Source organism: Enhydra lutris, unplaced genomic scaffold (genome assembly GCF_002288905.1).
Source record: "Enhydra lutris kenyoni isolate GAN:26980312 unplaced genomic scaffold, ASM228890v2 scaffoldscaffold17, whole genome shotgun sequence".
Taxonomy (NCBI): domain Eukaryota; kingdom Metazoa; phylum Chordata; class Mammalia; order Carnivora; family Mustelidae; genus Enhydra; species Enhydra lutris.
Genome location: NW_019154101.1, coordinates 51,183,449 through 51,255,537, shown reverse-complemented (window position 1 = coordinate 51,255,537; position 72,089 = coordinate 51,183,449).

Below are 72,089 nucleotides of genomic sequence, written 5' to 3'. Positions count from 1 at the left end.
TTATGAAATGCAGTCACAGCAGGGAAAGAAGTTTATTTGCATTGGGATGGCGACCTTTTGTTTCTAGGGTACCATAGAGTGGATGTGGCTAATAAATGCCTTTACTGTGGTTATGAGGAGAAATTCTGGTTTCTTTCACCCTCTCTCTTCCCATTTAATTCTTTTTTGTTTTTGTTTTTTGTTTTTTGTTTTTTTTTTTGATCCAGGTTTTTGGCAGCATCTCTAAGTCATGTGATATGCTTGAGGCTACCAGGTGAGAATACCTTTTGGCTTGGATTTGATTCCAGGAAGCAGAGCTTCTTGGTTCCTGGCTTTTCTAGAACATTCATCCCTGTAGTCCCCTCAGTGGTTTGTAGTCATTTGTCTGTGTTGAAGTGATATATATTGTTTCTGCTGTTGTTGTAGGAATTCAACAAGAGTTTAACTAGGACCCGTTTACATCTTCTCATATATTGAGGAAGCTGTGGCAAGGGGGAGAGGTGGAGACCTTGCCCTGGGGAAAGACTTGTTCTGTGACGGGACTCAGGCTAGGAAGAAGAGTTCACAGTAGTTAGTCCCCAGCACATCTGGTCAGCTCAGACACATAGTTGGTTCTCTTCTTTTTGCATGTCTGGGTGGCTCCTAGCAACAGAGCTTCAGCTTTTATCTTTCTACTGTCTGCTCCTTAAGTGCTTTCCTAGACCCTTGGGCTCAGAAGATTGTTAATAGAGAAGAATCTTCTCCCTCCATCTTTCTAGTTTTGATCTCTAAGCTGATTCTGATCCCCCCCTTTTAAAATAGACTATTTTTAAGAAAAGTTTTGGGTTTACAGCATAATTGAATAGAAATACAGAAATTTCCTGTATACCCCCCCTGCATCCTTCCTCACAGTTTACATCAGGGTCCACTCTTGGTGTTGTACATTTCATGGGTTTGGACAAATGTGTAATGACATATAGCCATCATTAGAGTATCATGCAGATAATTTTACTGCCCTAAAAATCCTCTCTGCTCTGCCTATTCATCCCTCCATTCTCCTAATCCCTGGCAACCACTGATCTTTTTACTATCTCCATAGTTTTGCCTTTTCCAGAAGGTCATATATTTATAATCATATAGTATGTAGCCATTTCAGGTTTTTTTTCCCACTTAGTAATATATATTTAAGATTTCACCATGACTTTTCATGGCTTAATTGCTCAATTTTTTTAGGTGCTGAGTGATATTCCATTGTCTGAATTATTTACCCATTCACCTATTGATGGCAATCTTGGATGCTTCTGAATTTTGGAAATTATGTTAAAGCTGCTATAAATACTCTTGTGTGGCTTTCATGGGAACAAATTTTTATAAAATTTATAAATAAATTTTCATAGGGTCTCCTGGGTGGCTCAGTCAGTTAAGCGTCTGCCTTCAGCTCAGGTCATGATCCCAGGGTCCTGGGATTAAACTCCACATTGGGTTCCTTGCTTAGTTGGGGCCTGCTTCTCCATCTCCCTCTGCCTGATGACCCCCCCGCCCGCTGCTTGTGTTCTCTCTCTCTCTCTAATTCTGTCAAATAAATAAATAAAATCTTAAAAAAATAAGTTTTCATAAATTTTCAACTTCTTTGGGTAAATTTTACCAAGGAGTGTGATTTCTGGATTGTATGGGAAGAATATATTTAGCCAAACTGTCTTCTAAAGTGGCTGTACCATTTTGCATTCCCACCAGGAATAAATGAGAGCTCTTGTTGCCCCATGTTCTTGCCAGGATTTGCTGTTGTCAATGTTCTGGATTTTGGCTATTCTAATGGATAGGTAGAGGTATTTCACTGTTATTTCTTTTCATTTTCTTCTCTTTCTCTTTTTTGGTTAAGACTTATTTATATATTTATTTGAGAGAGAGAATGCACTCAAGCTGTGGGGAGTGGCAGAGGGAGGGGGAGAGAGAGAATCTGAAGCAGATTCCCCACTGAACACGGAGTCCAATACAGGGCTTGATCTCAAGACCTGAGATCATGACCTGAGCTGAAATCATGAGCCAGAGGCTTACTGACTACTGATTACTGACTGAGCCACCCAGGCAACCCCTCATTGTTTTAATATACAGTTCTCTAATGACATTTGTTGTTGAGAATATTTTCATATGCTTATTTGCCATTTGTGTATCTTCTTTGGCTTGGTATTTGTTCAGCTCTTCAACCCATTTTATAAATCAGATTATTCATTTTCTTATTGGTAAGTTTTAAGAATTCTTTGTATATTTTAGATAGGAGCCCTTTATCATATAGATAAGCTTTATGCAAACATTTTCTTCCAGTCTGTGGCATGTCTTTTTATTCTCTTGATCATGTCTTTTGCAAAGCAAAGTTTTTTATTCTAATGAAGTCCAGCTTATCAATTTTTCATTCATGTCTTTGGTGGTATATCTAAAAAGCCATTCCCATACACAGAGTAATCTAGATTTTCTTCTATGTTGTCTAGTTTTATAGTTTTGTGTTACATTTAGGTCTATGATCTGGTTTGAATTACTCTTGTGAAGGGCATAGAGTCTATTCCTAGTCTTTTTTTTGCCTGAGTATGTCCAGGTGTTCTAGGACCATTTGTTGAAAAGTCTATCTTTTCTCCATTATATTGTCTTTCTTCCTATGTCTGGGATCAGTTGACTATATGTGGTTCTATTTCTGGGTTTTGTATTCTTTTCTATTGATCTACATATCTGTTCTTTCACCAGTACCAGACTGTCTTGATTGTTGTAACCTTATAGAAAGTCTTAAAGTTGGGTAGTGTCAGTCTTCCAACTTTCTTCTTTTCCTTCAATATTGCATTGGGTGTTCTGGGTCTTTAGCTTTTCCATATAAACTTTACAATCAGTTTGATGATATCCAAAAAATAACTTGTTGGGATTTTGACTGGATCTATAGATCAAAGTTAGAAGAACTGACATCTTGACAAGAATTGATCCTGATTATTCTTTAAGTTCAGATTTGTTCAGGCAGGTATGATCTTATTATAACCCCCTGAGATAAGCAAACTATAGAAATCAAGGATCAGAGAAGCTGGGTAATTAGTTCAAGGTCACCAGGTGGGAAATGGTAGAGACAAGATTTAAGTGTCTCATAGACCTTGCTCTGAGATAGTTTCCAGGGTAGTATCATGTAGTGATTCAGGGAGCAGGCTCTGGTGCCAATATAGCAGATTTTAAACCTTGGCTCTGGCACTTGCTGGATGTATGACCTCTCTTGCTTCAGATTTCTCATATATAAAATAGAGTGGTAATAATAGTACCTGCTTCATAGAGTTGTTTGGGGATTAATGGAATTGGTCATGGGCAATGATGTGAACAGTGTCTGGAACATAGTAAGAGTTTAATGAGTTTTTACTATTGCCAGTATGCCCATTCCCTGTTGGTCATAATGCCCTTTGGAGACTGGGCCTTAGCATGTAGGCGATTCAGACTAAATATTATAGAAAAGGAAGTGACCATTTGGCATGTCTAGAAGAATGCCTACATGTTGGTACAGAGGGAGCTTTGAACCTAGTAGTGGTGAGCCCATGTGATAGTGCGATATCTTTTATTCCAAAGTTTGATAAAAGCCTTAAAGTGGAAATAACTCCACAAAAGACAGATCTTGCCTTGAAATTTTTCCAAGGTATAGGTAATTGGTATGGCAGATATTTTTCTCAGCACAAAAAGATTGCATACCAGAATTTGGGATCAGGAGCAGAACAGAAAGGAAAAAGATGTTTAAAGAGAAAACTAAATTGAATTTAGATTAACAAATCAATTAAATTAAATTAAAATGAATTTGATTTCTCCCTAATAAGAGAAGTGAAAACCCAAATACTAAGAAATGGTATTTTGTTACAAATATTATCATCATAAATATTATTACACTATTAAATATCTAAGATTTTTTTTTACAACCTGCTTTCTCGCCAAGAACCAGTTATTATCCTCTTAGGAGTGATAAAGCCCCTGTTGAAGAGGCATGATCTATACTATAGTTGCTTCATCTCTCACATGGGCTTGATATCTTTAAAACTTTTAAATTGATCTATAGACCAAAGCACTTTTGATGGAAGTTTATTTTTGGTTTGAGACTGGTAGGAGAGGATGAATTTTGGGATTCTCCTTAACACTCCCTTGCTACTTTGTTTTTAGTTGGATCTTATATACTTGGATTGAGTATGATAGCTATTAGTTTGTTATGAGATTATGGCTAAATTCTGTAGCATCTCATTTTAGGCCTCTATCAGGGCTGCTTGCTGCCTAATTCCTCTGTCTTCTTATGACCCATCCATGACAGCCAAGCCTGTCACTTCACTTTGCTCTACATCTCAGGTACTCTCACTTTCTCTAAGATTTCTTTTTAGTGCTTTTCTGTCTATTCAGAAAGCCCTCCTACCTTTTTAGTCAACACGGGTACCTTGCTTCCTCAAACAACCAGCTCAGGAATCATTTCTTGTGTTACTCCCCCTACAGTCATCTTTTATTTCTCACTAGGTCACTTGCCCTTTGTCTATGCCACACAGTCTTACCCTTGGCAAGACGTGTGTGTTTAGTTCACATGGGTACTTATTGTTTTACAACTAGATTATAAATCTTTATTGGCAGGGATTGTTCTTTCCCTCTTCTGTAGGAATTCTGAGATCTATACTGAGTACACAAATGATGCTCAAGAAATACTTCTAGTCTTAAAAACTCTGGTAACTTGAGTAAATCATTCATGTTAGAAGTCATCAAGGAAACCTCACCTTTATCTTCTGTTGCCATATGTAAACTGTCATTTGTAGCAGGGAGATTGGACTGGCTTAGTTTCTCTCAGACTTTGGATTCCATGGACCAGTAGAATCTTAAAAACATATTTTGGGGCATAGCTTTTTACTTTGCCAATTATGGACAAAATACTAAGTACTATCTCATATAGTAACATCATTTCATAAAAGGAAGGACATTTATGCACTAAAAGAATAGAAATGACATAATCTTAAAGTATACAGTTTTTTAAATTAAATAAATTTAACTTTATAAAAAGCTCATTGGATTTTTCTTACTGCTTCTAATTTTTCCACCCATGAGTGAAAACTGGCATACACTAACAGGGTGCACTGATCAGATCAATCTTTCCCTTATTTGATCCTTTAAATATCTCTTTCTTACTTATTTTGGAAATGGTCCAGTGGCCCCAAATCATATTTAAAAATCCATTACAGTGGCAAATAAAATTATTTAAAAATTAAGGGTCATTATTCTGATCATTTCCCTATCCATATTATTACATAGAGTTGAGAGTCAAGTAAAGAATGTGCTCTAGTGCAATATCAAGTTGACTTTTGGATCACCTGTGTCACAATTCTATCTATAACTTACTATGGCCTTTTCTTGTTTTATCTAAAGACTTATGTAAAATGACATAATGAATACAATATTTGTAGCATTTGATGTTTTGTTAAAAAAATTTAATTTATGAAAACTAAATATACCTAGTTTCATTCAGAAGATTTAGATAGAAGTGGCTATTTGTCTGTATTTCTGCACCATTATTACTGGGATTCTAGAGCATCAAGAGTCCCAGAGAACATGGAAGCCAAAGGCAGAGCATGCGGTAAGCTCTTGCCCAAATGACAAAACATCAGCTCTATGGTCCTCAAGGAAAGATGAGGCTTATAAAGTTATCACAGAAATTTCATATATTAACTTTGGTTAGCAAGGTACAGAAAGCAGGAGTTAGAAGCTGTGGTTAGCTGTCTTCTCACTTTGCTTTCTGGAGCCAGCTGTGGTCTCTGGAATTTTAAGTCACACTTGATTTGTGAAATGCACAATAGCCCTTATAGACTGCTCCAAGTATGTGTGAAGTTTCTATACTCTGCATGTACGAAGTTGCAGGGACAAGATATTTATTTCTCCTCTGGGTTGATTGTGTGTGATCAAGACATCAGAATAACATTTTCTTTGTATGAGGCCATTTGAAAGTTCAGTGCAACTTTGTGGGCACCCCTGAAGCTCAGTTCCATGTCCCCAACTCAGAGGCCTTCATGTCCTGGGGAGTTTTATTGGGTAAATGAATCTTAACCTTCAGCTAACTGGACATCTCAATTAAAGAGAATATTCTGGTTTCTAAATCATACCTCTCACCTTAGATATTACTTAGGTGTAAGGTATAGAAAGAGTTGAGCATTACAGTACATAATGTTAAATGAATTCTAAAGTTATTACTTCCCTATTTCTTAACATTTTAATAGGAACATTTTTTTATAACGAAACAGCAAAATCTTAGTAGTTTTCTTACTGACCTTCTGCAAGATTTGTCCAATTATGTTTTTTTGTTTGTTGCAAATGAAGAAGACACACTGAATATTTGATCTCTGCTCTATCTTGTTACCAAAGTCTACTATTGAACCAAAAGTATGGCATTGTTTGAGGTCTACAAAATAGACAGCATAAGGCAGAAAAGTATGGCAGATTGGGATAGATACTCACCAAGTGGGCATGCCATCATGATATGCCTCTAGAGACGTAAGGGTGTAGATGAGGGGAGGCGCTCCATGGATGGCATATTGGGAGAGATCATCACTTTGATTCCAGGTTGCGGTTATGGTCACCTGGAAGTGGTTAGAGGTCAACTACGGAGAGGCTCCTTTAAGCATTTTACGTGTTTTTGAGGAAGATAAAATGGTTGTGGTAGAAATGTGTTCCCGTTCAGCGTCTGTGCTGCCCATTATTATCTATGGTTCACTTCTCTGTGACTTAGTTTTCTCACCTATAAAAAGGGAACTAGTGGGAAGTCCTTGCTGTCATTCAGGAGTGTAGGCTGAGAGAGGCTCTGCTCTCAGACACATGTGGTCTTCAACTATGGGTGGTGGTCTGATCCAGTTACCCAGAAGGGGAGGAGCATGGAAGATACCTTGAGAGAGACTTAGAAGTGATTCCTACCACTTGCACACATCCTACATTGGCTTCATCTCATCACGGGTCCACATCTCACTGCACAGGAGGCTACAGAATAGGGATTAGTTGTGTGTTCAGGGAGAAGAAGAAAACAACATGGATTTTGGTGAAGAGTCTAAAACCAAATGTATTAGTGCTTCACAAAGTGTTTTTGTTACTATGACCTCCTAGCTTAATGTACTCTGTATGCTCAGAAAACATTTGTTTATTTACTTGTTTATTCAAGCCATGGGTATTTGTTAAGATCTACTTTGTGCCGCTTATCTTGCCCAGTTCTGGTAGCTAAAATGAAGATGATTTTGGCTATTTATTTATTTATTCTTGGTAGCAAAAGAGAGAGACTCCAAAATTTCAAAACATATAAGTGTTGTGTTGCATCATAACCCATAATTGAAAGCAGAAGTCATGTGAAACCCTCGTTTCTTTTGGCACAATTCTCACTGAACACATAGTGAGCATTCAAATATATCTGTTGATTAACAGTGAATTTATTTGATCAAGGAGCGAGTGTGCCTGAAACCCATTAATAAATATGAGTCACTTTCTCCACTATGTTCCCTGATAGGATTTGAATTCTAAGAGAATATTTTGTTTTTTATTAGGGATTTTGGCTAAATTCATTGATCACTTCATTTAGTACTGTGTAGACAGGACCTTTAGTTCTTGGGGTAATAGATCTTATGGGACCAATTTAGTTTTATTCGGGAAAGCAAATTTCCCTCCCCTGAATGAGATCTGATTTTCATTAGATGGGGTTGCTACAAGATTATTTAGTGAAAGTAATGTCCAGAAGCTTCTGACTCAATTCAAATTTAACTTCTTCTCATCCGCCTGCATCCCTATGATGCCTGAGTCTGGAAGCGGGCTGCAGTTCCATTTTGGAAGCTACCATTAACACAATTTGGTCTGAAAACTTAGCTCTTTATGGAAGACAAATGAGAGGATGAATGCTTGGGCGTGACTTTCTCAGAAGAATAAATTAGGGATTAATATTGCATTGCAACTAGAGTTAGCCAGTAATTATTCTTTGCACCATGCTTTCTCAAATAACATACTCCTTGGGTGAATCACAGAAATAAAAGGAGGGAAGGAGAGCACTAGACCAGCTCAGGGGGCAAGTTGCACAGGAAAATATGCTGAACCACCTAAAGCATATTTTAATTAGCCACAGTGGAGCAAGCACTAAATTAGCTATGCTTTGTACTCAAGACACCTTGAAGCAGTGAGAGGGATTTGGGGGGTTGAATAGCTTTAATTTTTTCCAAGGAAAACTATTATATAACACATCTGTTGGTGGTTAACAGATCTTCAACATGTCTGAAAGACTGAAAATATTGTATATTTAAAGGATATAACTTTGGATTCTCTGCTTTTTCATGAATTCAGTGGTAGAAAGGAAAACTTACTAGAAATGGGGCTTCCAGAACTTTTAGAATGTTCTAAGAAAAAAATTCCGTCAAACTTCATAGCACCTGAAGGAGTCTCAGCCATCTAAGGACATCTTAAATATCCCCTCAGCCTCGGTGCTATGTAAGCAGAAGAGTGTGCTTGTAATCACTGTGCAGTCAAAATTGCTGATCTTTGATGGCTCTCAATTCCATATCATACTCTTTCTCTTCTCATCTGGTTAATTATCTTCTTAGCAGATCTTACAGGAGACTGGAGCTGGGGAGAAGGTTGTGTATGGATTGGGAATGGGAGTTCAAGGCAACTTAGGATGTCTTCCCTTTAAAGGCTGGTTGTTAGAACAAGGAAGCATCTAGGATTGATTTTCATAACTGCTGGGCTGCTGCCTCCAATTACCCTGTAAACCGTCTTGGGGTTGCTCATCTCCCCGTTGGGGCTTTTGGACTTTGGAAGGTCTCTGGAAGAGATGCAGTGGTTCTCAGTGCTGGTTGCATGTTTGAATCTCTTAAAGAGCTCTTAAGAAATAAAGATGCCAGGACTCCTTCTCAGATATTTGATTCAATTGATTTGGGTGGGGCCACCCCTTGTGTATTTAAAGGTGATTGCTGTGCGGTCAGCATTCACCTGAGACCACAGAGACAGAGCAGCTTTGTATTTACCAAGGCCCCAGGGGACACTCCCACACTAGATGAGTTGCTATCTCCCACAGTCACTTGCAATTTGTCTTTTTCAAATCCTAGTTCAATTTTTCTGCCCTTATCACTGACTCTTCTGTTAGTAGACAGTTTTAGACTAGGTGTAGCATTGTTCCTTAACATTGGATACTAACCAGGATCGTTCTCATTTTTTCAGTTGATCTGTATTGCTTATGTTATGTCAACTACCAGAATTAGTTGGAATAAACCTCACCAGTGGCTGACTCTGACGCTTTGAGTTATTTTATGGTTTAGCTGGTTTCCTGTCAGCCAGTGATATGTGAAATAAAATTTGGTGCGTATTATATAGAATGTCTAAGAGTAAAATCAGACACAAGAAGTTCAGTGATTCTACAGTGAAAATATCCAAACCACATCTCTACCTAAACCTTTTCCAGTAGACATCCCCATTCTCTTTAGGCTAAACATGCCTGTTTGTATGATACAGTTTATGTAAACCATATTTTGTGAATGAAGTTGGAATGAGTTCCTGTGCAGTGCTAAGTTGGCTCACTGATCTAATCCTGTAAATTTGCTTAGGTTATAATCTCCATTCATAATTCAGTAGTCTCACTGCCCTATAGACTAAATACTCTTAGTTCTGTATCAGATAGAGCCACTTCTTTGCTAGATCTGCAGTTAGGGAAATATTCTTAAGAAAATCCAGTTCTAAACATCAATAATCAGCAATAAATTGAATAGGTTGGGAACCTATTATTTGCTTTGCTAAAAAGTTCATTACAGGATTTCTTTGGGGATTCAATTCACTTATTTAAGGTGGATCACACTTAGAAGAATGTGAAGAATGTGATAGCTTATTGATTCCTTACAAGGAGCACCTTTGTGACATTCCATGAGAAACTTTAATGCAATTGCACATAAAACCACAAAGTTTATAAAGGCATTAATCAATTAGTAGGTGAAATGCTTGGCTAGTTTGTATCCTTCCAAAGACAACAGACCCGGGGAAGCAGACGACCCCAGGAAGAAAGAGTGGGGAGTATCGCTAGATTGGGAATGGAGGAAATAACCCCAGGGTTGGTTCTACCACTTGCTTCATGTGCAAGAATACCTGACTGAGCTTAATTACATCTCACTTTCTTTCCAGTCCTGACAGCCTAAGTTGTGGTTCACTACTGTATTTTCATCTTTGTTCCTGTGTATCACAACATTGCCTCCTCACGCTTAGGACCAGCATTACTATGGTCTTTAGTGCTGATGGCCTATAATATGGTGTTTCTCATTTTCCTTGTTAAGTTCACTGGTGGTCTTTAAAGGATATTTCATTTTTTTAATTTTTAAAAATATTTATTTATTTTTAGAGAGAGAGCACAAGTGAGTGAGCGAGCATAACCAGAGGGAAGGGCAAAGGGAAAGAGAATCCTTAAGCAGACTCCCGCTCAGTGCAGAGCCCTATTTGGGGCTCAGTCTCACAACCTCAAGATCATGACCCGTGCTGAAATCAAGAGTCAGACATGTGGGGCACCTGGGTGGCTCAGTGAGTTAAAGCCTCTGCCTTTGGCTCAGGTCATGATCTCAGGGTCCTGGGATTGAGCCCTGCATCGAGCTCTCTGCTCAGCAGGGAGCTTGCTTCCTCCTCTCTCTGCCTGCTTCTCTGCCTACTTGTGATCTCTGCCTGTCAAATAAATAAATAATTAAGATCTTAAAAAAAAAAAAAAGAGTCAGACACTTAACTGCCTCAGCCCCCCAGGTCCCTGAATTTTTAAGTTTTTAATGAAAACATGCTTCTTACAGTCTTCTCAGGACATCTTAGGAAGGGGCTGATCACTGACTGCCTCAGAGGAAGGGTTGTGGGTCAAGGGGATTTTAAAGAGATGAGGAGTTGGTAAGAAGTTGGTGTATGAAAGAACAGGGAAACATACGGAAGAAGGTAGGAGTGGGATGGGAGAGGTTTTATTTAAAGGTTTCTTTCCTTGTCTTGGTTTGCTTTTGAAATTCATCCAGATGCCAAATTGGTATTATTACTATTTTTTAGAACAGGTTCATGAATTGTAGTTGTTGCTTTGAAGCTTTTCCCAAGCACTTGAAAATAAAGATTACTGAGACCAAATCTCCTAGAAGTTAATCTACCTGAGTGCAACTATGCCAACCATCCAGACCATAACTCTGGATTGATGTCGGATTGGTAATCAGAGCATGAACAAAGTTTTCTATTTTTCCTAATCCCTTACTGGCTCTCCTGGGCACTACCAACGCCAAGTTGAGGAGTTCTTAGGGGTGTGGCTACAAAGCTGGCCTGAATGTAGAATCCTTTGAAGTTTCTGTGAGATTTTTCTTGTTGCTGTTGTTTCTATTCCATGGAAATCCAGGATGAGATCCTGCTCCCCTTGAAGCAGCATGTAGGAAAGGAATTCAGTTAGAAACAGGCAGGACCAGCAGCCCCATCACTGAGAAAGCAGGTTTAGGAACATTGTCATTTGAAGTTGTATTAGTGTTAAATGAAAATTTTTCACAAACCTGGAAAATGTTGTATTACAATGAGTTAGTCTGCCCTTTTAAAAATTCTTTTTAAAAAAAGCCACTTTATAAATTGCTCTTTTAAAATATTATCTAGTTATTTATTTGAGAGAGAGAGAATGAGAGTAAGCACAAGCAGGTAGAAGAGCAGAGGGAGAGGAAGAAGAAGATTCCCCACTGAGCAGGGAGCCCGATGCAGGGCTCGACCCCAGGACCCTGGGATCATGAGCTGAGCTGAAGGCAGATACTTAACCAACTGAGCAACCAGGCATCCCATAAATTACTCTTTTGATCAGTTTGTTTTACTTTAATAATACAGTAAGATCAATGGATATATTGACAGACTGGGGGAGTTGACACTAACTCAAGGAACATTTTAATTTTTTCCCTACTTTTCCCCTCCCTTTTGTTCACTGACTACTTCTCAGGGCCTGGTGCAGGATCTTATGAAGGGTGCTATAGGGCCTAGGCTGGGAGCCCAGCTGAGGCTCTTGCCAGGAGCCTCCGTTCCTCTCCATGAGGGCCTTTCTGGGGGACTATTTGGACTTTCTCACAGCATGGCAGGTGGATTCCACAAATAAATGCTCCAAAAAAAGACAGGAATGAGAAAATGCAAGTCTTTCAGATCCTGGGCCTGGAAAGGGGTACAATATCCCTTCTGTTGGTTATCCAATCACATAGACAGCTCCAATTAAATCAGAGAAGAGAGATCTTACCTTTTCCAAAAGAAGAATTTCAGAGAATCAGCAGCCACCTTAAATCTACTGGAATGTCACATTAAGAGTTGATCTGAGTGAGTACAGGTGCATGATACTAACAAAGAAGTCCATCTCTAGTCCCATCTGCTGTGAACTCTTCATCAGCCATTCTGGGACCATGTTGGGGCTGCAAGTTGATTGTCTACAGCAAGGCTCAGCAAACTATATAAACTGTGAGTCATATCTGGCCATTGTCTATTACTGTAAATAAAGGTTTATTGAAACCCAGCCATCATCAGTCATAGATAGATAGATAGATATAGTTTGCGGCTGTTTTTACAGTAGAGTTAAATAATTGTGATAGAGGATATATGACCTGTAAAGCCTAAAATATTTACTCTATGACCTTTATAGAAGACATTTGCTGATACCCATTCTTAAGAGAACCAAAAAAAGATCCCCATTATTAGGACTGAGTACTTTTTCTTGAAAAAGCAGGATCTGCCTTTGTGTTTGATATGAGGACAAGCACATTACTAAGGATCATGAGTTGCCCTGGCTTTGATAACAGAGCCCTTAAAAATGTGCAGGTTGTGCATTCTGCCATCAAATCACCCAAATTTCTGGCAGGATGGAATTTTCTGGTAATCTGAGTGTGTTCGTTCTTGGCAACCCCTGTCCAGAACCTGGCAGCAAGTTATATGTTCCCTTTCACCATTTTCCTTAGCACCCTCCAACTCCATTGCTTGCAACCATGATTACAGTGGGCAGGACTGTGAGTGTGTTTTTCCAGCCCAGTACTTTCATGGGGCTGATTTAGGAGGCTTCTGAAGCTGAGTGGGTCTGGACTTTGCTGTGGGTCTTCTCAGATGTCGTTGATATTATTGTTGGTGGAGGAGGATCTTTATCACTTGACATCCTTTCTTTTATTTATTTATTTATATATATATATTTAAAGATTTATTTATTTGAGAGAAAGAGAGAGAGAGAGTGTGTGTGTGTGTGAGTCGGAGGAGGGGCAAAGGGAGAGGGAGACAAAATCTTAAGCAGACTTCCAGCTGAGCAGGGAGCCCTGATGTAGAGCTCCATCTCCTGACCCTGAGATCATGACCTGAACCAAAACCAAGAGTCAGACGCTTAACCAACTGAGACATCCCGGTGTCCTGACACCCTTTCTTTTAAAGTGAAGTTCCAAGCACTGGCCTTATGTTTTCTTTTTGTTCTTAAAGTCATTTCTAGATTATCTGTATTAGTGGCATGTATGTGTATGTGCTGTAAGGATAAATTAAAAATGAAGAATAATCTAATCACTTCTTTACAGTTGACATTTGGAATTCTTTTTTTTTTAACTTTATTTTATTTTTTCAGTGTTCCAAGATTCATTGTTTATGCATCACATCCAGTGTTCCATGCAATACATGTCCTCCTTAATACCCACCACCAGGCTCACCTAACCCCCTCCCCCCTCCCCTCCAAAACCCTCGGTTTGTTTCTCAGAGTCCACAGTCTCTCATGGTTTGTCTCCCCCTCCAATTTCCCCCAACACCCTTCTCCTCTCCATCTCCCAATGTCCTCCGTGTTATTCCTTATGCTCTACAAGTAAGTGAAACTCTCTCTGCTTGACTTATTTTATTCAGCATAATCTCCTCCAGTCCTGTCCATGTTGATACAAAAGTTGGGTATTCATCCTTTCTGATGGAGGCATAATATTCTGTTGTATATATGGACCATATCTTCTTTATCCATTCATCTGTTGAAGGGCATCTTGGTTCTTTCCACAGTTTGTCAACTGTATCCATTGCTGCTCTGAACATTGGGGTACAGATGACCCTTCTGTTCACTACATCTGTATCTTTGGGGTAAATACCCAGTAGTGCAATTGCAGGGTCATAGGGAAGCTGTATTTTTAATTTCTTAAGGAATCTCCACACTGTTTTCCAAAGTGGCTGCACCAACTTGCATTCCCACCAACAGTGTAAGAGAGTTCCCCTTTCTCCACATCCTCTCCAACACTTATTGTTTACTGTTTTGTCTTGTCTTGTTAATGAATTATTTTTCTTTCTTCCTCATTTTCTTTCTCCATGAAACAGCTCTTAAATCAAGTACTCACAGAAAATCCACATTGAAAATTCACATGTAAAAGGCCTGACTTTAGAAGCCTAAGAGTCACTTTTCAAACATCCCCTCTCTCTGTGTGTTCTTCTCTGTCCCTCTTTTTCCTTCTGCAAGAACAGAGTGGGATTATGGTCACACCAATGGCTTGGAAATATGATTAGATCACATGTGCTGTGTTCTAGTTATTTTATGGGTTCCTTGGCTGACAATTTGTCTAAAGGCAATGGGAGAAGGTCTTTGCTTAACTTATGCTTAATCATCTCACTATTCAATACTAAGGAATAAACAGAAACCTAAAGATTTCACTCCCCAAGGAAACTGTAGTCTTGAAGGTATTCAGACTGATGCTCTCTGCTTTCTCTAGACTCCACATCAACATGAAATTACATGTTTTCCTTTACTTTTTTATTATTTTGTAAATTCCAACTTTTTAAAAAATTTTATCCCTTTGGTGTTAATCTGAAACAGGCCATTAGTCCAAAACAGCAGAAACATTCACTGATTTGATTCCTTGATACCTTATAAATGTATAGCAGAAACCAGAATCATAGAGGTGTGTGTGAGGTAGGTTCCCCGTACCACCTTAGCCCATCAGGTCAAGCCGGTCAGCATCACCACAGGCTGTAACTATATTACCCCTATATTCATTGGCTTCTATTAACTATATTGGGAACAGAAGAGAAACTTTACAGGCAAAGAGAAATGGCAGGGGAGAGGCGTATAAGACTTAACAATATGGGAACAAGGGTTTTGGGAAATGCATCCTCTCCTCTAAGATAAATGTATATGTTCTCTCCTTAAGAGACCATGAAAGCATGCTGGAAGGTTCTTATAAGTAAACACAACTATTCCTATGCTCACAATCAGAGAATTGCCCTCTTCTACCTGCAGACATTTCTACCCTTCCGTTTCACGGGAAGCCAGAATAAACAGCTGAATCAGTCTGGGCCATTGGTAAGGTAACCGATGTTATATCCAAATTACCCTGACATTCCTTCCCTGGGATGCTATTTAGCACATTAGTCCAGTTGAGATTTACTAATTAATGCCTGCGTGTAGTAAAAAAAGTTTGTCTTTTTTCAAAGTACTGAACACATTGCATAAAGTGCTTCTGCTTTGGAGGAATTGGTTTCATCCTTGGCGTCTTTAAGTAAGAATGAGGACACAATCCTGAGTATAACACTTTGCAGATAGGGCTGTAGGGCAAAGAGATGGCAGATGTCTTGCTTGAGTTTCTGAGCTGGCCTTTAATAGTCTATGAGTCATGGCCTTCTTTTCTCTCTCTCTTTTCCCCAGTCTTCCTCCCCCACTCCTCAACTGGATTATCTCCATCAATCCCTGTCTCTCTCCGGGTCAGCATCTATGACAGATCATGGCCTTCAGCTCTAGCCACTAAAGCTTGTGGCTTTTCTTCTTTCCATGCAGAGTCTCCCAGGCAGAGTTGTCCTATGTCTGTGTATTAGGAGGACAGTTGATTTCTAATAATTTTCCAGTGACTTCTCTTAGGCAGATGCTCAGTCTTTTGGGCCCTGGTGTTAGCTGGCTTCAAGGCTGAGAGAAGAGAGTGAAGTTACTCTGTGTGAGGCAGAAAAAGAAATTTGTTTGGGTGCTGTGTGGCTCTGTTGGTTAAGGTTCCAACTCCTGATTCCAGCTCATGTCATGATCTCAGGGTTCTGAGATTAAGCTCTATGTCAGGCTCTATGCTCAGAGGAGAGTCTGCTTGAGATTTTTTTCTCTCTGCCACTCCCCCCAGCTCATACTCTCTCTCCCCCCCCTCTATTGCTCTAAAATAAATAAATAAGTAAATCTTGAAAAAAAAAATTCTGGACTGCTGAGAAGTTGTGGAGGATGGAGATTAAAGGGCCATGGGGTAGTGGGAAGCCATGCAGCGTGTGACTCCCCTTGACCAGTGAAATTACTAAATTCACACATCATTGTACAAGAACAGATTTCTTTGTGGAAAGCGAAGAAAAGGCCAAGTTTGTGCCTGGATTAGTGTGGAGTGAAATGGTTAGTTTGCTCAATACTGATGGCAGCATTGGAAGACATCTCATGGAAACATACCCTAAGGAACTTTCAGAAACCATGGGGAGTTTAGACTGTCATGGACCATGGAATTGGGGGCTCAAGTCAAGTGTATGTAGATTTTTCAGGGTTGAGAAAGCCTCAGGGGAAATCTGGGATATACTGGTCAATCTGTTGGAAGCAAGAGAGCTTTGGTAAAGTATTGAACTGATACATGTATGGAACCCTTCACTTCTCCAGTTGAACTTGGCAAGGAGAGGGGCTAGAAGTTCTCGAGCATTTTTTTTTCCTTGGGATTTAAGTTAGGATATGTTTGAATGAAGTCAGCAGAGAGGGACATCTCTCACTACCATATAATAGGAATGGGGTGTAGGGAACAAACTCAGAGTAGCTAGTGGACCCTTGGATAAATGGACTCTAGCTCTCTGTGTCCCTGCCCTTGCTTCTCTCTCTCTGTCTCACAAAAGGCAACCCAATATTGGAGGGAACAAGGTGGGCTGTGAAGTCATAGTGCCACCTGGATGGGCATTTTCCCTGTGCAGAGGAGGTCCCTCTTTTTCTGATTCCCATCCCCGCAAGGCTAAAATGCCTTGATCAAGTATTAAAGGTTTTTGTTCATTAATTAGAAATAAGGTCTAAAATATGTGTTCTTCCTTTCTATCTTATTTAAATTCAGTTAATTAACATATAGTATATTATTAGTTTCAAAGGTAGAGTTTAATGATTTATCAGTTGTATATAACATCTAGTGTTTATTAAATCAAGTGCTTTCATTAATGCACATCAAGCAGTTACCTCATCCCCTTACCAACCTTCCCTCCAGCAACCTTCAGTTTATTTCCTATAGTTAAGAGTCTTTTAGAACTTAAGAGGTTTTTCTCCCTCTCTAATTTTATCTAATTTTATTTTTCCCTCCTTCCCCTATGATCATCTGTTTTGTTTCTTAAATTCCACATATAAGTCCATCATATAATCATCTTTCTCTGATTGACTTATTTTGCTTAGCCTAATACCTTCTAGTTCCATCCCACGTTGCTGCAAATGGCAAGATTTCATTTTTTGATGGCTGCATAGTATTCCATTGTGTATATATACCACATCTTCTTTATCCATTCATCTGTTCATGGACATCTGGGTTCTTTCCATATTTTGACTATTGTGGACATTGCTGCTATAAACATTGGGGTGCAGGTGCCCCTTCGAATCACTATGTTTGTATCCTTTGGATAAATCCCTAGTAGTGCAATTGCTGGGTCATAGGGTAGCTCTATTTTTAACTTTTCGAGGAACCTCCATACTGTTTTCCAGAGTGCCCAAACCAGCTTGTATTCCTACCAACAGTGTGAGAGGGTTCCCCTTTCTCCACATCCTCACCAACATCTGTCCTTTCCTGAATAAAATAAGTGTTTTGGAAAGAGGCTCCACCTTGATTTAAAAATCACACTATGGTCAGTGTCAGGACCTGGGATGGAGAGTGGGGAGGAAGCAGAGTGTGAGGAGGGCTGGAATGTGGGAGGGAGGTAACAGTTTTGGAAGGTCCACAGTTTTGGACACTCATACATTTTTTTTGAAAGATTTTATTTATTTATTTGACAGACAGAGATCACAAGTAGGCAGAGAGGCAGGCAGAGAGAGAGGAGGAAGCAGACTCCCTGCTAAGCAGAGAGCCTGATGTGGGGCTCAATCCCAGGATCCTGGGACCATGCTGAGCCGAAGGTAGAGGTCTTAAGCCACTGAGCCATCCAGGTGCCCCTAGACACTCATACATTTTAATCCTTGCAACAACTCCCTTGAAGATGGCATCATTTTCTTTAGTTTACAAATGAAAAGAATTAGTTTTTTTTTATATACAAATGGTAAAACTAAGGCACTAAAAGATATGCACTAGCATTAGATACCCAGCAGTGGTGAGCTGAAGGGAGGAAAGGTACATCAAAGGGAACACAATGTCCTGAAGAACAAATTTCCTATTTCCTGACTTGCCTTGGGATGGCTGTGATGGTTGCTGGGGCTGGGGGAGGAGAAGGGAAGGATTAGGTGAATCAGGGAGGGGCTAAACCTGAGAGAGAAGAGAAAGAAAAGTGGCAAAGGCAGGGGAGTGGGTAGGAATGAGAGAAGGGCTCAGGTGTGCAGCAATAGAAATTTGTATCTATCGATGGCGAACTTTCCTTTATGCTCTGTCTGAACAGAACAAATTCAGTAAGATGTCATAATTGAAATTCAGCAAAAATATTGTGCATGGTCTGGAATTGGTTTAAAAAAAATCAGAACAGTCTAGGAGAGATTCTTTATTTTTCTGACTTGAAAAAGTTGCAGATAAATGTGCTTCTGATCAGAGGGGAAGCAGGAGAAGGCACTGGGCCAAACATATGTAGGCAGGTGCTGTGTAACTTCTCCACACAGCTCTGCCAAAGCACCCCATGGGTGACCTTGGCATTTAATGGAAAATGTGTGTTTCTCTGTGCACACATTAAGAGGAGGATGAGACCCCCCAGCTGATCTGGATTTGATATCAAGACAATATGTGAGCACATCACTCTGAAGGTGTCAGAATGGGCAATTCCCTTTTCATGTTTTGTTCTGCCTCACGCCTCTACCCAAACTCACTCCAATGCCCTGGTTGTAGTTTATCCAGCAACAAAGGATGGGAGCCTTTTTATCTCCTAGAGTAATGAGGCTGCTGAGCATCAATGTTGGCGGGTTTTGAAAAAATAACAGAAAATAAGTCTGCCTCTTGGCCCACTCCCCTTATCTTTAGAATAAGCCAAAGTTGCTGCTTTGTGCCTTAACTTTCTGTGGCTAACAAATAGAAGGTCCGAGGAGTGGAGCATCATGAGGTGGAGTGTATTTGCGCCATCTCAGAATAGGTACAGTGGAGGCCTTCGGCTTTTGCCACACGGGTGTCTTAGATTCCTAGGGCTGCTGTAACCAGTTACCATAAATCGGGTGGCCTAAAACAACAGAAATTTATTCTCTCACAGTTCTGGAGGCAAGAAGTTCAAAACCATGGTGTCATCCATTATGCTCCCTCTGAGACTCTGGGTAGAATCCTCCCTTTTCTCTTCCTAGCCCCTGGCCGTGGTCGTCCATCCTTGACAGTCTTTGTCACATGGTGTTCTCTGTCACTGTCCTTACGTGATTTTTTTCCCCCTCTTCTTATAAAGACAGCAGACATATTGGACTAGGGCCCACCTTACTGGCCTCATCTTAACTTGATTGTATCTGCAAAGACCCTTTTTCCAATTAAGGTCACATTTCAGGTACCATGAGTTAAAATGTCAACATCAATTTTTGGGTGACACAATTCAAACTGTAACAGCAGGTATTCAAGTCTGCTGTGGTGGTGGGGCAGGTGCTACAGTAGGATCTAATTATGCTTGCTGATTGGCAGGGGGTGGGGGCAGGAGCCTGGCTGAGTGAGAGAGTGGGGAAAGGACAGAGTCATTTGAGGTCTGTTGTGTTCCTTGGCTCGTCCCAACGAGACAAGTTTGTGGCCTGTGGAGAAGTGCTGCGGACTGAACTATCAGGAAGCACTGGGAGGCTCAAGCCATGGACAGTCATGATGTAGTGTCCTTACTCTTTTCAAGGAATACAGTGTGGCTTTGGCACAGTGAGAACACCAGGGACCCAGCACTACTTGGCACCTTGGAGGCTGGCAATCTTAAGGGTGCTGGGAGAAGATAGAGATATTAATGGAAATAAATGGCAGTGGCAAGATGAGGCCCTCTCAGGATGGTTGGGATAGGAGTAGAGGGGCAAGGAAAGAGTCAAGTCCCAAGGTCTCCCAGAATTGTTGGCTCTTCCATAGAGACTAGGAGAGCAGAAGGGGGTGTTATCTATAATGGCCCCTGCACAGCTGGGACTTCTCAAGCAAACCAGTCTGATGGTCCCCTAGTCTTCAGAGACCCATGCAATATGAGTAGGACAGTCTCTTTTAGTGCTGACCTTAATCATAGGTATAATGGGACTGTAAGGCAATAATCTTTTACTAAATTGAATTGGTTTAGAGGTGGGCTACAGGAGACAATGAAGTTGGTTGTTTCGATTTCAGACTTTACTTAAAATAATGCCCCTTTTCAGGCTAATTGAAATAATACAGACTTTTGCCTTTGGATAGAGGGTCCCTTCAAAACAGTGCTCCCTTTTTTTGAGACAACACAAGGGCTGCAGGAAAATGCATGACTGCTGCTGATACTGGTGGAGGGCCCTGGCTGAGGGAGGCAATGATCTCACCTGAAAACTGTGTCTACTGGCAGGTTGATCAGAATAGCAAGTGATCACCTTTGATAACAGAAACTGAAGTGACGAGGGTTCCATGGAGGAGTTGGGGAACTGGGAAAGGGACCATTAGACACCTGCCTGAGTCCAACCCCAAATTCAGGGCTGGAGAGTAGAGACTGGTGGGGAACATGGTAGAGCTGAGAAAGGATCTCAGGAAAGGGCACAAGAAGAACCAAAGACACACTATGTCTAATTCTTATGGGTCTAGAAGAAATCTCTTTTATACCTGGAGGGGATCACTGGTGGGAGAATTCCAAATCATTTAGTTTCTCTTCTTGGTTGGTAACCATCCTCCTCCAGGCACCAGGCTGCCTGGCTCCCCTGAAGGATGTTTGGTTCCAAATAGGACATTAACAACAGATTTGGCATTATGGTTGTACTATTTCAGGGCCTCCCTGATTGCTACTGGGAAGAATGCAAAGATCTTAGTTCCCAGAGTCTTTATGAAGGTCAGAGGCGTTTATACCTGCTCTGCCAGGCAGTCACCGAGAGTATCAGTCTGACTCTGGCCTTTCATCTTCTAGTAAGTCCATGCTAGCATCTGGGATGCCGGCAACTTGCAGATGTACAGATGAAAGATCATCACCGTCTTCAGTGAGCTTGTGCTTGCAAGAGGCTACTAGCTTAGTAACATTCCATTCTATTTAGTGACCAGAGACTATTTTCCCCCCAGCTTTATTTTAGTCATGTTCTGCCACGAGTGGTTCTTGGAGCCTTCAATATTAAAATGTCATGACATTTCTTGAAACATTACATTTCTCATGAGTTTACTCTTTGGTGGTGACCTCTGTGACTTCCTATTTTTCAGGTCCATAAACTTTATGAGCTATTTGATACATTTACTCTTCCTAATTTTATCTTTCATTGTCCTCTTCTTAAGTCTTATTGTTATTTAGTAAGTTAGGGCTCATCCATTTGAAAACATATTCCTGGGCCCAGGTTAGAACTCTTTTGAATGGTAATAATTTGAAAATTGTTAATTTGCCTTTCTCTTCTGTCTTACAGAAACATAAGCTTTGCTCTGATTAGCCCAAGGCATGCATTGGTTTCAGAGAGAGGAGGGCTTGTTTCTGGCACAGTGTGGTGAGAGAGGATATTCAGCTTTTTCTCGGTCTGGATCAGTCAGGAAAGCAGAGTCACTGTGAGCATGGTGGGAAGAGGATTTAATGTAGGAATTAGACCTGCAAACGTGGGAGGAGCTGCGGAAGTTGTCATCAAGAGGAAGGTTGGAGAACAGCAGAGAGACAACCCTTCCTGATGTCCTGGTGCTGGTGACCTTGTGAGAACTTGGAGGAAAGCCCAAGAAGCTGAACACATGTGGCCGCTGAAGTGAGACCATGAAGGGAACTCGTGAAGAGATCTACAGGAAGCTATTAACCTTGATAGCTCCTGCCCTATAGGTCCTTGTCCAAGTGTCTGGTGGTGCTGCTAATCAGCAAGGTCAGCAGTCAATCTTTTCCCACTCCTCATTCAGACAAAGGTATGTTCTGTTGGCATTTCTTCTGACTTACTCAAAGTTTGAACAGAGGGTAATCTGAAATGTTCTTGCTGATCAGTTATTGCTAAGAGGAAGTCTTATGTTTAAGGAACAGTGTGTGGGTGGATGGGGGATGGCTATTGCAGTGCTCTGTCAGAATGGTGATTTGCTGTAGTTTGTTTTATCACCACGTTTGAAAGATTCCCAGTTCACTTTTCCAGAGACATAAATTCTCCATAGCACACAATGAAAATTTCAACACTCAAATCAACATTGCATCAAATGTGCAAGCTTCAGGTCTGTCACCTGTCTGACAACATCTCTGCCAAGTAAATTAAAATGAGTGAACAGAATACCAAGAAGGATGTATCTTTCTGATCTTTAAGTTTAAAAGTCTTGGGGCGCCTGGGTGGCTCAGTGGGTTAAAATCTCTGCCTTTGGCTCAGGTCATGATCCCAGGGACCTGGGATCGAGCCCCGCGTTGGGCTCTCTGCCCGGGCTTTCTCCTCTCCTCTCTCTGCCTACTTGTGATCTCTGTATGTCAAATAAATAAATAAATCTTAAAAAAAAAAAAGTCTGGGTTAGTTGTTTTATTCATTTGTTCACTTTCAGGGTGATGGCCACCTCTACTTGATTCATTCTCTCCACTCTTTTGGGGGCTCCCATTATGCGTATGTTGTTATATTGATGGTATCTTCACATATCTCTGAGGTTCTGTTCATTTTTTAAAGTAATTATTTCTATTAACATATAATATGCCCCACGGTCTGTATTCCCTCCAGTTTGTGGTCACTAAGGTTTCTGCTTGGTTTTGTCTTTTAAATTAATTTATTAAAAATTTCTTATTTTTAGTTTTAAGACTGACTTTGCGGGGATTGAGTTATAGCTTATTGGTCAGCAACCCATTGGTCAAAAGATTTCCTTAAATGACTTGACCCAGTAAGTATTCCACCTTTTGATAAGGGGTGTGTGTGTGCATGCATGCATGTGCCCACACACATGTTGGGGATCTTCAACTCTTAGGTAGTGTACATGTGTAAGTCTATCTTAGCCTTCCATTCCTACTTGTGCAGAACTTCAAGGTCAGCCAGAGGGGAGTGACTGGCGCCCTCTCTGATCTTTCTTGGGCATGAACATAGCCCTACACATTTGTATGATTTTCTAGGTTCCCAGTAATACATCAGAGCTTTTCAAAGCCCCTTATGGAAGTCTCATTCCCCAGATTTTCCTTTTATATTTTTTGCCAGGCTTTTATTTGCCCCAGTTGGTACTCCAGTGTTAGTCAGATGGAATGTTAAATAATTGAATTTGATTGTTTTCATCGATGCCCTGGGAACGGGACTTTTCCTGTGGAGCTGAACTCTGAGTCAGTCAAATACATAGCACCCTGTGGATGTGACTCTTCCAGGGAACTGTGAGTCAGTTCCAATAGTGAGGAGTTCCAGAGCCTGCCTGACCCTCTGGTACCTCCCAGGCTAGTGGCTGTCAAGGCATTGGTATGGAGTGGGGGCAGGGGGGAGGTAGGTAGGGAGGTAGGAGTAACTCAAGTTAAAATGTCCCTGGTCTACTTACCAAGGCTTAGTAGTTTCTCTTGAATAAATTCCCTAGACTGCTGAAAGCCTTTGACTAATTTCAAAGTTCTAAAAAAATCGATGTTGAAAATGTTGCCAATATTCTCATGGTTTTTATGGAGCACTGGATTTATGGATGTCCTGATTCTGCTGTCCCAGAAGTCTCTCTCCTCCTTTGCTAGTTTCATTTTATATTATGTGTTTGTTGTTTCACTCTTCATGGACAAAATGACCAGGAAGCATCATTTCTCAGTCCGATGAATTCAAAACACAATTCGTATACAACTCTGGACGAATACTCTGTTTGTTTGCACTACACTGATTATAATTCCATGGAAGGAAAAAAGTATATCCATACGGAATATCCTTGGACTCGGGTCTTTTGTTTTCAATGCCTAAGAATGTGGCACTGGTGTAAACATTCCAAACATTCTGGATGTTATTCAGCAATATCAAGTTAAACAGAAAGAATTTAAAACAAATACTGGTGGGAAGGAACCTAACATTTATTGAGCATTTAGTACATGCCGTTTCATAAGAAAAATATTATCTTAGGTTTCTAATACATAGTATTCATGCAGTGAATTCTTCTCTTGGTTCCTGCACCAGAGGTAGGGGAGAATTACTGAAAAAGAAAATGCTTATAGGCCACTTTAATATACTACACTCCCTTAGTATAATTTTTGCTTATTTCTATGTGTAACTAACAATGTTGTATGTATATGCACAGTGAGTAATGAATGTTGAATGAATATGTTAATGCATATATATATTTAAGTTTTGCTCATTTTTGCTTTTATAGATGCTGGTAAATTTGTTTTTGATCCCCTTTCTCTAATAGATCCTAAGTAATTTGCCTGTTTCTTTTCATTTCATCAATGTTGTGGGTATAGGCCCATCCCTGTGCACAAAACATGCTTAGAAAGTTGCTGACTTTCTGACCATCCACTGCAAAACCCAATCTGAGGCTGGGGCATGCCATGCCTGTACCTTGGAAGAATTCTTTTTTTTTTTTTTTTTAAGATTTTTTAAAATTTATTTGACAGAAATCACAAGTAGGCAGAGAGGCAGGCAGAAAGAGAGAGGAGGAAGCAGGCTCCCTGCCAAGCAGAGAGCCCGATGTGGGGCTCGATCCCAGGACCCCGGGATCACGACCCGAGCTGAAGGCAGAGGCTTTAACCCACTGAGCCTCCCAGGCGCTCCCCTTGGAAGAATTCTATCCTAGTTCATAAAAAGGTGAAATTTCTAGAATTCTTATATGCTGAGACACCAGTGCTTACAATATGTCAAAAATGAAGCAAAGTTGAAGGAAAGATTTTTGTTCTTCTTTGCTAATCATAATAATCACAACTATATGCACTTATGGGTACATAGTTACCCAGAGGAGGGGAAAATGTCTATGGAGATTGAACTCCCCCTCCTATCTGTCTTTCTCGTCCCTTCAGTTTGCCCCAACCCACTTCAGCCTAGCAGATTGAAGTTAGAGTCCTGATGGTACAGCAAGTGGGGTTTGTGGGAAACTGAAGAGGGCCGGGGACATAGCATATTGAGGCAGACCGGGGCCTGAAAGAGGCAGAGAGAGCAGAGAATTTTAGGGTTTTTGCTTTCTCTCTATTCTCAAAGTGTGTGACAGTCTTTCATATTTATCTCAGCAGTGCAAGGGAACTTTGAAGAAAATGAAGAGAGAAGTCACTTCTAGATCAAGTTCCTGGATATGCTTTTTCTGTCGTTCTTACCATCGTATCTCAGAGTAACTTTTAGGGAAAGGTGAAGGTTCACCTCTCTGAATGTATTTGGCTGGTGCACTGCTGCTGAGGGAGCTAACATGAGTATCAGATTCAAAGTCCTGGGAGCTCTGTCCAAGTTCTAAGGTGAGTTTCATGTTGCAGAAGGCCTCAGAGCTTTTCTGAGGGATCCTGGTCATATTCACTTCTCTGGGCTGGAGGTTAGAGGGCCGACTGCAGTCTGGAAATAGTGTAGATCTGCTCTGGATCAGGGCTGGGACCTGTTGTAGAATTGGATTCTAGTCATCCTTGGGGATTGTTTGTTGGCATAGGTAATGGAAAGGATAGAATAGAACTTAGTAAGTCATACTGAAATCCTGTGTGAACATTTGTATTTAAAGTTTTAACTGGTAAAATTAGAAACGAAGGATTAACATGTTTTTTCAGGATTTTGTGGTGACAGCTTGACTGTCATGTACATGGAGATAAATATTACGTTAAGCACAGAACTGTTAGATGTTTCCAAACTGTTTACAGGAGTGATAAATGTTAAGAGTCCAGATTGTTCCCAAATTTGTACTTGTGGCACCTCTTATCTCCTTGCTGTGTTATGTGGAAAGTGAATGAGATATGACACATAAACCAAGAACTTAAGGATATTTTTTTTAAAAAAAGGACAGATTAGAACCCTAGGTTTGACTTTATAATTTGGGCTCCTGACCCTCCTGACTTTATAATTTGGGCTCCTGACCCTCCTGACCCTCTTACTCTCCACCCCACCCCAGTCCCTTTGACTTCCACAAATGTCATGATCATACAAAATCTTTGGGATCATGGGTTCTTTCTCTGTCCGAGTCTGGAGTAGAATCCATAACCCTGGGACGGTAAGACCTGTTGTTTCATGAACATGTTTTTGTTCTCTTAAGTTTATTCTTGTCTTCTTGTAGTTAACAGTATTTCTGTGTATTTCTTCATGCTAGTTTGGACTTACATTGGCAAAAGTGTGCTGTTGTGGGGGTGAGGAACCTGGTCAGGATTTACTGGCCATGAGTAGAGATAATTCCTTTGGCACTTCCCATGAGGTTCTACTCCAGAATTTCTTTTCTGATGCATTTTTTTCCCCCCTCAGGGTGGAGTGTCTAAATTTGGACACTAGGGGACATGGTGGAGACTCCTTCATTGTTGCACTAGGACCTCCCCTCTCATGGTTCGGCTGTGGTGGTGTTGGGGGTCTCTCATCCATGCCTTTCATGAAGCTATGTAGTATGGGGTGGTGGGGACACATGAGGGTCATTCTGCTGCTTCTACCATCTTTTGGAAAGCTGCTTAGCACCTATTCTGGGTAATTATTCAGCCCAAGAAAGGGGCACTTTGGGGAGATGTGATATCATGGCTTTTGCTGGGGGCGGGGGGTAGCTCACCATGCCATGCAGTATATTAGGAAGATCTGAGGAGGAGGCCCGTCATCAGCATCCCTGAATTTTTTCCAGTTGCAACTTGAAGGTGGCCACGGGAAATCAACAAACAAGATAAGGTAATGTCTGTCCACACCTAGGACAGATAGAGAGAGATGGCTTACTTTGCAGAGGGGAGAAGCAATAGGGTTAACTGACTTCACACAGGTACAAAGTAGAATAGAGAACTGAGTAAAGAACTAGACTCTGTTTGTTTTTTTTTTTTTTTTTTCCACGAATTGCCAGATGTTTCTCGTTACATTTCCCAGATCCCCTTGCTAGGTACAAAAGGAAAATATATATACATCGTTGTTCATTATTTATTTACTAAGTTTTGTATTTGTGGTATGTGAAGGAGACTTTAACATGAGAGTTGGCATTTGGTGGAGTAAAGCTTGTAAGTCTGATGGATTGAGACATTAGATTGGCTAGCATTAATATTAACGTTTTTCTTGTATGTGTTCAATAGCTTCCAGTTCAATTTCTTTTGAATTTCAGTGAGCATGTGGTTTCTAATATAGGAGGTATGCAGTGCAGAAAAGACAAGGCTTTCCTGGATGGACAGGTCAGGACAACTCAAGTACAGTAGAAGAATTGTTTGTGTGTTGAATTGTTGTCTGTTGAAGTTGAGGTTGAAGCCCACACTTAGGGTCTAGGGCAGCTTTCTGTATTCTGTAGAAAATATGAGAAATACGAAAATGAAAATGATCTGAAAACCATGTTCATCTCCTTTCCTGACAAAATCATAGTTTACTGTAATTTAGTCTCATGACCTCTGCTAACTCTTGTCAATGGAGTAGTTGTCTTTTCTCTTTGCTCCCTAAGCATTTTTGGCCATCTCTGTAATATCACTTACCACACATTAGGGCAACTTATCCATCTGTGTGTTGTTCTCCCCACTACATTTTTAGGGCCTGGGTTTTAGCCAGCACTTAACACAGAGCCAGGCCTCAAGAAGTGCTCGATAAATGTTTGGTGAGTGGAGTTGCGTTAGTGGTTGCCTACACATAAATAAATTATCTTTCCTCTCTTGGTTTTCTGTTCATCAGGCCTCCTGCTGTCCTCCTACCTGCTTGCTCTACAAGTGCCTGTTGTTTTAATTTATTCCATCAAAATAACTGCAATCATCACATTCCTTTCTGATATTTGCTCACTGTTTTCATTCCCATTGATATGCCAAAATTAGAGCTGGAGAGGACTTCTAAGTTTCTCCATAGTTCTCCTTTTGCTTAATCATTGATTGGAATCTTCTCCTTTAGACATTAAATGTTTATTGGAACTATATCCACATTGTACTTTCTGTCCAGTCAGAACCAACATAGGGTGTGACTAAACTGTATCTTCAAAATCCCTTGGGAAGGAATACGTGGATTTTGACACATTATAACGCCACAATGAACAGACAATAAGTAGCTACTCTAGGTTCTGAAGCCAATTAATAGTAAAGCCAACAAAACCAGTAGACTTTCCAGTTCTCAGGTTAGTATGTTATCTGGGGCCCTAAAGATCTCCCTAATTATCCTTAGAAAACTCCTATGAAGGAAGGAAGGGAGGAGAGAAGGGGGGGAGGTAGAAAGGAAGGGAGGGAGGAAGGAAGGGAAGAACAGAAGGAACCAGATCTGTATTCACTACCTTGGTTTTCCATAGGAATATCAATTTTATCCCCTGGGAGAATATCTACCAAAGTTGGGGTTTATGCAGAGGGAAAGGTCTTGCTACAGTGCTCCTTGAGACTGGCAAATCTGGATGCTTTGTTTCTGTAGAGATCTGGAACTTCTACTTCTGGAATTGTATGCTTTATATCATTATGTTTTATATCCTGTTCTTCCTCTGTAAACATTAAATAATTATTTGTGAAATTATTAAAATAGTACAATGTTATGTTTTATATTTTGTAGCTGAATTAGAAAAATAAGCTGCTAGTTGGCTTCTAGCTTCTACTTTTTCATTCTTGAAAGAAGGCGTGACTATAATCCTTATTTGGATGTTGCTAGCTGGATGAAATATTTTAATAGTCAACTTCACATTTGAGCAATTTTTTTTCAAAAGGAGCTTTGTTCACTGGGCTTTCCATAGACAGTCAAATTACACATTTTAAGAAAATAGTTTTCCCTACATTTTGGGGGAAAAAAGTGTCAGTGTTGACTGCATAGATCTTAAACCATCAGATCATCTGGGAATTTACTGTGTCACATGGATTTCAACAAGGCGTTCAAACAGTCTCTCAGGATTTCAAACACTCCTGGTTATGAAAACACATTTTCATCTTTATTTTTCCAAGCTGTCTCCTTACATATAGCACTTCAGAAAACTCACCATTACTGGTTTTACTGCCTGATTGCTTAAGAGTTAATTGGTTCAGCACCTGGGCAGGAAGCTATTTTAGCAGAAACTCTGTTTTCTTCAAGTTCTAGCCATAAAATTTTGGATAGTGAATTGTAATCAGGCCCTCCTTTTTACTACAGAGCACACAAGAATACTAATGTGTTAGGTGATGGAATTGTGGAGCCCACTTTTGGAATATGGACATAGTTTCTTGGTAATAATGACCTTAAAGGAGCACCTCTCTTACTGGCTTTGGGGTCTACATTATTAATATTCATTTAAAACAGATCAGTTAATCTCCTATACTTTCTTCTTACTACAGATTCCCCCCCCCCATGTATTATTTCATGCCCTTAGATAAGATGCAGGCTCAATTCCTTGGCCTTTGTCTCTGATTCTCCTGGGTTGTTAAAGTGGAAAGAGGAGGTTGAGAACATTTGACTAGTGTATTTTAAACAAGGCCACCCCTACCTGTGTTTCTCAGCACCTTAAGTGTTGTTGTCACATCTTTTACATAATCTCTGTATTAATTTATGACAGTGAAAATTTGTAAGAGGGTAGTTCATAGCACACTTCCCCATTCCCCCAATCTGATAAAGAGAAGTCAAATTGCTATCCCAGTAGTTGGTGTGGGAGGGGTTGCAGGGGAGCAGGAAGGGGGCAGGAGAGGCATGGAGATTTAGTAAGTGCCATTGAGATTCTCGTTATATGTTTTTCTATCAATTGCGATCCTCATTATGGTTTTCTAGAAATACAGCAAAGAATGGAATTCCCTTTAAATTACTTTTGGCTATTGCACTGTGTTTCTTGAATGCATTACAGCTCCAAGACTGAACCATGTGGGGCCAGGTCCCCTTAGGGTTACATGCCTGTCCTAACAAAAGACAACTTCCTACATGTACTTAGCCTTCCCATAATTCTTTGTCCACCTGAGTCCTTCTACTCTTGTTCTATAAAAAGAACAGAGCACTGGCAGGTTGCATATAGGGTTTCTGCAGAGCTCTGTGTGTTTCTCTTAGTTCCAATAGGAGCACTTATTTTCCCAGCTTATGTAAAGGAATATTACTCCCCTATATGCTGCTTTATAATCTCATTGCCCTGTTGCCATCCCTTCCCTTTCATGGGTGAACATAATTATTTTTATTTTATTTTATTTTTTTAATTAACACATAATTTATTATTTGTTTCAGGGATACAGGTATGTGATTCTTCAGTCTTACACAATTCACAGTGCTCACCATAGCATATACCCTCCCAATGTCCATTACCCAGCCATCCCATCCCTCCCACCCCCTCCCCTCCAGCAACCCTCTGTTTGTTTCCTGAGATTAAGAGTCTCTTATGGTTTATCTCCCTCTCTGCTTTTCTCTTGTTTCATTTTTCCCTTCTTTCCCCTATGATTCTTTGCCTTGTTTCTCAAATTCCTCATATCAGTGAAATCACATATAACTGTCATTCTCTGACTTATTTTGCTTAGCATAATACCATCTAGTTCCATCCATGTTGTTGCAAATGGCAAGATTTCATTTTTTGATGGCTGCATAATATTCCATTGTGTGTGTGTGTGTGTGTGTACATATACATATATATATATATATATATGTATATGTACACACACACACACACACACACACCACATCTTCTTTATCCATTCATCTGTTGATGGACATCTAGGCTCTTTCCATAGTTTGGCTATTGTAAACATTGCTGCTATAAATATTGGGGTGCACGTGCCCCTTAGATCACTACATTTGTATCTTTGGGGTAAATACCCAGTAGTGGGTAAGCATGATTCTAAATGGTTTTTGCATCTTTGCTTTTCTTTGTAGTTTCACCACATTTTGTGCTCCTAAACAATATATTTACTTTGCATGTTTGGGAACTTTATATAGGTGAATCATGTACTATATGTCCTTCTGAGACTCACTTTTTTCTACTTAACATTATGTTTCTGTGATATATATATGCTGTTGCTCATAGCTGAAATTCAGTCACCTTCACTAACATATACTTCTCAGTTATGAATATATCACAGTTTATCATTTCTTCTGTTTGTGAGTGCTAAGAGAGGGGGCATGGGAGGTGAATATTCTGACATCTTGCCTGATTGAAAGTATCTATTTATGCTTACACCTGATTGGACATAGAATTTTTGTTTGGAAATAATTTTTTCCTCAGAAGTTTGAAGGCATTGCCCTATTGTCTTCAACCTCTGGTGATGATACCCAGAGCCATGTAGGTTCATCACCTTTTGTAGAAAACCTATTTTAACTGTTTAGAAGCTTAAGGGAACTTCCTTTGATCATGGTTCTGAAATTTCATCATGGCGTTTGGGTGCCTTTATTTTCATCCACTCTGATGGGCACATGCTGGTATCTTGACATTAGGAAATTCTGTCTTTCAGTCCTAGGAAACTTCCTTGAATGATGTCTTCAATGATTCCTTTATTTCTGTTTTCTCCTTCTCAAACTTTTCCTTGGATAGAGGATTTCCTAGGGTAGTCTTCAAATTGTTTTATCTTTTCTTTGCTATGTCCCATCTTTTAATATTTTTGATATAGTTTCTGTGAAATTTTTTCTCAAATTATTCTACTGAGGCTTTTACTGAGTTTGTCGTTTGTACTGCTGTGTTATTGCTTTCCAAGAGTCCTGTCTTATATTCTGAATGTTTCTTTTTAAAATTTAAAAAGTAGTTTCCCATTCTTGCTTCATAGTTGCAATAGCTCTTGTCTTTTTTTGGTGATAGTTATAACATATTTTTCCTTCTCTCTATGTAGTCTTTATTTTTTACTCTTTGCTTTTGTCCTGTTGATTTGGGGCCCTTGCTTTAAAGCTGGAGACTTCCCCAAGATATTGTTGATCTGTGTCTGCCTGGTCATGCAAGAGACCAGGGCCCTGAAAGGCCAGTGGTACTCATGGGTGGGTCTCTGGACAGGCTTTACTGCAAGATGACTGTCTGTGTTATTTCCTTGGGCAACGCTGATGTTTGCATCTTTAGGTTTTTTTCCCCTTGAGATGGTTAGATTCCCCAGAAAGAACTTAAGTCTAGAACCTACATACCTGATTACCAGCATCCTGGGAGGCAACTGGACAAAGACAGTGGAGAGTTTCAGCATTTAGTATATCAAGTTTTATTTAATCTCTTTGTTTTCATTCAGTATTATCTTCTCTTAATTATGTCTAGTGTTCCTGATTCCAGAAATTTGTTTTACCTTCTCCAAATAATATTCTAGTCTATTGTTTACATGAGGGAAGAGATGGGAGTGAATATTTTTTGAATGGACATTCAGCCAATCCTCCAGTTTTTGTCTCCTACCCCTCATGTCACTTTCCAAGAGTATCTAGTGTCCCCAATTCTCGAGGTTTTTGGGTGTCCTACACTGTAAATTGGATTGAATTATGGATTTCTCATCTGGCTTAGACCTTTCCTGGGCCAATTACCTATCATGATCTGCTTTCTAACTTATAGATTTTCCTTGGACTTAATCTGTCATCTGCTTTTCTTCCTTTTCCCCCTCCTCCTTCTTCCTTTCTCCTCCTCCTCTGACTCTTCCTCCTCCTTCTTCTAGATTTAATGACAAAAGAATCATTAAAGAAAAGGTTTCTAGGAGAGGGGGTTGCTATTTGTTTACACTAGACTTAAGAACATATGGTTTCATACTGCTTTGGAGTTCTGGATTTACAGGGTTAAATGATGATAATTAATATGGTAGTTGGTGATTTTCTTTCTTTACTTTTTTTTTTTTTACTGAAAAGTAGGTAAAAAAACTGTTTCCAATAAAGGGTAAATAACAAATAAAACTATAACTCTATATAAACAAAAAAATGGTTGCTGTTAAATCAAGAACTGCAGAGCATAGCCTTTCAACAAATAAAATGGTCAAGAACATTTTAAAAAAAGTTGCATAAGTTTCCCTTAATCTATTTTCTTTAACATTTCACTTCAACTGAACACTAGCTGCGATGCAGAAATTCTGTTGGAGTTGTTTCTTTTATTTTGATGATACTGACTAGAAAAGGTAAAAAGGAGGGGGAGGAGTAAATATTCTTATAGGGAACTTAAATCCTATAAATAGGCAAACCCCAAAATTTACTCTTCTGTGCAATCTTTTTCAACATGGACAGTAAAACAAATGGAAAAAAGATTCTGTCTTAGACATCTAGCATAAAGAACCGTATTCATTTTTCATTTTTCAGTTTTCAAATTTTAAAGTGGAATTTTAAAAGACGAAAGTGTCCCAAGAGTCACAGGAACAAAACCTGCAGAATTTCAAATGAGGGGTGAGGTGGGGGTAGAAGGAGAGTAAACTCTGTAGTTAAAAAGCAGTTCTGGATAAAAGAATAAGAAAATTCTCTAGGGATCAAATCAGCTGTGAGCCAAATTTTAATCTCTATTCTTTTCCAAGTTGAGAAGTTCCCTGTTGCACATGTGCCTTGACTGTTAGAACTGAAACCCTTTCTTTGCCTGCCAACTCGCTGCCTGCCTGATTTTAATGACCAAGCTGTAGAGAAGCTCCAGTTATGATGGTTTTAAAAGAAAAGATGGAAAACCAGTAAAGAGATTTGCTAAGCAAAGAGGGAGTCAGGAAGGGAAAGTTATTTTAACCTAATAGTCTATAGAAAATAAACCATATACCTTGGGTTTTGGCTAGTTTACAGCTGGTGAAAGGGTCTGGAATATTGTTGAGACGATAGAAGGTGATGTGTTGGGAAGGCTCTGAAGTGAGAGAGGTACTAAAGGAGCCTGGGGTCCTTCTCATGATCTACTTTTCTCTGCTTCCTGCCAGGGGCGGAGGTGTGGCTTTTACATCTAGTTTACTGAGGTGCCTGTGCCACCCAGGTAAACCAGGTGACCGCACTGCCTCTTAGGTACCTCGGGCTGTCCAGACATTGCCCAAGAATGGGAAGAGCCTGGAAATTCAGAATTTGGTACCTCAAATGAGAAGTAGGGCTCAGAATCTCTTGAACTGGTGCCTTGTACTATCAACTGACTGTGACTTCCCTTTTGTTTTTGCCTTGCTTCCCTATAGAGATTACCAGGAGCTTGAGGCACAAGTCACAGGCATCATTCATTCATTCAGCAACTATTTACTGCATGTCTATGACATTGTAGTCATTTTGCAAGTGTGGAGGGATTTAAAGGTGACCAGCAAGCTTGAGGAGTTTGGACTCTCTTTTTTAGTGTTTTATCATTTATAAATGAATTTTCATATACGTAAGTGTTATCTGATTTAATCTTGAATAATAATTCTGATAGACAGTTGATCTTTATTATTTGTAGATTCCATATTTAGTTGCTTACATGCCAAAATTTATTAGTAAACCCCAAATCAATAGTCATAGTTCTTTTGTGGACACTCATGGACATGTAGGTGCTAAGAGCAGTGAAAAATCTGAGTTGCCCATCAAGTTCATCCAGTTGAGTCAAACAGGGCAATTCCTTGTCTTCTTATTTAGTTCTCATGTGGTCAATGGGTATCCTTTCTGAGATCTATTTCATGACTCTTTTTTGTGTGTGTGTCTTTTGATGGTTATTTCTTTTTTAAAAATGGCTCCCAAGTGTTGTGTGGAAGTACTGCCTAGTGTTCCTAAGTCCAAGAAGGCTATGATGTGCCTTACAGAGAAAATACGTAGTTAGATAAGCTTCATTCAAGCATGAGTTGCAATACTGTTCACAAATCGACAATATATATTAAATAAGGTGTTTTAAAGCGGCAACACACATAAACCAAGATATGTACTGATGAGTTGACGAAAATGACCAGGGACTTTCTGAGACCTAACCCTGTATTTCCCCTAGGAACAGTAAGTTGGTATTTGCTAAATTTAGTGTTCAGGGTGATTTTATAGAACCCAATTACCATGAATAACAAGAATTAACTTTACATGTTACACCTATTTTCATCTTACAGATGGGATAATTGAGGCTCAAAGAAGAAATAACTTATTTAAGAATGTCACTTTTAGAGTGGAGCTGAGGTTCTAACCATATCATCAGATTCAAATATAATTTCTTTACATTCATCAGATGCATTGCCCAAGGTAAACCTCCCAATATTGGTGGAATAAAAGATGCGAATACCTCTTGGGCTTGTTACTCTGGCAAGTGATATCTTTTGATATTGGTTCAGTGCTGCTAGGAATATAAAGTGTATTTGCAAAAACTGTATTTTTAGAGTTGTATTGTGTGTATGGAGAGGTTAAGAGGGGGCAACCCAGTTGTCCTGTTGAGCTATTTTGATACTGCTATGTTGCCCTACACAGAATCTCATCAGTTCCCTGTCTACAGCCCCTCAGCTCCTCTGCAGCAGCAGTATAAAGCAGCTGGTATAGCTACAACTCATGGAGAGTCAGGAGCTTGGGATTGGCTGTGGAGTTTCAGAGGATGATGGTCATGGGGGCATGTGGAGGCAGGCAGGGACACTGGGGAGCCAGCAGTCTGGTCACTCCCCCTGATTCTGGGCAGCATAGATTCATGGTTAGGAACACAATGTCTGGTATCAGATTTTTTGAGACTGGAATTCTAATTCATTTTACTAATTGTGTGACTACTTTACCAAATCTCTTATTTTTAATCGCTTGCTCTCAGAATTTCAGAATCTTGTGGGATTAATCTGAATCCATGTATGGATGGATATGCATAAGACTTTAGCACAGTGCCTGGAGCATGGGAAGCATTCAATAAATGTTAGTTATTATTTCCTCCAGCTAAAAGTGAAGAGTTTGAAAACATACCTTGATAGTTGCAAGAATTGTAGAAGAAGATAGTGAAGATTTCACTGACAAGCCTTAGAAATGAGATGGTCTTGATACTATATATAGAAAATGCTACAGACTCCACCAAAAACACTAGAACTGATAAATGAATCTAGTAAGGTTGTAGGATACAAAATCAATGTATGGAAATCCATTGTATTTCTATACACCAATAATTAAGTAGTAGAAAGTGAAATTAAGAAAACAATCTCATTTATAATTACCCCAAAAAGAATAAAATACCTAAGCATAAACTTAACCAAGGAGGTGAAAGACCCATACTCTGAAAGAGAGAAATTGAAGACTGCACAAACAGATGGAAAGACATTCTGTGCTCATGGATTGGATGAAGAAATACTATTAAAATGTCCACAGTACCGAAAGCAATCTACAAATTTAGTGCAATCTCTATCAAAATGACAATAGCATTCTTCACAGAACTAGAACAAAATAATCGTAAACTTTGTATGGAATCACAAAAACCCCCAAAGAACAAAAACAGTCTTGAAAAAGAAAATCAAAACTGCAAGTATCACAATTTCAGATTTTAAGTTATGCTACAAAGTGGTAGTAATCAAAACAGTATGGTACTGGCACAAAAATAGACACAGAGATCAATGGAACAAGATAGAAAGCCCAGAAACAAATCCATGATTATATGGTCAATTAATTTTTCACAGACGAGGCAAGAATATGCAATGGGAAAAAGACCATCTCTTCAACAAATGGCATTGGGAAAAATGAAACAACTATATGTTAAAGAATGAAATGGGACCACTTTCTTACACCATACACAAAAATAAACTCAAAATGGAATAAGGACCTAAATATGAGACTTAAAGCTATAAAAATCCTAGAAGAGAGCACAGGAAGTAATTTCTCTGACATTGGTCATAACAACATTTTTCTAGATACGTCTCCTGAGGCAAAGGAAACAAATGCCAAAATAAAGTATTAGGACTACCTCAAAATTAAAAGCTTCTGCACAGTGAAGAAAGCAATCAACAAAACTAAAAGACAACCTACTGAATGGGAGAAGATGTTTGGAAATGACATACCCAATAAAAGGTTGGTAGCCAAAATATAAAAGGAATTTATATAACTCAACACCCCCCCAAAAAATAACCCAATTTAAAAAATGAGTAGAAGATGTGAACAGACATTTCTCTAAAGAAAACATACAGATGGCTAACAGATACATGAAAAGATGCTCAACATCACTCATTATCAGAAAAATGTAAATCAAAACTGCAATGAGATAGCACCTCACACCTGTCAGAATGACTTAAACCAACCATACAAGAAATAACAGGTGTTGGTGAGGGTGTGGAGAAAAAGGAACCCTCATGCACTGTTGCTGGGAATGCAAACTGGTGGAGCAACTGTGGAACACAGTATGAAGGTTCCTTAAAAAATTAAAAATAGAGGTGCCTGGGTGGCTCAGTTGGTTAAGTGGCTGCCTTTGGCTCAGGTGATGATCTCAGGGTCATGGGATTGAGCCCCACGTGGGATGCCCTGCTCAGCAGGGAGTCTGCTTCTCCTTCTTCCTCTGCTGTTCTCCCTGCTTGAACTCTCTTCTCTCTGTCAAATAAATAAATAAATAAAATCTTTTTAAAAAATTAATCACACTACTAGGTATTTATGCAAAGAACATGAAAACTCTAACTGGAAAGGTTATATGCACCCCTGTGTTTATTGCAGCATTATTTACAATAGCCAAATTATGGAAGCAGCCCAAGTATCCATTGATAGATGAAAGGATAAAGAATATGTGGATGGATTATTATTCAGCTATAAAAAAGGACGAAATCTTGCCATTTTGACAGCATGGATGGAACTAGAGAGTATAATGCTAAGTGAAATAAATCAGTCAGAGAAAGACAAATACCATATGATTTCACTGATATACAGAATTTAAGGAACAAAACAAATGAATAAGGGGAAAAAAAGAGACAAAACAAGAAACAGACTCTTAATTCTAGAGAACAAACTGTTGGTTATCACAGGGGAAGTCGGTGGGGGGATGGGTGAAATAGGTGATGGGGATCAAAGAGTACACTTACCACCATGAGCACTGAGTAATATAAAGAATTGTTGATTCACTACATTGTGCATCTGAAGCTAATGTAGCACTGTATATTAACTATAGTAGGATTAAAATTTTAAAATTAGTAAAAAATAAAAAGAAATGAGACAGCCTTTTGTCATTCTGGAATGGTTTAAGGTATTTTTGGACTTGATATTGGGCAGGAAGTTGGAGGAGCTTTAAAGGCCTTTGTGATTCCTGTCAGTTTACTAAGTCAATGACTTCTGCTTCTGTCTTGATACACCCATCCCTCTTTTATTCACTGGTTACTTTTCATGGAAGAAAAGCGCTAGAACTTGAAGGAAGTGGATAGTTTCTTATTTTAACTCATTTTTCCACAGAATCTGTTCAGCTCAGACACTTGTTATCTGCTTATGGACTTTCATAACAGAATCTATTTTATGAATAAAGTATATTCCAAAAGGTCATGTATAAGTTAGTTATCTGGAACTTTTACTAATTTCTTGATATAATGCTATAAATGGCATTTAAGGTTTTAGGCAAGCACAATCAAATACATTTAATTTCAGCCATTAGTAAACTCAAAGTGCTTATTATACTACTATGTGTTCTAGGTTGTAGGAATTGGAGGCCTATGGTACAGGAGAATAGGAAGGAGACAGAAGGTTTCTTTATCCTGTGGTTATAGATTGGCTGCAGTGAGATTTCCAAATCATTATGCTTTCTGGGAAGTCATTTTCCAATCGCCAATTGCACAGCCTGGCTTTTTCCCCAGCTCTCTTATCTTGAGGGCTCTTGGGCTGCAGCAATTACATGTATTTCCTTTCTGTGAAATTATAAGTTTACCATTGAATATCCTAAAGGACAGCTAATGCCAAATAGATACTAACAGGAAAACAATCTGATTGAATTTCTTACACTAACATACCTGTGATTGCTAGTTAACTTTCTAGTGGTATCCTGTTTTTAAAGAAGGGCCAATCAAATATTTATCAGCAGAATTCTAGGGAGTTTGAGAAAGTGAAAATGTACACTTAAGCAGAGCTGGGAGATAATAAGGATATTTGGGGGTAGGAAATACCAATCTATCTTTCAGAGCCAAAACTGAAGCATTGCTTCTAAAGCGGGGCATCCATATATCAGCCTGGCCACGGGATGCGGTGTATCTTCCTAGAGTGTCAATCATCCTTATAGTGGCTGATTTAAAATATATAAACAAGGCAGAGGATCTTAGGGGAAAAGAGGAAAAAAATGAAACAAAATGAAACCAGAGAGGGAGACAAACCATAAGAGACTCTCAATCTCAGGAAACAAACAGAAGTTTGTTGGAAGGGAGAGGAGTGGGAGGGAGGGGATGGCACGGTGGTGGGATACTGAGGAGGGTATGTGCTGTAGTGAGTGCTGTGAAATGTGTAAGACTGACGATTCACAGACCTGTATCCCTGAAACAAATAATACATTATATGTTATAATTGTGTGTGTGTGTGTGTTGTGTGTGCGCGCACGCGCGCACTTGCGCGTGCACAAATATAGAAATGTTAGTTACGGGATGTTAACTCATTTGAATAAAACATTAGACTTCAGTCACATTGCCTGCTCACAAGGGGTCACTTCAGGCTATGCTAGCAGACATTTGGGGACCAGTTTGCAGACTCTGGTCACCTGGATCCTCAGAGGAAACATTTGAGAAACCACATAGAACTTTTCCTGTGTTTCAGTTTCTTTGCTGTATGATCTCATAGTTTCCCTGAAGGTTCCACATTTCCCCAAAAGCTAGGGTGGGGGAGAGGGCAGGCGGTGGGTCACTCGGACTCTAGTGTGTTCGAGTTTGCAAGTACTTTAAAATCTTCTAAGTTTCAGCCTCTTGAAGTGAAAATTTCTGAAACAAAATGAACAAGATCATCTTGACCTTCTAGCAGTTCCTACATTTCAGCCAAGGCATCTCAGAGATTTTCTTTTTCTTTTTCTTTTATTTATTTATTTATTTATTTTAGCTATAATCATCATGTTTTTTTTTTATTTTAATTTTTTATTTTGTTCAACTAGCCAAAATATGGTACATTAGTTTTTGTGTGTGTGTGTGTGTTTTGCACTGTATTTATTTATTTATTTTTAAAAATTTTTTATTTTTTCAGCATAACAGTATTCATTATTTTTGCACTGCACCCAGTGCTCCATGCAATCCGTGCCCTCTCCAATACCTATCACCTGGATCCCCCAACCTCCCACCCCCCGCCCCTTCAAAACCCTCAGATTGTTTTTCAGAGTCCATAGTCTCTCATGGTTTACCTCCCCTTCCAATTTCCCTCAACTCCCTTCTCCTCTCCATCTCCCCTTGTCCTCCATGCTATTTGTTATATTTTATTTCTTTTCATTGTTCCAAAATTGAGGGGAATGTCATTAAAAGAAGTAAAAGATGGGGGAGTACCTCATGTTGTTGTTGATAATACACTGGAAAGTTTTTTGGTAGGTTAAAAGTGTGTCTGTGAGAGAGAGAGAAAGATTTTATCTTTTCCCTCATTTCTTTAATCTAAAACATTAGGTAAAATCAGTAATGAACATAGGAAATTTCCAAGGACAGAACTTTCCTGGGCAGTAGAGGGAATTGTGAGATAAAGGTATTTGACCCCTGACTAAAGTTGATGGAATACAGGGCTGGTTTGTAAATGCCTTAAATATACTAGGATCTTAAATCTAGGTAGGAAGAGAAGTGGGATTTGGTTCTTTTCTTCCTTTCTTCTAAAAACAAAAAGGATTAAATCTCTTAATCTAGGCTTAGCGTAGAACCCAAACCACACGGTGTAATCAAGAACAGGAAATTCGCCCATGTGGCTATCTCTATGGGTCTTCTATTTTCAGTATTAAAAACAGACCTGCTCTCAATGAGCCCAGAGTGGACCTTTATTAGGGCGGATATTTCCAGTTTGGCTAAAGCCTACCCTGTGGTCCTGAGAAACTCAAAGAAGTGCGTGCACGGGTCACAGTTAATAAGGGATAGGAAAAGGGAGAATTAATTACCTGCTTTTGTATATTAGAGAACACAGTCATTTCTTTTACTTCCTTCACTCAGCCATTTGTCTCTCATTGCTTTTTCTGTACCAGGAGGTTTGACAGGGTCAGGCCCAAGTAAGGAATGTGCGAAATTCACAGCTCCTATAGGGGAACCCAGATTTTAAAAATTGAGGGGAAAACCCTGAGGTTTTGTGCATTGAGGCACTGATCTTAGAGTCCCCCTAGGGCAGATTTTGTTGTTGTTGAAACAAAACTTTGTCCATTATCCAATTTCTCACTGTAGCACTTAGTTGACAACTTAGGCCCAAACTAAAACTTTGGCATGTCTTGTGAAGATTTGAATGCTTATTTTAGACAGTTACATTTTGAAGGTCTTCTCTGTTCTGGAAAGGTAATATATGACTGGGGAGAGAGGGAGAAAGAAACAATAGTTTTGGCTGCTGTATGTATAAAGCACTTATACATGAGAAATCATAAAAGAGCCCCAAAGATTATTTTTTCCACTGTGAATATGACTCCCAAGCCCCCAGATTTGTTTTTTTCATAATGTTCTTTGAGAGGGGACTTGGGCTAGTGAATTCCCCAGGTAATTTTGCCATCTTGCCTTGTACATCCTTGTGTGGTCAGAAAATTGCATGTGCAGGCCTATAAGTAAAGATGGCTGCCTTTTAGAGATGGTGTGGTTGGTAATCACAATTGGCTCATTCTCAGTTTGCACACTCTGAGTCCTAACAAACAGCATCAGCAATACTTCCTGGCTATACTCGGTCACCTTGAACTTGCATACCTTGAACTTGCATACCGGGGGTAGAAGGCACTGCCTAACTCAAAGCAGTGGTATTGTAAAACCCTTGGTGTTCTCATCTCAAAAGATCTCAAGTGAATATGGTGGGTTGCTATTGTTATCATATTGAAATTCAGACGTTCCTAGGAAAGGTTCATATCGAACACTTATAAAAAAGACGAAATGAAGAACTCCCCAAAGTAACTCAAGGTATTCGGTGTCCTTGGAATGTGGCCATATTTCTTTCCTGAGCCTTGCTACCAAAATGAGAGACTACAGCAAGTTATAAGAAGAGATTCCAGTGGGACACTGATGATATCACCATTCACCCTCTTCTGATGGAGTTGCTTGGTACCAAGAGCTCCTCTGTGAATCGCAAGGTGCCACTCAGAATCCCTCTGTTAAGGGAGAGGAGAGGAACCAACCAAAAAGAAACTCCGCTTTAGAAAAAGGAAGACACTTGGAGAGTATGTGGAGGAAGGGGAACCCTCTTACACTGTTGGTGGGAATGCAAGTTGGTGCAGCCAATTTGGAGAACAGTGTGGAGATTCCTTAAGAAATTAAAAATAGAGCTTCTCTATGACCCTGCAATTGCACTACTGGGTATTTACCCCAAAGATACAGATGTAGTGAACAGAAGGGCTCTCTGTACCCCAATGTTCATAGCAGCAATGGCCACGGTTGCCAAACTGTGGAAAGAACCAAGATGCCCTTCAGTGGACGAATGGATAAGGAAGATGTGGTCCATATACACTATGGAGTATTATGCCTCCATCAGAAAGGATGAATACCCAACTTTTGTGTCAACATGGATGGTGCTGGAAGAGATTATGCTGAGTGAAATAAGTCAAGCAGAGAGAATCAATTATCATATGGTTTCACTTATTTGTGGAGCATAAGAAATAACACGGAGGACATGGGGAGATGGAGAGGAGAAGGGAGTTGAGAGAAATTGGAGGGGGAGAGGAACCATGAGAGGCTATGGACTCTGAAAAAACAATCTGAGGGTTTTGAAGAGGTGGGGGGGTGGGAGATTGGGGGAGCCTGGTGGTGGGTATTGTGGAGGGCACATATTGCATGGAGCACTGGGTGTGGTGCATAAACAATGAATTCTGTTACACTGAAAAGAAATTAAATTAAAAAAATGAAATCTTAAAAAAAAAAAAGAAAAAGGAAGACACTACAATTTCTCAGCAACCACATAAGATGCCTGGTACTTGCCTAGTTAGGGTTCCACTCCATCTCATAGTGCAAAGAAGAATAATTAAACCACAATCATGTTTCTTTTTTTTTTTTTTTAAAGATTTTATTTATTTATTTGACAGACAGAGATCACAGGCAGGCAGAGAGGCAGGCAGAGAGAGGAAGGGAAGCAGGCTCCCTGCTGAGCAGAGAGCCCGATGTGGGGCTCGATCCCAGGACCCTGGGATCATGACCTGAGCCGAAGGCAGAGGCTTTAACCTGCTGAGCCACCCAGGCGCCCCCACAATCATGTTTCTTAAAAGAACCATGGGGTTTGAGCCTCTCCTGGTCAGTGAATGAATCCCTGGGACTTGCATCTCTAGCTTTTTACATGTGTCTCTTTGTAGCACTGTCTTGCAACAGAAGGATGTTGAAAATGTCTCAGAGGAGAATCTGAATATAGGTCACACATTCCTAATGGGTCTGGTTCTAGTTCTTGTAAATTTATGTTATATTAATGTAATTTTGTATTTTCCACCCAGGGCTAGACAAGCTGAAGTCCAAAAATACATCCAAAGGAATAGTTCTCCAGGGTTGCAAATGAGTTTTCATTGTGTCTTATAGACAGCCAGGCTTGAAGCTGTAGAAGAAGAAATTTAGGATATTTTCCCAGGTCCCAGTCTCACCTCTCTGCATATTCAGCTAAGGGCCGTGTGTCTTTACATTTCCGAAGATTACCTTCCCCCAGTGCTAGGCTAGGCTGCTTCCATCTGCCTTCGTGGGCTGTGGTTCTTGGACACTGCTGACCCATTGACCCATCTCTACAGAGATAACGTTGACCATGGCCAGAAGCACACTGCCAACACTTTTTTGCTTTCAATGTAGTTCCTTTGCCTGATGCTGTTTGCAAAATGCATTTAGAATTGACCTTCAGATGTGAGCTGACAATAAAGGAGGATTTACATGGTGTGTGTGTTCAAGTTGGGTCTCTTTCTTCACTGCTGTATCCTGCCTTAAATGTGAGTCATGGTCTCCAATTCTATACAAACCACCCTTTCCCTGAGATTTGAATCGGATTCTCGGGTTCATTTTCTCTGTTAAATTTATGTTCTGCTTGTCTCCTTGCTTCTACTTAAAGTCTGGAGACATATGACTGTTCAAAAAATGCCTTTCCAGGAGAGATGCCGGCTTTAAGCTATGTGGTGCCAAAGGAGAATTGTTTTTCCCAGTTATTTTGCCTGCCTGATGGTCAAAACCTGAGATTCTTTGGAAAATTTCAAGGTTTATGGTGGTGAGAAGAGGATATGTATAGCTTTATTCTTCTGTGAACACAAAATGTTAGAAACTCTGTGCCAAGCTGCTGAGTTCTGAACCTATCAGGGGAGATGAGAACAGAGATGAGAGGAAGAGGAGGGAATGAGAAACTGTCTTGCCCCAAATGTCTCAGAGCCCCTCTGAGAGATACATTCCTTTGTGCTTCTGCTTCTCTTCCCTACCCCTCTCCCATCTGCTTTCTGCCCCAAGGCATACCTGCAAGGACTGCACTGATGGGCTCTGGAAACTTCTAGCTCTCCCTGTGCTTAGCCAATGCAGATTAGAGGGAAGGGAGAGAATGAGGCCAAGGTTTTTGTTTCCTGGTCCTGTCTCACTTAGGTTGTCTTAGACTGGACATTCCCCTTGACATGAGGTACTTTCTTCTCTCTAGAAAGCCAATGTTCTGTGATTCTACTTCTAGTTTCTGGTACCCTCTTCCTCCCTTTGACCCTTTGGGCTTAGGGGTGAAGGTAGCTCTGCTACTGTTAACCCCAGATTCCTGCACTCTCCCTGCACTCTTCCCATTCATCCACTTATGGCTGTGTGTGATCAGTCCCTTCGGAAATGGTCTCTCCTTGCATTATATATATATTTTTTAAGATTTATTTATTTTAGAGAGAGAAGCAAGGGCACGCATGGAGGAGGAGGGGCAAGAGGGAGAGGAGAGAGAGAATCCCACGCAGACTCCGCACTGAGCTCCCAGCCTGACATGGGGCTTGATCCTGTAATGCTTGAGATCATGGCCTGAGTTGAAACCAAGTTGATGCTTAACCGACTGAGCCGCCTAAGAGGCTCTCTCCATGAATGGTCTTAATTTAAATATATATCCGATCTGTTAGGACTCTGGCTAATAGAACCCTCTTTGAACTTAGCAGTTAAATGATTTATTTGTCTAATAAAATGCATTGAATGAAACAAACTCATCCTGGTAAGGTTCAGTCTATATCTGTACTAAAGTATGAAGGATGAATCAGGTTTTAGGGCATCTGGGATTTTTTTTTAAAGATTTTATTTATTTATTTGACAGAGAGATAGAGAGCACAAATACACAGAGCAGCTGGCGGAGGGAGATGGAGAAGCAGGTTGCCCGCCAAGCAGGGAGCCCGATGCAGGGTTCGATCCCAGGATGCTGGGATCATGACCTGAGCCGAAGACAGCTGCTTAATTGACTGAGCCACCCAGGTGCCCTGAGCATCTGGGATTTTTAATTTAGAGATTTGAAGGGAGGGCAAGGAAGGGGGAATTTTTGAAACATGGTTGAGATAGGAGGGTTGGGAAAGGACAAAAACCAAAGGTGGGCTCCATCACAAAGTGTTACCCCTGCCTGTGGCATGAGGAGGGTGGTTGTCGAGTGCCCACTGTTTCTCTACATGAAAGCTTTTCTCAGTACATACTGCCCCCAACCCCCGACCCTCCCCATCACAGTGTATGTGCCATGCCCCTTCAGCAAACAGATTCAGCAGCTTGTCCCAGTGCACACAGTTAGGAACTAGCAGTCAGGATTTCGACCTAAAAAGTCTGACTTCAGAGCCCAGGATTTTACCCACTAAATGTATGCCTTTTAGTGTGCACGGTTCTTAGTGTGTCCAGGCCACAGGATAAATGGAGAAACCATTCCTTTGGTAGGAATCTTGGGATTTCAAGCATTTCAACCTGGCAGGGCCAGAGAGTTCAGAAACATACGAAAACTATGGAGACTTACAAGAAAGCGGAACAAAATCCATTTGGAGTTTGTGACCACTATTCAAATGTTCCTCAGAGACATTTTTATCATCTCAAATTTGTGAGACTTCTTGTAAAAGGATGTAGGGAAAGAGCCAGAAACCACAGGGAATGTCAGTCCAGAGAAGACCTGTGAGTCAGTAATAATGACATTTATGCTCACCATCAGCCAGGATTTCCAACTCACTATCAACCAAATTTGTCACTGAATCAGCCACCTACAGCCCCCAGACTCTTTATCCCACTAATAATCCTCTAAGCCACTTAAGCACTGGATTTAAATATTTCTCAGCTGTTTTTCGGACAGGTTGTGCCAAAGAGCTGTTTTGAGGTGGAGGTAGTGGGTGTTAATATTCAAGTGAAGCAGGTTGCCTGCATAAACCTGAGGGTGTTTTTGGTTTGGGGCTTAGCTGTAAGGGATCAGGCAGGGAGAGTGGCACCCTGTGGGACACATGGGAAATCTTGCTCTGGAAACAAAGGGCTCCTCTCAAAGGTCTAGGTGCTCAGTGTACAAATCTGATTGGGGTGGGCGGAGCACAGGTCTCTCACACCTCCCACACACCTGCCAAAATATTAATGCCAAAAAGAAGAACTAGAGGTACAAGAGCAGCTGGGTTAGACTTACACAGGCAGTGGTTCAAAAGGTGACACACACAGTGCATTTAGTCTAACAATTGTGAATTTGAGATTTAATTTTAACTGAAACTCGATGATACGTTAACTTGAAAATTTATTAGCTGTAGCAGAAAGCAACTCTTCCAGTCCACTGAAATCTCTGACATGCTTTAGAGACAACAGCTGGTTTATTAATTTAGTCAATGATGTGAAGTTTAATCATGCCCCAGCCCTCCAAAGGATCTTAAAACTAGATGCACAAAAATAATGCACAATGACTGTTGGTGTTTCCTTTGTGGAGTTCTTTGTTGAATGGAAGTCAGAGCTAATGTGCATTTTGGTTTCCAAAAAACAAAGCACAGGAACAAAAACCCCCAAACCTCACTGTATTCTGATTGTTCATTCCCAGGAGTTAGGCATAAAAAGTACTTAATCGAACACCAACCAAATAAGGAGGCCTGTTAACTTAGTATGTTTCTTTTTAATGTGTGAATTTAAAAGTAAAAATGTATCCTTTAACAAACTCTCTGAGAGTAGGTTAAAATTTAGCGAGAACCAAAAGTGGCTGGAGAAGATATAGAGAAGCCACATCTGTTACCTTTTAATTTTTTCTTTTCTTTTCTTTCCTTACTTATTTTTGAACCATTAAAACTAAGTATCAGTCTAGTGTCTTTTTTCATATAAAAAAGTGTTACTGATTTAGACTTTTCTAGATCAGACATTGTGGCATTTTGGACACAATGGTTCTGACACCTTCTCTGTGGTATTTGTGAAGAAAAGGACTTGTTTAAAGAATAGAGTGCAAATATGATTTCCAGGGGAGTTTTAAAATTAATTAAGATCAAACCCTTTTCAGACTTTCCATGTTAACTGTATGCTACTATGAACAATTGAATCTTAGGTTGCAATGAGCAAAAATATGATGAAATGCTTGTAGAACTCTGGCATGTTAATTAAGCACATGCTTTTCATTTGACTTCTTGGCCACCATTTGTTAACACCCGTATATTTAAGGACAAGTTTCATAGATTTTAAACTTGAACTTTATGATTAGAATGTTTTGCTTAAACTCTTAACGACAAATGGAGGAGGAATGGCCCATTAACAAACCTAGATATAAAAGTCAACCCAAAAAACAACTCTGAAGTCCCCATTAAGATCCCCACAGTGCAGATGTGCTGGTCCTGAAGTCATGCCCCATGGCCAAAGGACAGGGACTCTGCACAGTGGTGTAAGCACTCTAGTCCAGGGGAAAACAAAAGGTGTAGGGCGCCCAACCATCCAGGTGAGAGGGTCCGGAGTATCTGAGATGGCTTCATGGAGAGTAGGACGTTGGACTGGGTCTTGAAGAATTGATTGGGGATGGGGTGGGGGGAAGGAATGCAGTGTGTTCCTTTTTTTTTTTTTTAAAGAGAGTGCATGCATGTGAGTGGAGAGAAGGGCAGAGAGAGGGAGAGAGAGAATCTCAAGCAGGCTCTGTGCCCAGTGCAGAGTCGACACAGGGCTGGATCTCACGACCCTGAGATTGTGACCTGAGTGGAAATGAAGAGTCAGATGCATAGTCGACTGAGCCACTCAAGGTGACCGTGTAGTGTGTTCCTTGCAAATGCTTGTGCAACTCTGGGTCTGAGGAGAGGTAAAAAGTTAACCAAGAGACTGCAGAGATCAATCTTCCCAGATTCCCCCATGACAGGATTACAAAATGGGGCAGCAGCTTTGCTAAGAGGTAGGTGATGCATGTGTGTGATTTCTTAAACTTAGGCTGGGAAAAAATGCTTTTTGTGACATCCTGTCCTCCTCACTGGCCAGGTTTCACATAGCTCTAAATCTGCAGGGGTGATCGGTCAGGGTTCCTCACCCGACGCGGGAGTTTGGTGATTTACTTCCATGGACCAGACATCCACTTTGGGGCTTTATTTCTGATGAGCAAGCATTTCAGGGCCGTGTATATAAGGCTTCCACACAGAGTGCGAACTGCTCCCAAGAAAGACCCTCCAGCATCACAGTATTACTCCATAGGAAGCCTGAAAGATTTACAAATAAGCAGACCAAGAAGTTCACCTCCAGTCGTGAAGACTAATTCTTTTTAGCAGCGGTGGGTTAAAGCAGGTCTATGAATAACTTGATAAAACATCCAGTAAAAACATAATTTATTGCAGCATTTCTCATGGGGTATAAGGATGCATGGAAACAGGTTGAGACATTGTCTTTAGGTAAAATCACTTGGTTTTCGGCTTTAAGTTCTTGGGGTTTTCTTCCAGCCGGCTCTCAGGAATGTTTTCTTTAGCTTATGCCTGGCATTCCATGACTTGCCATTTACATTACAGTGTATTGGAAAGTTTCTTATGTGACAGCAGACCATGATGGGGCCAAATAGCTTTTGGCTTTTTGATCCAAGCCTTACTGTCCAGTCAGCTGCCTACCATTCCCTGTTGCCTTGGGAACCTGACTCAGTTTACTCACTTTTGTTTTCTGCCCACCCTTCCATGGTTGAAATCACAGTTATACTTCTCTGGGCCGCCATCTCCTCCATCTTCTGTAAAATGACATAGTATTAGCATTGATATCATAACATTTTTTATTGATTAAAAATGTGAATTTAGGTTCCAGGCTTTGAGGAGATCATAAGTGGTCCATGGATATCAGTTATGATTGTTATTCTTCTGGCCCAATTTGTCTATTCCTACAGTGATCCCCAAAAAGTTTCCCCTAGACACACGGTTGGCTTAGGAAACAACAGAGATGTGCTATCTGGGGTCTTGGTCTGTGAAAGATCACCCCCCAGTGAGCATGACTGGCCTGGAAGGACTCAAGGCTGGGGTCCATGTCATGAAATTTGTAAAAACATCAGTGAAATCACACAGCAAGATCGAGTCCGATTGAATCTCCCAGCTCCTCTGAGAGCCTGCCCTGGAGACCTCTCGGCTGTGACAATGTAGGCGGTTTTCAGGGTTTTATGACTTTAGTAAGAGTCCCTCTGAATTTAGTTAGTAATCGTTGAAAAGCAACAAACATGTTTAAGCATGAGGAATTTTTTCCTTTCAAGATTATTTTGTCAGGCTCATTTGGAATGAATAACATTTTGAGAAAAATCACAGAATGGTTTCACAGAGCACAGAGTGTGTATTAATATCATATGTAACTGCACTCACAAAATGCTAAATTTAGATTTTTACTTGTGCTTATACAACATTTTAAATGACACATTATTTTAATTAATATGCTACATGGTATGATGAATATGATAAAGGACTCTGTGTGTGTGTGTGTGTGTGTGTGTGTGTGTGATACATTTTTATCTATGCCTCAACTATTAAGTTTCCACTGTGGTTTGAAATAGTATCTCTCCACCTGGAGAAAACGCCTTAGCTCTTAGTGCTGCCTTCTGAGATCTGTTAGGGCTGTGTTTCAAATAAAGTCATAGTCAGCTGGATTAACAAAATAGTCACAGACATTTATTGTTACTAATAATTTTGATATTGTTGTATTTATCCAGAAGGAAAATTTCAGTCCTCAGATCCCTAAATAGACCCAGAAAAGTAAACGTCATATACTAATAGTGTATTGTGTCTTAGAACATTGCAGCTGTATGCTGAAGAGGATTCTTTCTTGACTTGAGCCTTAGAAATGATAATGGACTAGATTCTGAGTTCCCAGAAAAAACCCTAGCAGGACGTCTGGGTGGCTCAGTGGGTTAAGCCTCTGCCTTCAGCTTGGTCATGGCCCCAGGGTCCTGGGATCGAGCCCTGCATCAGGCTCCCTGCTCAGCAGGAAGCCTGCTTTCCCCTCTTTCTCTGCCTGCCTCTCTGCCTACTTGTGATCTCTGTCAAATAAAGAAATAAAATCTTAAAAAAGTAAAGAAAAGAAAAAAACCCTAGCAAACAAAACAATATGCTTTCAGGTTTCTCTTCCTAACTTTGACTTGATGTCGACAAGCTGTTACTCTGGGAATTGTCCATTTTAAAATAGAAGACTTGCTAAGCAATGACTACAAGCAGTCTTTGTACACATAATTAAGAAAATTGACCAGATTAATGGAGTTTCTCCCTTTCTAATCAAGCAATAGTTGGAAAGAAAGTTGGAAAAGTCAGTTAAGGTCACTAAATGTTTCCCACCCAGACTCTTCTGTAAAAATAGCATTATTTTCAGAGTTGTCTCTTAGAGGTGTGGGTCTCAGGATAAATCACACAGAGCACTCTCCTCGTGCCTTATATTTTAGGTGGGTGAAATTGGCCTAAAGTGGACGAATGCCCTGAGCATCTGAGAGGGCTCCGCTTAGGAGTCTGCATGGAAGAAGGGACTTGTCATCACATATTGTAGGAGTCACATGTTTTTTGGTCTTTTTAACAATGAGCTAATTGAAAAAATGAAACCCTTCTAATTCTTGGCCACATTATGGTGTGATTCATATAGCAGGACAGAGTGCCCTAAGCATAGTCCCAAAAAAGGGCACCTAATTTGCAGTACCTTTGGGAGGCATCCATGATGCCATGGCTAACTCCAGGTATTCTTGGTAATGTTTCACAGGGGAGCCGTGGGCATTAAATAACACAAGAGATTTGCATATTCACCACCAAGGTAAATATATACTATAGAAAATGCATGTAATAGGTGATGTCTGTATTATAATCAAAAATATAATCAGGGAGAGGAGGACAGGGCAGGGATTAAAACCAGCCATTTAAGTATGATCATTAGAAACAAGATCACATGTTCAGACATAATTTGTATCCTTTGCCCCACCAAACATTTATTGAGATGTTTGTTCTCCTGTTCCTCTCTGCTCTATTGGGGATGCAGGCATTTTGGAGGGAGAGGTGATGGTACAGGTGGGCATGGTACCTCACTAGGCAGACCAATGCATGGGAGGTCCTCCAAGTGGATTTGGCTGCCTTTTCATGCCTGACCTTACTGTGAAGAGTATCAGAGCCTTTGCTTCCTCAAGTCATGATGAGTTTACATATCTAAATGCTTTTGAATGATGAACAGTCTGACAGCCATTAAATAATTAAACAAGCTAGTAAGTTGTTGCTTTAGAAATAACTAGTCATGCAGGAGCTTGTTGGTAACCTTTTCCCTGAAAGTTTGTTTGGATGTGTATCTTCAGCATCTCTCTTATTTTAAGTCCATTATCCTCCTTTCGTGGGATTTCTCCCATTTAAGGAGAAATAGATCAGTACATTTTGTGTGCTATGGAAAGGGGTTCTAAGTTACAGAATTGCTTTCTAGCCTCTGGAATCCCACAGCAGAGGGGAGTTGGGGGACAGTGATGTGGAAGGAGCTATGTATAGTTTAGCGTATTAGGGATCTTGGGAATAAGTAACTAGGATCTTTCCCAAATCATAAGACATTTTATAAGGCATTTAAAAAATCTGGCTGGGTGGAGAGGATAGACACATTGTAAATCAGCTAATACCATAGGCTACCCTCAATAGGAGTTTCTCCCAAGTCATTAAACCCACAAAAATTTGCAAGAATCCCTCCCACATTTATCAGTGCCACATTCTGTTACTTTGTTTTTTGTTCATAAGAGGATACAAATGTCTCCCTCCAAACTATAGTCACCGTTTTCACATAAACAGTGCTCAAACTAAACCCTGGAAAAAGAAAGGAAGAGATGGTCATGGTCACATCAACTATCTTCACATGTGGACATATGGCTGGTGCTCATTTTCTCATAACAGCACACAGCTTTTTTTTTTTTTTTAAAGATTTTATTTATTTATTTGATAGAGAAAGAGATCACAAGCAGGCGGATAGGCAGGCAGAGAGAGAGAGGAGGAAGCAGGCTCCCTGCTGAGCAGAGAGCCCGATGTGGGGCTTCATCCCAGGACCCTGGGATCATGACCTGAGCCGAAGGCAGAGGCTTTAATCCACTGAGCCACCAAGGCGCCCCATGGCACACAGCTTCTTAAGGACGCTGATCTTCCCGTTAGCCGCACTTACTTACGGAAGCTGTACTGGGTTCACTGTAGTGGTGGACATGTCAAGGGCTTCATGAACGTGGAAACGTTGGTGGCTTTTCCTCCTTCAGAGGAATGAGTGGCATTATGTCTGTGTACAATTCCATGCTGTGAGGATGCCCCAGAGCATACATGATCTGCCTGGAGAATGTCTTTGCTCCCTGTTCACTTAGTTTTTTGATCCCAGCTCCCGTTCAGGAGGTTGCTGCCAAGGCATAGCTTCACTACCATGTAATAAGAGCTTTCTGTCTCTCGGGTTTCACACAGCTGGTCAACGTTAGGGTGTTTAACCATTTGCTGGATCTGAGATTCATGCTTTATATTCTTTAGAACATGGGAGTCTTCCTTGGCTTTCCTGTTGATGACTTTGATGGCAACCTAAATCACTGGTGATATAAATAATACCCAGTGAAAGTTAACTAATAAAAATAGCCAAAGTAGTCTCAATTTTTTTAAAAGCACAAAGCAATACATAATACAGACATAATAACTGGAATTTTGTACAGTAATTTTGTTAAATTAGTAGTGAGATCATATGGTATTTGCCTTTCTCTGACTTATTTTTTTTTAGCATAATACACTCTAGCTCCATCCATGTCATTGCAAAACTCAAAACCTCATTCTTTTTGATGGCCGAATAGTATTCCATTGTATATATGCATACCACATCTTCTTTATCCATGCATCTGTTGGTGGACATTTGGGCTCTCTCCATAGTTTGTGGGTTGTTGATAATGCTGTTATAAACATGGGAGTGGATGTATCCCTTTGAATCTGTATTTTTGTATCCTTTGGGTAAATACCTAGTAGTGCAACAGTTGGATTATAGGGTAGATCTATTTTTAACCGTTTGAGGAACCTCCAAACTGTTGTCCAGAGTGTCTGCACCCATTTATACCATTTATATTCTCACTAACAGTTTAAGAGGGTTCCTCTTTCTCTGCATCCTTGCCAACACCTGTTGTTTCTTGTGTTATTAATTTTAGCCATTCTGACAGGTGTGAGGTGGTATCTCATCATAGTTTCAATTTGTATTTTCTGATGAAGAGTGATGTTGAGCATGTTTTCATGTGTCTGTTAGCAATCTGGAATTCTTCTTTGGAAAATTGTCTATTCATGTATTCTGCCCATTTCTTCACTAGATTATTTGTTTTTTGGTTGTTGAGTTAGGTAAGTTCTTTATGGATTTTGGATACTAACCCCTTATCAGATATGTCATTTGCAAATATCTTCTCTAAATGGGCTATATTTTAGAACACATATCAACCAAAACCAAAACATGTAATTGGCACAGAAATAAAAACAATTAAATATAGAAAGAAATCATATATATCAATAAAATTAACTATAGTCCATTCTAGGAAAACTCATTAAAACTTTTCCTTCATTCTTTTTAAAAAATAGTTATTAGTTTGACAGCAAGAATTTCTGTGTTTGTTTTTAATAGGAAGATATAAAAAATAATCTTGAGTGAGAAAACCAATTAGAAATTATCTTGTGATATTTTTTATTATGTTTCTTTGGATTTGTTTTTATTGTAAAGATAAATTGATTTTTCTACACATTAACATGCTTAATTGGAACACACACTCATTTCTGGACTAACAGATAATCCAAACTTTAAATTTTTCATTTATTTTAAACTATTTGAGTCTTCTCAAGGAATCTAGGGCAAGTAAAGGCAAGTAAATTTTGCAAAAAGAAGACCGTCCTTTTCTTGCACTCAGGAGGAAAATAGAGCATGATTTAATAAATCAAACTAGTCTTTGCTGCTTATGACTACATTAAAAGAATCTTGTGAAGAAAAATATATGTAGCTATGAGACCCTTCAACATAAGATGGAATTTATAATTACATTAATTATTTAGCATGTCCCAAGGGGTGAGAGTGGACATCCTTGTCTTGTCTCTGATCTTAGAAGAAAAGCTCTCAGTTTTTCACCATTGAGTGTGAAGTTAGCTGCGGGGAGGTATGTTCCCTCTAAACCTACTTTGTTGAAGGTTTTTACAGTCAATAGATGTTGCACTTTGTCAAAAGCTTCTTTTTACATCTACTGAAATGATCCTATGGTTTTTATCTTTTCTCTTGTTAATGTGCTATATCACATTGATTGATCTGCAAATATTGAACCACCCCCTTGAACCTCTGGAATAAATCTCAGTATGTCATGGTGAGTGATTTTTGTTAATGTATTGTAGGATGTGGTTCGCTAATATATTGTTGAAGATTTTTGCATCTATGTTCACAGAGATATTGGCCTGTAGTTCTCTTTTTTTGTAGTGTCTTTATCTGATTTTATATTAGGATAATGCTGGTTTCATAGAATGAATTTGGAAGCTTTACTTCCTCTTCTACTTTTTTTGAATAGTTTGAGAAGAATAAGTATTAACTCTTCTTTAATTGTTTGGTAGAATTCACCTGTTAAGCTGTCTTGAATGTACCAGAGTTTATTTGTGCATTCAGCTACTGAAAGACACTCTGGTTGCTTCTGAGTTTATGCAATTATAAATAAAACTGTTATAAACATTAATCTGCAGGTGTTTGTGTGGACATAAGTCTTCAGCTCAATTGGGTAAATATGTAGGACCATGATTACTAGATCTTACGGGAAGACTACGCTTAGGTTTGTAAGAAACTGCCCAATTGTCTTCCTAAGTGCCTTTACCATTTTGCACCCCCAGCAATGAATAAGAATTCCTGTTGCTTTGTATCCTCACTAGCATTTGGTATGGCCAGATTTTTGTATTTTAGCCTTTCTAATAGGTATGTAATTGTATACCACTGTTACTTGAATTTGTAGTTCTTGATAACAGATGATGTTAGGAATCTTTTTGTATATTTATATACACCATCTGTATATCTTCTTTGAGAGATTTCTAGGTCTTTTGTCCATTGTTAATTAGGTTGTTATTTTGTTGTTGAGCGCTTTGTATATATTTTTTATTTTTAATTAATTTATATTTATTTAAATTCAATTAACATATAATGTATTATTGGTTTCAGAGGTAGAGGTCAGTGATTCATCAGTCTTAATTATAAATACCCAGTACTCACTATGTCACATGACCTCATTAATGTCCATCACCCAGTTACCCTATCCCCCCATCCTCCTCCCCTTCAGCAACCTTTAGTTTGTTTCCTATGTTTAAGAGTTTCTTATGGTTTATCTCCCTCTCTGATTTTGTCTTATTTTATTTTTTCCTCTCTTCTCCTATGATTCTCTGTTTTGTTTCTTAAATTCCACATATCAGCAAGATCATATAATTGTCTTTCTCTGATTGATTGACTCATTTCAATTAGCATAACACCCTCTAATTCCATCCATGTTGTTGCAAATGGCAAGATTTCATTTTTGATGACCAAGTAGTATTCCATTGTATAATTGTATATATATATTTGTATATATATACCACATCTTATTTATCCATTCATCTGTTGGTGGACATCTGGGCTCTTTCTTTAGTTTGGCTATTGTGGACATTGCTGCTATAAACATTGGGGTGCAGGTGCCCCTTTGGATCACTACATTTGTATCTTTGTGGTAAATACCCAGTAGTGTAATTGCTGGGTCATAGGGTAGCTCTATTTTGAGGAACCTCCATACTGTTTTCCAGAGTGGCTGCTTGCATTTCCACCAACCATGTATGATGGTTCCTCTTTCCCTGCATCCTTGACATAAATCTGTTGTTTCCTGACTTGTTAATTTTGGCCATTCTGACTGGTGTGAAGTGGCATCTCACTGTGGTTTTGATTTGTAGTTCCCTGATGTTGACTGATGTTGTGCATCTTCTCATGTGTCTCTTGGCCATTTGTATGTCTTTTGGATAAATGTTTATTCATGTCTTCTGCTCATTTCCTGATTGGATTATTCTTTGGGTATTGAGTTTGATAACTTCTTTATAGATTTTGGATATTAGCCCTTTGTTTTATATGTCATTTGCAATATCTTCTCCCATTTTGTTGGTTGTCTTTTGGCTTTGTTCACTGTTTCCTTTGCTGTGCAAAGGTTTTTTATCTTGATGAAGTCCCAACAATTCATTTTTCTCCTTGTTTCCCTTGCCTTTGGAGACGTGTCTAGCAAGAAATTGCTGTGGCCAAGGTCACAGAGGTTGCTGTCTGTTCTTTTCTAGGATTTTGATGGATTCCTGTCTCACACTTAGGTCTTTCATCCATTCTGAGTCTATTTTTGTGTGTGGTGTAAGAAAATTGTCCAGTTACATTCTTCTGCATGTGGCTATCCAGTTTTCCCATCACCATTTGTTGAAGAGACTGTCTTTTTTCCATTGGACATTCTTTCCTACTTTGTTGAAGATTAGGTGACCATAGATTGAAGGTCCCTTTCTAGGTTGTCTATTCCATGTGTCTGTTTTTGTGGAGTGCTCTGTGTATTTTGAAGACAAGTCCTTTATCAGATATGTATTTTGTAAATATTTTCTTTTAGAACTGCTTTTGTCAAGCTGGAAACAGGGTTCTTTCATACCCCAAAACATTAGGCTACATACATGGATCAATTAAATGCAATTAGCTACAAGCTGTGGTAAGGGCCTTAAAGGTGCTGAGGTTACATTAATGCCTGAGGATATATAACCTACCTTACTGCTTTTTATTATAGTAAAGAGATTACTTTCTGGAGTCTTTTCTGGAAATATGCATTTTTATGGTTAGGCTGGCTTGAGGTCCAGTTAAAAGTTGGTTAGATCTGGGGCGCCTGGGTGGCTCAGTGGGTTAAGCCTCTGTCTTCGGCTCAGGTCATGATCTCAGGGTCCTGGGATCGAGACCCACATCGGGTTCTCTGCTCAGTATGGAGTCTGCTTCCCCTTCTCTCTCTGCCTGCCTCTCTGCCTACTTCTGATCTCTCTCTCTGTCAAATAAATAAATAAAATCTTTAAAAAAAGTTGGTTAGATTTTTTTTAATTTTTAATTTTTTAAATTAACATATAATGTATTATTAGCCCCAGGGATACAGGTCTGTGAATCGCTAGGTTTACACACTTCACAGCACTCACCATAGCACATACCTTCCCCTTGTCCATAACCCAACCACCCTCTCCCTATCCCCCTCCCCCCAGCAATCCTCAGTTTGTTTTGTGAGATTAAGAGTCTCTTATGGTTTGTCCCCCTCCCGATCCCATCTTGTTTCATTTATTCCTTTCCTACCCCCCAAACCTCCCACATTGCCTCTCAACTTCCTCATATCAGGGAGATCATATGATAATTGTCTTTCTTCGATTAACTTATTTCACTAAGCATAATACCCTCTAGTTCCATCCATGTCATCGCAAATGGCAAGATTTCATGTCTTTTGATGGCTGCATAGTATTCCATTATATATATATATATACCACTTCTTCTTTATCCATTCATCTGTTGATGGACATCTAGGTTCTTTCCATAGTTTGGCTATTGTGGACATTGCTGCTATAAACATTCGCATGCACGTGCCCCTTCAGATCACTACATTTGTATCTTTAGTGTAAATACCCAGTAGTGCAATTGCTGGGTCATAGGGTATCTCTATTTTCAACTTTTTGAGGAACCTCCATGCTGTTTTCCAGAGGGGCTGTACCAGTTTGCATTCCCACCAAAAGTTGATTAGACCTTATAGCTTAAAAATCCTTAATATTAAAAGGATAAAACTGACTATACATGTAAATTCCAAAGGAATTTTGATATTTGATATGTGATTTGATACTCATTGTTTAAAGGCCTATTTCTCTTAATGATTTTCTAAATAAAGAGTTGTACAGTGTAAATCCTGTTACCACTTTGAAGTGGTATGATAGTGGAATGTCATAGTGGAAATGATTTCTTACCTTGTTTTGGAAGATGCAGGCTTCACTGCGACATGGATCTTAGCTTGAGTTAGACATTACAGCAGCCAGGCTTTAGAGGTTTCAAAACCCATACTCAGTTCTGCTACCTCTATTGTGTTAGTAAGGATTCTTCCCCTCTTACTCAAAGCAAGCTTTCTATATATAACAGTTTCCTTCTCTATGTATATAGAGAGAACATTCTTGCTGAGGAACACTGGATAACATGAGTTTTTCTCTTAGTTAGAGAAGCTTGTATTTTCTTGACTGAAGGGCAAAGGTTGTTTTTTAAAAAGGTAAAACAGTCAGCATTTCCCATTTTTCTTAGTTGTCCTACCATAAGCCTGCTCAAGAGGTGATTAATTTTGATGAAATGTGGTCAATAGTTACCAAAATAAAATTCAATGTTTGCTCTGTGGGATGGTGGAAAAACATGACATCTTATGACATTGATCATCTTAGAAAGGAAGCTACAATTCAGGAAGAAATAAATTTAAGGGCAGAATATTGTAAAGGAAAGGGATTATTTTCCTGGAAGGGTAAGGAAAGGTACTCGGTAGATACCATGAAACAGAGGATTTTATGAAATAAAAAAAAAAACCATAGTCTTAATGCCAACAACTTGATGTACACATAAGTGTTTAAATCACAGAACTCAGGGTAACATTCTGTAGAAGTCAAGCACTTAGTGATTTTTATTGTAGGAAGAGACATAATGCAGTAATTTTCCAACCAACAAATTTTAGTCAGAACAAGGTAACTTTGTAATTAACAATTTCAAAGTCTTAATGGCTTAACACTGTAAAGATTTACCTCTTGCTTATGTCACAGTACAATGTAGGCAGAAGGGAGCTTGTGGTGGGCTCTTCCTCTCATGGTCATTAAAGCCATGGGTCATTGATCTAAAGAGTACCACAGCCCCAGGCCTTTGGAATCCTCTTCACAATCCTCTGCATTTAGTCTGCGATAAGAGATGAGACAGTGGGAGGTTTTTCTATAGATAGGCTTAGAGGTAGCAACTATCATTTCTGGCCCGTGCTGCACTGACGAGTTATATGTGTCTATCAGGGAGGGAGGCTGGGAAACGTAGTTTTGCTGTATGCCCAAAAGGAAAATAAAACAAGATTTATTAAGTCAAAGTAATCTCTTCCACTTACACTACACCAAATGAAAAAAGAAAAAAAAAACTTTGTGAAGAGAAATATTAGTATCTTATGACAATTTCCAAAATAGGATGCTGTTTTAGAATTACATTAATTATTTAGCCCTTCTCTCTACTTATAGGAACTGACTTTCTGGACTTAATCTTGTGTTTTTAGAAGCCAAAAACCCAACCTCAACCTTTCTTCTGATACATGGTCCTCAGTGAATGAACTGGGGAGAATGGCATTTTTTCCATTTGAAAATGTTGATGAAGAGTAGGACAAATTTTTTTTCATCTTTAAGGAGCAAAGATGTAGACAGTGTTTTATTTTTTGTTTTATATTAACATTATTTTAATTTTCTACTGAGCTGCAACAAATCACTTCCAAACTTCAAGGTTTTAAAGAACAATAACACACCCAAAACTATAAGATACCTAGGAATAAACCTAGAGGCAAAGAATCTATACTCAGAAAACTATAAAGTACTCATGAAAGACATTGAGGAAGACAAAAAGAAATGGAAAAATGTTCCATGCTCATGGATTGGAAGAACAAATATTGTGAAAATGTCTATGCTACCTAAAGCAATCTACATATTTAATGCAATCCCTATCAAAATCCCATCCATTTTTTTCAAAGAAATGGAACAAATGATCCTAAAATTTATATGGAACCAGAAAAGACCTCGAATAGCCAAAGGAAGATTGAAAAAGAAAGCCAAAGTTGGTGGCATCACAATTCCGGACTTCAAGCTCTATTACAAAGCTCTCATCATCAAGACAGTATGCTACTGGCACAAAAACAGACACATAGATCAATGGAGCAGAATAGAGAGCCCAGAAATAGACCCTCAACTTTATGGTCAATTAATCTTCGACAAAGCAGGAAAGAATGTCCAATGGAAAAAAGACAGCCTCTTCAACAAATGGGGTTGGGAAAATTGGACAGCCACATACAGAAAAATGAAATTGGACCATTTCCTTACACCACACACGAAAATAGACTCAAAATGGTTGAAGGACCTCAATGTGAGAAAGGAATCCATCAGAATCCTTGAGGAGAACACAAGCAGCAACCTCTTCGACCTCAGCCGCAGCAACTTCTTCCTAGGAACATCGCCAAAGGCAAGGGAAGCAAGGGCAAAAATGAACTATTGGGACTTCATCAAGATAAAAAACTTTTGCACAGCAAAGGGAACAGTGAACAAAATCAAAAGACAACCAACAAAATGGGAGAAGATATTTGCAAACGACATATCAGATTAAGGGCTAGTATCCAAAATTAACAGTCAGGAAATGACAGATGCTGGCAAGGATCAGAGAAAGGGGAACCCTTCTACACTGTTGGTGGGAATGCAAGCTGGTGCAACCACTCTGGAAAACAGCATGGAGGTTCTTCAAAATGTTGAAAATAGAGATACCCTATGACCCAGCAATTGCACTACTGGGTATTTACCCTAAAGATACAAATGTAGTGATCTGAAGGGGCATGTGCACTCGAATGTTAATAGCAGCAATGTCCACAATAACCTTACTATGGAAAGAGCCTAGATGTCCATCAACAGATGAATGGGTAAAGAAGAAGTGGTATATATATACAATGGAATACTATGCAGCCATCAAAAGAAATGAAATCTTGCCATTTGCGATGACATGGATAGAACTAGAGGGTATTACACTTAGCGAAATAAGTCAATCGGAGAAAGACAACTATCATATGATCTCCCTGATATGAGGAAGTGGAGATGCAACATGGGGGGTTTGGAGGGTAGGAAAGGAATAAATGAAATAAGATGGGATCGGGAGGGGGACAAACCATAAGAGACTCTTAATCTCACAAAACAAACTGAGGGTTGCTACGGGGAGGGGGGTTGGGAGAGGGTGGTAGGGTTATGGACATTGGGAAGGGTATGTATTATGGTGAGTGCTGTGAAGTGTGTAAACCTGGCAATTCACAGACCTGTACCCCTAGGGCTAATAATACATTATATGTTTATAAAAAAATTAAAAAATTAAAAAAAATAAAGAACAATAACATTTTATTATTCTATAGCAATTCAGAAATTTAGGAGAGACTCAGCAGGGTGGTTCTAGATTGTCTTTCACGTGGTAGCAGATGGAGGCTGCACTTATAACATCAAGATGCTGAAGCAGCTGAGGGGAGAGACCACATGGAGAGACACTGCTCATGTAATCCTCGCATCTTTCCATATGGTCTCTCTGCATGGGTTGGTTTGGGCTTCCTGTCCCTGTTGTGCTTCAGGGCAGTTGGACTACACACAGAGATGCTGAAGCCTTCAAGGGATATTTCTCTGCCTTGAAGTGTCCTTAGCTGGACTGTTAGGTTCATTAGCTACCTTTCCACAGACAGTGCTACCAGACCTTCCACCTCCATGTAACAAAGCTAGCCTTTCCTCCAGCTTCCAATAACTGTTTTCCTCACTTTCCTTTAGGCTTTTGCTGACTGTGTCTTCAAGAACCTTTTTGATTCTGCTGATGCTCTCCTTGGAGCCCTTGAGGTTTTCACTCACAGCCTCCTTTGGGCTCTTCCTGCCATTTTGCAGACCCAGAGTCAATGCCACATGGTTTAGCTTTTTGTAACAACAGCACTCTACTCCAGGGCAATGACATCTGTTTCCTTTATGTATTTCTGCATAATAAATTACCACAAAAGTTATGGACTTAAAAGAACCACAGTCCCTCTGTTAGCTCTACTGTTTCTGTAGATTAGGAATCTGGGAAGGGCTCAGATGGCCAGTCCTGATTCAGTGTCTTGTGCAGTTGGAATCAAGTCATGCTGGACCTAGGACCAGAGTTGTCCTTTTCAGCAGGTTGTGAGGATTAAAAGAGATGTTCATAAAGTGTTTAGTGCTGTGCTTGTCATGCCATCAGTGTTCAAAATAGATTAGGTCTTGTATATTTTTGTGACCTTCATGAAACCTAGCTTAATGTTTTGCGTTAAATGAATTCTTTGTAACACTGACTTAACAGATAAAATAAGGTAATGAAGTTTTAGGAATCATTTATTTCTCATCTCATTGTGAATTTCCAGGAATATTTTTGATGTAATTTATTGATTAGGTGTAAGAAAAAATTAACTATTTAAAGATAGCACTGAATGTCATAGGCAGAGATGAGGATATTGCATTTCTGTCACTTAGGCCTATTTTCTACTCCGTAAGCCTAACCACTACTACTTCTTCTTTTTTTTTTTTTTAAAGATTTTATTTATTTATTTGAGAGAGAGAGAGAGAAAGCACGAGCAGGGGGAGGGGTAACGAGAGACAGAGAAGCAGACACGCCACTGAGCGGGGAGCCCAACATGGAGCTCTATCCCATGACCCTGAGATGATGACCCGAGCTGAAGGCAGCCCCCAACCGACTGATCCAACCAGGTGCCCCTAACCACTACTTCTAACAAAGTTTAACTTGCATCTGTGTTTTCCCAGAAAGTTCTTGTTGTTTCCGAATTGACTCACCCCACAGAGTAGAGCTTCCAATTCTCATTATTTTCATTTCTGTTTCCATTCAGCCAAAGAGTGGGTCCTCATCTGGCCAAGAGAAGATAGAACTTTCTGTGGGTTTCCATGACTGATCTTTCCTGTGTTTGGAGAGGTTATTTTTCAGTGTCTTAGAACAGTGGCATTCTGTTTGATCTACCCAGAGAACACTGCCAGATCAAATTGCAAATTTTTAGGACTATCGGGAAGAGATAAAGATTTGGGAGGCTAAGGCAAGACATCTCCTGAGAGGGGCCCCATCGTACTGGATGGTTCCTCCTCAGCCCTGCCTTCTGTTGATTGCATTTTTGAGGTGCTGGTAGAGAGATAGGACAAAGATATATGATCTGTAATTGAAAAGTATAATAATGGAATTGAACTGGTTTTTCCTTTTTGCATATGTTGAAATGAATAGAAAGGACACAAACCTTCTTAAAAATGCCATGCATTTAAAAACCTGACATCTGACTAATCTATGGATTGCCACCATTGGGGATGAACCCAAAATGACACCTTGAAAACATTTTGGGCTTAAGAAACTTCCAAAAACATTTCTTGAAGTCATTCTCTTGGCACCGCATAGAATCCTTTCAGAAAAGAAAATCTGCTCAAGGCAGGTTTTTAAATTTTGTTTTGGTTTGGATTGGATTTTGGTCTGGGAATATTTTACTTATATAGACACTCTTATCCCTGATCATTTGAAATTAGTCCTTGAATATGAAAGCAGTCATAAGTCCAGGGAGACAGTTCCCTTTCTGCCTGAATATGCAGCTTGTGTGTTAATATGTTGCTACATTGAAAAGCGTAGGAGAATATCAGGGATGCACTGCTCATGAATGGTTTCCTGTCAGTGGAGAATACATAGACTTCCAGAGAGAGGGACTATTGGAGAAGTCCCAGTATTCATCATACTGTTTTCTGTTCAGAAAACCAATCATTCTTCTGGAATTCGGCTGTCCTCTTAATTTTCATTATATCAAATGGACATTTCTATAAGGAATGAAATGAACTGAAAAAAAAATGTGTGTCATTTCAGAAATAAAATCAGATTTTGATCTGGATGTCAAAGGAGTAACGAGGACTTGCCTTTCATAAAAAGCCACCTCCTCCACTTTAGAAAATGCCAGCCTGAAAGAGATTGACAGTGTAAGAAGAACTCAAGCAGTGGTGAAAATTTTTAGTCTCTAAAATTAAAAAAAAAATGATAAAAAGAAGTTAATGCTCTACTTTTAGCAAACGTAAGAATTTACTTATTATTGCTATCAGCATTTAGAATTTGTTTCTATTAGTAAGGTTTAGAAAGCTTTTTTAAGATACATGGAGATATTATTCTAGCTGATAAATTTGGAATCCTTGAATTCAGGAAATTCAGAATTTGCAACTAGTTTCAAAATGCCTTCTTTAAAATAATATTTTATGTGTAATTTGATGTGAAGTTAACTGGATGATGAGATTGTTTCCTTTTTTGTGTCAGCTGGACTCTTCTCATTGATGGCTTTCCCCTCTGGTTCTAATGTTAAGTGGATTTGCACATTTAACAGAGCCCCATGTTTTAGGGGGCAGACTTCTGTTTTGTATTCTCAGGTTACCTGTTCAAGGTTTCAAAGGCAGGCATTTTCCAAGAATATGTGGGGTAACTTCAGATTGGTTCCAAGAATCATGGAATGTTCTAGAACTTCAATTCTCAACTATGAATCTGGAAGATAAATGCCTATAAATATACATGTATCTGAGTGTGGGGCTGCTGTATTCCCTGAATGGATCACAGAATAAAACATGAGGAAGGGATTTCTACTTCAGGGATGACTTTTGAAAACTCACGGGGAAAAAAAAAGTTAAGTCCCATAAAGCTGCTTATGGTGATCTGGGCCCCACATGGATTGTGGGAAGGCTTGGACTTTGGTCTCAGGCTTTTCTTTTAAATGTGCCAAGGTGTTCAATTTTTATGGCTTAAATCATGTCCTATCGTGTATAATTTCTTATTTTTTACATGTCTTTTGGCAAGAACATAGTTTAAGAGTTACTGATTTGTAGGTGCAAGCTTAGTAGTTTTATAGGCTTTCTTTTGGGGGGTATAATCTACGAAAAAGGTGTAAATTTTTTTGTCAGAAATATTTTTGCTGTTTTGATCTACAGAGCCCCTTCTCCATGATTCAAAGGCAAACTTTAATGAGAACATTAACCACAAACAGGTACACATTTTTTCTGCAATATGAATGTCCAAAGTGACGCTAACCTATAGCACAGAGCACTGTGAAAACTTCTAGGCTATTTGCAAAGGGTGAGGGGGGTAATTCTGGCTTTTGTAGGACTAATACAGAATCATAATCTAGATGACATCTGTGCTAATGCCCATTTTTTAAAGTTTTAGGTTAAAATTAGAAAACCCCAAAGTCATGTTAGAACCATTTAGTGGCATTCAAGGTTGCTCTTCAAAGATGATGGAGAAGGTTGAAATTGGAAATTGTCAAAGTTGACAGTTTTAGCCCATAACCTTCAGCTGTGCCACCAGGAAGTACCTGCACAGAGCATTCCATCTTCTAGTGAGGTGTGTTTCCTTTCCTTGTTGGCACTCTCTTTGGAGCCAGCCCCACAGCTCCATAGCCCAGCCTGTCATGACAGTGCAATTTTTCCTATTATTTTGTAGGTTATAAGGAAATAGGAAGTGATTTCTGAGGTGGAACAAGGCTGTTCTTGTGTGTATGTGTTGGTGTGTATAGGCATAGGTCTGAATAGTATATAATGAATATTTGATGTAAAGACAGTAGTCCTTCAGCTCTGTTGCACAATTACTGCCTAAGGAAATAGAATCCTAATACTTATTAGTTAATATTCAGAGAATAATAATGGTTTCTCAAAGTACTGTTGGGGTTTTCTGAGGATGTGTTTCCTTCTCTTTCCAAAGCTGGGTCAGAGTTAGGGCAGGCCTGGGTAAATTCATAGACTGTTGGCTTTAAACCCATGGTCACCTTTGACTTTCCACGCTCTCTTCTTCTCCATCAAATCACCTGGCTCGGATAGGTCCTTATGAAAAGATTCCCCCTTATTCTCAGAGATACAGAACTTTTATGGTACTTATCTTCTTATGTTCCCTCAGAAAAACAGTTCTTTGTGTAGAGTAGTAGTGCCAGGAAGTAAGAAATGCTGCACTTTCCACAGAGGTGCGTGCATTCTGTCAATCAAACACAAATAACCCCCTCAATAACCCATAATTGTCACTGACAGTATAGTTCACACTTAACGTGTAATCATCACAGACACTGGTTTCATAATTAGCCCCTGACTAACCCGGGCGAGAAGTATAACAATGGAGAGGGGTGTGTTGTGTAGACCAGTTGCCAATGCTAAGGGCGAGTTGATCCACCCTTCCTTGGTCCAGAGAGGAAGGTTGTAACTCCTCCCATCCCCCATTAATAAAACATGCATCTGCAAGTGTTGAGATCGATGTGACTGTGTCAGTGCCTAAAGAATAGTAATCTCTGGTTGTTCTTTGGGAGAGAGCATTCCCACAGTGCAGAGTTCATGCAGCAAATCATAGGATGTGTGGCCAATTTGGAAATGAGAATAAAAGAATCCAAGCTGTAAATTCTTGTTCCTTTAGTGTGATAAGTTAATTTTAAATGTGTAGACATCATCTTCGATAAAGGAGGCCAAAAGTTTTCCCAGAACCTTCTGTGGTGGAGAGTCACTTCTAGTGGTAGATCTATTCGGGTTGGAGTCATTTGGCCCTGTTGACCATCAGCACAGGGAGCACTGGCCTGACAAGAGGACTGTGGACAAAGCCTGTGGAGTAAGTGGCTCATTAAGCCTGACCCAGGTGTTCTAACCTCTGACACCATTGCTCAGGGCTTCCTGGGTCTAGAAACACATTCCTGAGAGTAAGAATCTAGGTTTCCCCCAGAACTTCCCATCTCTATCTTTGCCCTCTTGGGATGCTCCTTCCTATACAAATAAATAACATTCTATGCTTTTCTCTCTCTCCCTCTTAATACCATATATTTATTTAGCTACCAACTAGTGCTGTGCTGGGCAGTAGGGACACAAAGATGACAGGGTACAGCTGCTGCTTTCAGAGAGTTCATATGAGGGACACAGACATGTAAACAAGCAATGTCAACACACAATCAGGAAAACTATAAAAGAGACAGAGACAGGCATTGAATAATGGGAAGGGACAGCAGGGACATGATAACTTCTCCTGGGAGACTTAAGGTGGGGGGGGGTAGCTTGATAGAAGAGTTGATGTTTGAGATGGGTCATGAAGGATGAGTAGAAGTATGCTAGGCAGAGAAGAAGGAAAATTAAGGTACTCATTTGGCAAATTTAGATTTTATTATGTGTAGACAACACAAATCCATTTAAGAAGGGAGGGCATGGGGTTAGAATATTAGATAACTCTAGCAGCAGTTTAGAGGGCCCCTGGGGAGGCTAAGATAAGGAGATAATGAGGAGGAAAATGTGATGGTCTCGTAGGCAAAAGTGAGGACCTGAAAAAAGGTAAAAATTCTATGTGTATATGAAGAGGTGGATCAAAGTGATTCCTGAGAGGTAGGATTGACAGGTTTTGGTGATGGATGGGATTTGAGATTCCATGGCTTTCAATTCATGTGGCTGGATTGATGTACTTATTCATTCATTCAGCAAATACTTATAAACTACCTGACATTTGTAACACATAAAAATAATCAAGATGAAATTACTCTCCTTGAGGTCTTAATTTTAGCTGGGCACAAGAATCATTTGGGAGATTTTAGAAATTCCAGTGTCCAGGCTGCACCTGAGGCCAATTCAATTAGATTCTAAGAGGGTGGGCTGTGTTTATAGAGGGAATGGGGTCCAGCATTAGTAGTCTTAAAAGTTCTCCAGGTTATTCCAAAGAGTAGCCAGAGCTCCAAGGAATCACAAGCTAGTCAGTGAATATAACATTGCAAAAACAGTGTGATAAGAGCTATGGCAGAAATTGGGACATGCTCCTCTGGCAGTAGAAAGAAGGACCATGTAGGTCTGCCTTCTGGCTCAGGGTGGCCATCCTAGAGAAGGGGGTGCTTTAGCTGAAACTGGGAGAATATTTTCCTGGAGTTGAGTGGGGTAGACATTCTGCTCCTGGGAGCAGTCCTTGCAAACTAATGTGCCTGGACAGAGACTAGTTGAGGAGGAACACAGTGAGGTACGAGGAAGGATGCAACACATTCTACTTTTGGAGAATGGTGGGCCCGTGGGACACCCAGGAAGAAAGGTCAGCATCAGTTGGCTCTGAGTCTGGAGTTCAGGAGAGGTGAGATCTGAAGGTACAGTGTCAGGAGTCTCAGGTTCATGGTTCAAGCCATGAGGCATGTACAAGGTAACTCAGGACCAGTGTGTGCAGTGCGTGCAACCCTAATGAACACAGGACCAGTGTGTGCAGTGCGTGCAACCCTAATGAACACTGACACTTACTTGGGGGCCAACCTCAGAGGAAGAGCAGTGCAAAGGGGAAGGAGCAGGGAGGGAGCGCATTCATCTTTGAAGATGTCTTCCAGTCTACAGCCTTGTTCATCTCTCTGGGGTTAGTTCCAATCTGGTTATTGTCAGATGTTAGTCATTGCATAATTCTAAGTTCCCATTATACATGTCAGTGGGGAAATTGCTAACAAAGGCCATTCACTTGTTATTACTATTATTCCCATTATGAAGAGAGCATCATTTGTTCAGACAAAGTCTAAACAAGACACTAGGAGTGTAAATCTTCCTTGCCTTTAGGGGCTCATAAAAGTCAAACCATAAAATATAAACATGTTCCTTAACCACCAATTGAGAAAGTTGAAGCTACTCAATGAAAAAAGTACCTCTTTTCTTAAATCTTTGTCTTCATTTTCAGTCTTTATTTCCATTAGTTACTGTCTTTCCTTTAGTTACTGTTTTTGGAAATCAAATTTAGAAGGGTAAGTGGAGAAGAATGGAGTTAAGGAGGAGAGAGATTTTTGAATGTCGGGGGTGCTCTTCTGATTAACTGAACAGACACGAATTAAACAGCAACCACTTGGTCAATAGAGCATAAATTTCTTGGTGGCAGAGAAGTGAACATACTCACTATTGAATCCCTAGTCCAGGTTCGAGCACATAGTTTATGCTCAATAATGTTTGTTAAGTAAATGAGCTAAAAAAGCAAGCTGGCCTGGTCTGTACTTTGACCACAGAGAGAAAGACAAATGCAACACAGAGCTTGCTTTCAAGCATTTTGTAGTCTCATGAGGTTGGGGGAATCAGAAGCCCGCAAATTGTTATAATACACCTTGGAGCATGATGAATTCCTTGTGGTCATTACAAACTCAGTTATAGGGATTTAGAGAAGGGAACATGTATATCAGAGGGGGTGGGGTTAGGGGCATAGCTCAAAAAGTATATGACAGAGGAGGAAGCATTTAGGATGATCTTAAAAGATGAATGGGACTTAGGCAAGAAGGAAGGGATCGGGAAGGAATGCCTTGAAGGAAGGCAGACTTCATATGAGCAGATACATGAGAAACTTGGTGGCACTTAAGTCTGGACAGGTGGGTTATGGAAGACTTCCCCTGCTTTCCCTGCACACATCATGAGCTCTCATTGTTTGAGCAGCAGCAACCCTGAGCTCTTCTCTGTCCTTCACAAGCAAAGGCATGTCCCATAGAGATGAGCCACCCAACCCCAAATGGGCAAAGAAGAAAAGAGGGAACTTGTCCCCTTTCCCTTCCCATGTCTGTCCTGTAGAGTTCTGGGGGAGACTGAGCAGGGCCTCCATCTAGGTGCAGAGGGAGAGCAGAGAGGAGAGACTCTGAATGACCTGTAGGTATCACTGCCCTCTAATACTGTGAGCCCTGGCATGGAGGAATTGTCTCATTTATTTCTGCTAATGTCTCCTCCCTCCCCTTCTCCCTCCCTGCTGGAGTCTAACATATGGAAGAACTTCAATAAATACTTGATGAATGAATGTATGTGAATAAAGTTCAATAAACTTCTATGTTTTACTTTTGGAGTCCACTTGTAATGAGGTTAAGGAGGGCTTCTGTTAGACAGATGCAGGATTTATTTCTGGGAAGCAAAGATGCTGCAGAGTCTGGCCAGGGTGCTTTGCGATGTTTGTGTGGCACAAAGCGCTACCAGGTATGGGACCGAGGGTGTGAGCCGGCCGGTCTGTGTTCCATGCTCCTTTCTATTCCCCTGAAAATCATATCCAGTGATGACATTATCTCAGTCCTCCACCTAAAATCTTTAATTACATTTTCAAAATTGTTACTGTTTACTCAACATTTCTTCAAAGCTGAATGTACCTTTAAAAAATAATTTAAAGTTTCTATAAATAAACATGAGGACTTAAATATTTTTGATCTTTTGTCAATGAGTAGCTACAACTTCTCTTATATATCTAGTATGTAAATTATATATAATATGTAATATTATGTAATATATAATTATGTATTACATAATATATAATGTTATGTAATTATGTAATATTATGTACATAAATACATATGGAATATGTAATAGCACTTTAATTCTTTTTAACTTCTTGAAAGAAGATAGTAGGAGAACTTTCATTAATGATTTTAAAGCCCGTTCATCTAGGGTCTACTCATTTGTAATCCATAAGGTATAAAATATAAGTATTAAAACATATCTGCTAGGGACACCTGGGTGGCTCAGTGAGTTAAAGCCTCTGCCTTCGGTTCAGGTCATGATCCCAGGGTCCTGGGATAGAGCCCCACGTTGGGTTCTCTGCTCAGCGGGGAGCCTGCTTCCCTTCTTCACTCTCTCTGCTTGCCTCTCTGCCTACTTGTGATCTCTGTCAAATAAATAAATAAAATCTTAAAAAAAAAAAACTTATCTGCTAGATATATTGCTCCCCTAGGGATGGTCAGGCTTATTCTGCTTAACAGGATAATGAGCAAACTGATTTTGGGGTGTGCTTTGCTGCTCTGAATACTAACAGTGAAGGCAATAACAAATGAGTGTTCTCCTTTGTTAGAACAGCTCCAAGCCCTGTGAGCTGAAGGATTTCCACACTTGGGCATAGTGTGCTCTTCAGAGCTGTATGGATGGGTTAGGCAGTGGTTGGGAAGGCCTGCTTCGTGGTCCTCAGCCTTGGCCTCTCTCAGACTTCCATCCCAGGCCACTGGACAGATGCCAGAAGCTGGAGTTGCAGGCCTGGCAGCATTTCTCCCAGCACTGCAGTCACATTTGGCCCAAATAGCAAAATCTCCCCGAGTATGAAGGCAGCTGAGACATGTCTCTTCCCTCCCACTGACACCCTCTCATCATAAGAGAGCTGATGAATAAGAATTGGCCCCTGCTTTTGACAAGATTGCTAACCCCTGCTCTGATAGAGAATTTGCTTTCATTTCATCCTGATTCTGTGGCATAGCATTGCATTTATTAAAAGGCTTATAACAATTTTAAGGTTAGGTTGACCTTCCCAACCACGGTAAATAATAACCCGTGTTAAAACTTCAGTGATATATTTATGATATATTTCACTGCAGAGAAGATGCGTTCATGACTTTAGTTGAATTCTTTGTCTATTCTGTTGGTCTTCTCACTGGGGGTCTTTGAGCTTTTCTTTCCTTTAGAACCAAGGTAGAAACCCACCTAAGGATAGAGGAGGTCCCACATTTCATGATGGACAGTGTGAGCAGACTGGAGTCCTCTGCCTCTAGGATGAGACTACTGAGGTCTGCTGATAGGATTTGCTTTATGGCACAAGACAGTTTTCAGATCTGTGTTTCTGCTCATGCTATTTTAGGGAGGAGATTTATTTGCAAATGTTTTTTACTGGATTCTCCCAAGAGCCATCTGATAAACTTAAAAGTACCAACATTTCTGTGGTTGTAAGACAATTGTCAGAATGTTTATTCATTTTCTTTCCCAGTGTTATTCCTACTCTATTTCCTAGCCCTCTTTCCCTCCTAATTCAGAAATGGAATTCAGAATCTCATAATCTAGCATTTATTATTAATAGAAAAGCAAGCATCTTGAAAATGTCTCCCAAATCAGACCAAAATCATTTAAGTATTGTGGACAGTTGTGGACTCTAACTTAGGTTTCTCAATGATAAAAGCTTGCAGT